Below are 72,089 nucleotides of genomic sequence, written 5' to 3'. Positions count from 1 at the left end.
AGCGACGATATGACGCCCGAGTTACCCCACCAGAGGAATCAATTTCACAGATAAAGCAAACGGAGGAACGATTCGAGAACTCCAAGTTACGACACAAGCATAACAGATAAAGAACATCACGGACAATAAATATCACGACAGAGATCAACTGACTATGAAGCAAAACAATCAACATAGGAGGAGACGAAATCATTCTTCATTAAGGGAAGTTACAGTACTTACAAATCAACTCATTATGAGTTGATACTTCTCTACTGCTACTACTACTACTACGCTACACTATACTACTCTACACTACTAAATACTACTACATTATTTCATTATACTACTTCTAACCTATACTAACATCTAAAGACCAGTGGCATCTAGCCACTGGCCTTGTTGCTGCCCTTGCTGCTGCCGCCGCCGTTGCTGCCCCTGCTGCTGCCGCCGTGGCCGCCCTTGCCGCCAACGTTGCCGCCCCTACTGCCGCCATCACCGCCATCGTCGTCGTCGTCACCGTCGCCTCCATCGTCGTCATCGTCCCCGCCATCGCCGCCGCCGCCCTCCTCGGACGAGTCTGAAGAGTCCTCCTCGTACGAGGAGTACTCCGTCTCATCCGAGCCCTCGAGCTCGGAGCGCTCGATGGACCGGATATAAGTCCAGACCTCTGCGGCAAGCCCCTGGGAATCATCTGAATCGTCAGACGACGCCGGGGGAGAGACGGGAGCCGAAGACCCCTCGGACTCGGAGGAGAACTCCTCCTCCGAGTATTCCGAATCGCCGAAGTCCTCCGATGGAGGAGTCGGCTCGCGCTTGCGTTTGTTACTCTTACCCATGGTGGAAAGGAAGGGAGAAGAAGAAAGCAAGCAGCGGAGAACAGCAAGAGATGTGAAAAAACCAGAGAGGCAAAGGCACTATTTATAGAAGAAGAAAGCAACCGCTCACCTCCTACCACGGTCACTGAACAGTCGCAAAATATTCAATATACGCCTCAACCCGTCTGAAGATACGTCAGGCGGCTGACGCCGTTTCACGCAACGCAACACCCATTGGGACTCCAGTCAACTGCGCGGGCGATATGATTACACCCGCCGTCACATCACATTACTACTCAGAAGCAGCCGGCTAAAACACTCAGCGTACCAAGCCGTCCCTTGCCCACACACATTGGGGGGGGACGCCCAGGAATTATCAGTATATTTTTCAAAACTGTCACATCCGTGCAGGGCATGCAATGAATACCTCAATACAAAAATGAGATATCAGTAAGGATCAAAGGAAAGCCAAATATAGCCGGTGAAGTACAAAATCTGACCGACAGAAGCGACGTGAAGACTAGCCAGGGGACGTCCATCAAACGTCCAATCAGTCGCAGATCAAATAAATTGCACCACCTAGCAAGATATGGGCGGATCACGAACTCAGCCTCAAAGACAAAATACATACTGACCTCTAAAGCATAATATCGATGGCATAATGCTGACCTCTAAGGCATTCGGAAGAAGAAAGGATAACTCCCAGCAAAAAGACACGAAATGAAGACCTTCGAGTGGATTATCTTCAAAAATCCACTCGAAGCTCGGGGGATACACCCATTGGGTGCACCTCCGGTGCACCCCATGAATCACCATTTCAAGTCAAGACAATGCCAACTTCTAAGGCATACGGCAAGATTAAAGGCAAGGCTGACCTCTAACCAAAGTGCAAGTGGAAAATAAAAATGATTTCTGATGAAGACCTTCGAGTGGATTATTTTCCAAAATCCACTCGAAGCTCGGGGGCTACACCCAATGAAGTTCAGGGTCCTACAATACGAAATGCCGATCTCCAAGGCACGAGTATGAGACAAAGCTCCAGTTTTCGAGTGATCAAAGCAGAAGGAGACAGTAAGAAATCGTTTTTACCAAATTGCCCGGAAAGCATTTCTTGTCATAAACGAAGACCGCAAGCTGGACCTAGGATCTTTGGGCCGATTATCTCAAAATCAACCCAAAGATCGGGGGCTTGTGGGGGACAGATATCCCCCGGGTCCACTAGAAGGATAAAAGACCTCACGAAAGGCCCAAGGGCCCAATAAATCGTAAGGTCACTCCTTCATGGGCCTGGGGAAGAGCGACCTATGAAGCAGATCGACATAAGGCCGGATCGGTGCGAGCCAGGATGGCCCAACAACATTGAGCAAATAACCACAACAGAGACCCGACTTTCCCGCGCTGGAGCCTCGTACAACGGAGCCAGGCGAGGATAAGTCAGCAGAGCAATAGGAAGATAGACTCAATCAGTTCACTATCTCTTAGGTGCGGTTTGTTATCTCATCCGCATGTATTGCCTCACGGTCGAATATATAAGGCCTAGGGGGCACCCCTTCAGATCGATCCCACTACTCAGCCATACACCCCAGCTCTCTACGTTCTAGCTTTAGAGAGCTCCCTTGCAACCCATTACATAAAGCATACTCGCCAGGACGTAGGGTGTTACGCATATCAAAGCGGCCCGAACCTGTAAACACTGTCCATTGTTCCTCGTGCATCCGGCACGAACAATTTAGCTACAGTCGGCGACACCGTCCTACTCCTAAAACACCTTGAGGGGCAACCCCGGGTGTGCGGTCGGACCCAAAACACCGACAGTAACCTTGGCCAAATCGCCACACCAACCGACCATATCGCAGGAGCATTTAATGCAAGGATCGCCTGACATCTTATCCTGACGCGCGCTCTTCAGTCGACAGGGCCGAAGTGACCGCAGTCACTTCGCCGCTCCACTGACCGACCTGACAGGAATACAGCGCTGCCTGCCCTGCTCCGACTGTCGTGCCACTCGCCAGAGTGAGGTCGACAGCGGCTAAGTGTAACACCTCAGGTGTTACTCAGGGTGTCCACCCAGGGCTACACCTGTTAAACCTACTATCACATGTGGGATAGTTTGAGCAAAGTATCTCAAACTTGGAATTCAAGGTCCTAAGCAAGTGCCACCCATCTTGGATATCATGCCTTAGCTTGTCATGCACATCTAAGGGGAGAATTTCCCAAAACCCTAAAGCAAACCCCTTTTGGACAATAGGAACCCTAGATGTAAGTGGGATCAAAAGGTCATGAAAACCTTATGATCATGGCTTGGGCCAAATATAAAAGTTGTTGTACACTTGATAACCTACAAATAATAGTAAGAAAGTAACCCCAAAAAGATTTCAGAAAAGCCCCAAAACGTTCACCAAAGGGTTGAACACAAAAGAAAAATCAGAAAATGCCTAAGTCCAAAACTAACCCTTGGACAAAGATCACACATGTTCACCTTCATCCAAAATTCAAAACCCTTCGACCCAATTGACAAAGTGGCGCCAAATTAACCCTAGAATGCACTGGAAAAAGTTGACACCTACCCTTAGACGTTTGACATGACTTGGCACCATTTTTGTCTCGGCTTGGACATGTCTGACACAGCCGACTTCCCACCCCCATATCTCTCTAACCCGACCACATCTACTCTTGGAACTCACATGAACTAGGTAGCTCTAGGTGCAGGGAAGAGATCTCCCACAGGCTCTAGGGCAAGATTCGTACGTTTTGGCCGCTCAGCAGAGGGAAGAACATGGGCAGAAGCGAAGAGCCACGTGTTCGACGCGCTCTGAGCTCACCAGAGCATGCCCCCGCATGCCCCGCGTCGCGCCAAAGGCCAGCCGACGCCATGGCCCGCGCCCGCGCCTATATAACGCCTAGTGACCTTAACCGTACCATTCCGTGCACGCTCAACCTCACCGGAGCTCAAACTCACCGGCGTTTGCCCGTGCGTGGCGTGTCCGCGGCCACCCGAGCCCCTGCCACCGTAGACCGGCCAACCAGGCCCTTCCCAGCCTCGTCCGACCCTCGGAGAAGACTGAGCACACCTCGGTGAAGCTCCCCGAGCGAGGAATCGAAGTCTGCTTCGCCGGAGAGGCTAGTCCACGGTCGCCGGACTCCCTCCGACCGCCGGCGAGCGTAGACCGGGTAAGCCACTACGCCATTTTTCGATTCAATGCACAGATAGCCTCTACATCACCCCGTGAAGCTCACCGGCCATTGGATTGAACTAGATCGCCGTGATTTGGCCGGCACACCCGTCGCCGACGGGGACACCCGCCTGCGTACGTGGACCGAGCGATTCCGGCCACCCCCGCCGTCAAACCATACACCGTTGTGACCGCTAGAGCCTCCCCGAGCCAACCCCGCCCCTCGCTGGACCTCTCTCGCCGCCGGTAAGCCGCGCCACCCTTTTCTTTCCCGCGGGTACTGTTTAAATTAGGGGAAGGACCTCGGGGAAGAAGAAGGAAAGGTCAGGGGGATTTTTGAACTGTCAGTGACTCAGAGGAATAGTGGCGCAGGGGTAGATTTGAGTGGGTTGATTTGGTTTAAACCCAGGGTCCTCGGTGCAAAGTAGTTTTCCCGGAAACCTTTATTAAATCTGATTTAAATTTTGAACAGAACTTGAATAATTCATAACTTCTGTTTTATTCATCCAAATTTAGTCAAACCAATTTTGTCAGACTTTAAATAATGTAAACTGCTTAGAAAAAAATATAAAACCCTTATGTACTACAGAAAACTTTAGGGTTCTAATTTAATTATTGTTTTGACTAAAAGCTAAATAATAGGAATAAAAATAGTTGCACTATTTGACTAAGGTTAGAAAAATTTGGAGAAGTTTATGTCCACCTACTGACCTGTTTAAAAATGCTAAACCTCTCTGTCCACCCCATTAAGTTAGTTTTTGCCATTTATTTTACCATATGCTTAAGGTTAAGAAAAATAGAAAAGGTGATTTAAATAATGAACCAGGGGGCACTCTGAAAGGGAATTAGGCTTACACCTAGTTCCTAAATAATTTTGGTGGTTGAATTACCCAACACAAATAATTGGACTAACTAGTTTGCTCTAGTGTACAAGTTATACAGGTGCCAAAGGTTCACACTTAGCCAATAAAAAGACCAAGTATTGGGTTCGACAAAAGAGCAAAGGGACAACCGAAGGCACCTCTGGTCTGGCGCACTGGACTGTCCGGTGTGCCACCGGACATGTCCAGTGCACCAGAGGACTCCAAACGCAAACTCGTCACCTTCGGGAAATTCCAGAGGCAACTCCGCTATAATTCACCGGACTGTCCGGTGTACACCGGACATGTCCGGTGCTCCAAGGAAGAGCGGTCTCAGAAACTCGCCAGCCTCGGGAATTCACTTCAGCTGCTCCGCTATAATTCACCGGACTGTCCGGTGTACACCGGACTGTCCGGTGTAACTACGGGGCAACGGCTACTTCGCGCCAACGGTCACCTGCAGACGCATTTAATGCGCGCCAGAAGCGCGCAGTCGTCAGGCACGCGTGGCATGGCGCACCGGACACTCTACAGTACATGTCCGGTGCGCCACCGGACATCCAGGCGGGCCCAGTGTCAGAGCTCCAACGGTCGAAACCCCAACGACCGGGTGACGTGGCTGTCGCACCGGACATGTCCGGTGTGCACCGGACTGTCCGGTGCACCATCGAACAGACAACCTTCACCAACGGCTAGATTTTGGTTGGTGGCTATAAATACCACCCCAACCGGCCACTTCAAGGTGTGGGAGCCCAAGCAACATTCCAAGTCATCTAGTTGACATACTCAAGCCCTCCCAACCACATATATTCATTGATCCATCTTATACACAAGATTTAGACCACTACAACCAACACAAGTGCCACAAAAGAGAGAGCAAGCAAAAGAGAGCTACTCATTTGAGTTTAGCACTAGTGCCTTGTGTAACACCATAAAAGCCATCAATTAAAATAATAAATTTGGACATTATATTAATTGGGTTAATAAATTTTTTCTTAGTGTTTAACTATTTATTTGCATCGTTTTTCTTTGCAGGCACGTGATTTCTTATCGGATGTTTAAATATCAATCCATTTTAAAAAGAAGTACTAGTAACTAAATAATAATTAAGTATTATAATAAGTATTAGTCTAAAAACAAGTACTCCATTTATAAATATTTTTGGTAATTTTTTTATGATTTTTAGAGTTCTTTAAAAAGGAAATTTGGAATTGAAAAAAAAAACCTAAAACTACCCAACCGGCCGGCCCACCAGGGCCCAAAATACCCCAAACCCTAGCATAGGCGTGCGCGCGCCCCTGGCTTCCCCAGCCGCCGCCGCCTCCCACTCTCTCTCCCTCTCTTCTCTCTCCCACTCTCTCTCTCCCTATCTCTCTTCTCTCCTCTAATTTCTCTCTCTACCTCGCATGCAGGCAGCCGACCCGGCCCTGTGCCTGCAGCCGCCGCACGCCGAGCGGCCGAGCCGCTCCCGCCCAGGCCGGCCTACCTCGCCGCGCGCAGGCGAGCCGCCCTGGCCCCGCGCCACGCGACGCGCGCACCAGAGCCAGCACGACGTCGCGCCGAGTTATGCCTGTGCCGACCGTTCGCTTCGTCGTTAATGGAGCTTCAATGCCGACTGTTTCTTCTCCCCATTACCTCCCTCTAATTAGTGGAGAAACCGACGCCATTAAACCGCGTATTAGAGTTAAACGGTGATCGTTCTCCTCTCTCCCTGGCCGACACCTCCTCTGCTCTCGTCTCTCTATAAATCCCTCGCTCAGACCCTGTGGAGCTAGTGTCTGGCCACCCAAACCTCTCTACGCGCTCTCTACTCTCTCTCTCTCTCCGTGAAACTAGACGTCGTAGCTTCGCTCGCCATCGTCAGAACACTGCTCACCGGAGTTCGCCGGAGCTGCTCGCCATCAAGGATTGTCGGTGTCCTCGACGTCGTGCCCGCGTCGACTCCCTGCTTCTGCTCGCCGAACTCCCGCCAGCCCCTCCCTACTCACCCATCGTTTTGCGCAAAGAAAACAGAGAAAGGTAGAAGATAAACATGTTTTATTTTTAGCCCTTGATTTTGTGTAATATTTATCTAGAAAATTTTCAGATCACAAGAAATAAAAATAAGTCCCCATGATTTTATGTGCTATCACGATCCAATTTCTATATCGTTACGAAATTTTAGTTGTATATTTTCTTTTAGTGTCAAAATCAGGTGTATACCGAACGATTAATTTCATATGTATGTGATGGTGTATTTTAATTTGATTATGATTGTTGACATAAATTTAAATATAGTTTGTTAGAGTAAAAGATTAAGGGATAGGTAAACTATATATTTGTAACAATAATACTAGATGAATAATTCTACGGTTGTCTTTGCTCAGGATGAACTATAGATTTTTAGGCACACCGTATGTGTTCGTATGTGCGATTATACATAAATTGCTAGTCATGCTAGAGTCTCGATTAATAAAATAATATAGCGACTATGTCCACTGTAAACTAAATAGTAGAATTAAAATGGTAGGTTAATTTAGTTCTTCTAAATATCAAGGTAATGTGATTTTTTTAAATACTATTGTAACGTCTATTATAATTTTCTTTTAGAAAGAAATAATAAAATATACTCCACGTACTATCCAGTAGACATTATTGATTAGCTGATTAAACTAAATCCATTGAGTTTTGGTTTAGCGCCATATCAGTATTAATGAATTTGTATAGTACACACTTCCATAGTCAAATTTGCCACATAGGTCTCTCTAGTGAATTATGCGAACAAAATAAATAATATGTCGTAGCAAACGAGATGATCGTTGATGTGTTTTATTTTATATTATAGTTACAAATTAAGTTTTCTGTTTGGGAATGTTTTTTTACAAGTATATTTTGTAAAGCGTATGTTTCATTGTTTGTTGAATGGTGTATGTTTATATAATGGTGCATGTTTATTTATTTGTGTATGTTTTATTTTTGTATGTGCGATGCGCTACTATAATAGAAGCCGATTGCGTGGTAGAAGATCCAAATTTGTTTGAGAACGACCCGCAGGACTCGTTTGAGCAAGGCAAGTGGATTCTCCCTCTACATATTCTGTTTGTACCTACTCATTGCATATAACAATGTTTACTTTTCGATATATTGCATAATTTGATGGGCTTACCTAATTAAGAATTTTCTAGATTTACTACCTGTATTCCTTGTTCAACCTGGGAAAATAATTAAGCTGTGCAAGATTCATGCTACCGCTCAACTTAATGATTCTTAATGTCACTCTTGAATTGGTTTTTAATGTTCCAAAAATGTTAATTTGCAATTATGACATTAACCCGATGGTTAAAGATAACTTTATTACAAATTAATTGGAACATGGAGTGACCACCCAGGATAACAGTGCAACCACGAGTGCTATCATGGCTCTGGCTTTGGTAATTAGCTCTATATGCTTAGTGCCTAGCAACCTTACCTGAAAGATGGGCAAGAGGGGGAGCGGTAGGTGCTGGCAGCCCACGTTAACATGGGGTCGTATTCTTGGCTAAGGTACTTCACCCAGGGGGCCACCACCATCGTCTTAGAAACCTTAGCGGGTTGCTTCGTATTAAGTGTATTTTGTGAAAACCTCATAATGGATCCCTAGCCATTCACCTCGGCAGTGTCTAAGGGTCCGATCAACCCGGGCTAGATGGGATACATGGCTTGTGGGTAAAGTTGTACCACCTCTGCAGAGTGTAAAACTGATATATCAGCCGTGCTTCCGGTTATGAGCGACCTGGACTCCTCACATGATAATTGAACTTGAAGATGGAATTAAATTGAGATCCGATGATCTGCCAATAATTTGCTTAAGTGATTTCACTTAAGTGTTTTTGTTATACTCATATTCCTTTGTTTAAATGAGATATTTGGGATTCACACTTATTAGTAAGACAGGTGTTGTTAATAAAATATTGACCAACTAAAATGCTTACTCCTTAACCTTAGCCTCACCTTGTTATACCTGCATTAGTTTTTCCCCCACTTGCTGAGCCCCGACCATAAGTGAGCTCACCCTTGCTTATTTTGATCAGAGGGTGATGCTGGAGACTTTGATGGAGTTTTTGACGACGAGGAATTCTAAGTCTAACGATACGCCGGTCAACTTCCTGTGGAAGATTGCCCAGTTGTTTATTTCCGCTTTACTTTGATGTGATACTTGTTAAAGATACAATGTTTCAGATGATGTAATAAATGTAATAAAGTATTATACTCTCTTTACGCCTTTATTGCATTGTCTTTTGATATATTACACTTGTGACGTCAACATATGTGTGGAAATGGATCCTGGCACACATATGGTATGCGCTCGGTTCTACCCCCTGGAACCGGGTGTGACAGAAGTGGTATCAAAGCTATGCTGGCCCTAGGTCGTTAGATTAGTTAGAAATGGAAAGCCTAGTTGTTCAAAACTTGCTAATTCCATTCCTATAAATTCCTTTATCAGTCTTACCTCTTTGAAATTCAACTAAGTTGACACTTCTCTTGTAGATGGTTCGCACCCTCCAAACTACTCGCGTCAACACCAGCTACGCCCCTCAGCCCCGGCAGATTCCGGTCTACCCAGTGGTAGTCGAGGAAGCTCCAGCGAATCTCCCTCCCGTCCGAGTGGAGAACGTGATCAACCTGGAGGACAGCTCGGAGGAGCAGCTGCCGACCCCCACCCCGTTGGCCGAGTCCCTGGCCTTTGCAGCTGGGTCATCGACGTCAGCATCTTCGGCACCAGCCTTCCAAGCACCTGCACCTGGAGGCGATGACCCCGACGACTCCAGAGACGGCGATGACGACGACGACGACGAAGACGATGGAGAAGACGGACACGTCAACGAGGAAGCTAACTACGCCCAGCAGGGCAACTTCATGGGGATTGGTCCAGTTGTCGAATATTACACATCAATGTTCGAGACAGGACACTTTCCCAACCTGCTGCAAGCAGTGCTGCACGAGCTAGGAGCCTACGTCCGCCCCCTGTACGAGACGAGGCGAGTGAGCGAGCCTCCCCGGGCTTGCTATTACATCACTCGCATCCATGTCAGGGTAATGGATGCAGGTGACAGGGGATTCAGGACTCTGTCTGCTCACGAGTCCCTGATACCGCTGTCCACCTACGCTGCCTCGGTCAGCGATGCTGCCCGTCGGACCCTGTGGTCGCTCAGCCACACCTACCGGCAGCAGCTGCAGAACACGAGGTTCAGGCATCTCCCTCAGCGCCTGCGTGGAGAAAGCCAGACCAACATTGTCCCAGGTGAACCTGGTGAGGATCGCCTCAACACCCTAGCTGGTGTAGTGGCCGGTCTCAACACCGACCTGGACAGTGCCACTCTGGACCTCTATAGTGTGCACTTGGAGCTGGAGAATGCCCACGCCAGGATTGCAGCCCTGGAAGCCCAACTGCAAGGACTGAATCCGCCAGAAGCTCAGGTTCCCGCCGTGGCATTGTCTCCTCCCCGCAACAGGCTGCGCTATGGAGAGGCCGGATCCGTCACTAGGCTGCTTTAGGAGTGTTGATCATGATGTAATAAGTTACGCTTCGCGTTAGACGATGAAACTATCTTTAAGTTTTTATATTAATAAATATCAACCATGTGATGGTGATTGGTTGAAATGCTTGATTTGAATCTTTGTTTGAGTGCTATGGTCTTATGGAATGATGGCCATAAGAACATATAAAATTTGTAAAACTTAAGCTATTTTCCCTCTAGAATCTTTTCTACTCCTCACTTTTCTAAGGACTTCACTTCCTAACAAATCAGATGGTGAACCAACATCAAGGACCTAACAACCGGAACCAGCGTGGACAACAAGCACCACCACCACCGCCACCACCTAATCCCAGCATGGAGCAGTTCATCGCCGCCCAAATGCAGATTCTGCAAGGACTTACTGCTGCGGTTCAGCAATTACAACAGAACCAACAGAATCAGCAACCCCAGCAGCAGCAGTATGCACCCCCGGCCAGAGATAAGCACCGGGACTTCATGAGTCATCACCCGCCGACATTTTCTCATGCGGTTGATCCTCTAGACGCCGATGACTGGCTCAAAGTCATTGGGAAAAAGCTAGACATAACTCAGTGCAACGACCGGGAGAAGGTCTTGTACGCCTCGGGAAGACTCGAGGGAGCTGCGTCCGATTGGTGGGATGCCTTCACAGCGGCACATCCCAATGCTGATACAATAACCTGGCAGGAGTTCCAAGAGAACTTCCGCGCTCACCACATCCCCTCTGGAATCATGAAGCTGAAGAAGAAGGAGTTCCTTTCCCTTACTCAAGGAAATATGTCTGTCAGCGAGTATCGTGATCGCTTCACTCAGCTTTCACGTTATGCCCCTGAGGAAGTGGACACTGATGTGAAGCGCCAAGAGCGTTTCCTGGAAGGGTTGATTGGACCTCTGAACTATCAACTTCAGAGTCACACATTCCCCAACTTCCAGACACTCCTGAACAAGGCAATTGGCCTAGAAAGCAAAAGGAAGGAGCTATCTGACCATAAGAGAAAATTCCAAGGTCAGTCCAGCAGGAACACTCGTCCGAATAATGCTCAAGATTCGCAGTTCCGCTCTAGAAATCAGGGTGGAAATAATTATCAAGTGCAACGCTCTGGACAGCAAAGCCAGAGAAATAATCAGAATCAGAATCAACAAAGGAGCAACCCCCAGACCAACCAGAGGTCTGGTGGAAATTCACAGAACCGTCAAGGTGGCACCAACAACACGCAGGCCAGAAACAACGCACCTGTCCAACCCAATGGCTGCTTCAAGTGCGGTGAGCTAGGCCACTATGCCAACAACTGCCCAAGGCGCAACCAGCAGACACCCCAGAAAGGCAATACTCAGAGGAATGACCAGAACACCCCTGCTCGTGGATCTGCTCAGAACAAGACTCTGCAGAACCAGAGCCGAGGAAGGGTCAATCACGTCACTGTGGAATCAGTGCCTGAGGATGCCGACATAGTGTATGGTATGTTCCTTGTTAACTCCATACCTGCATCAGTTTTATTTGACTCTGGAGCATCACATTCATTTATAACTGAATCATTTGTGGAAAAACATAACATACTTAAGTACCCTCTGAAGAGGATATTACACATTAGTTCACCGGGAGGTGACATGAAGGCCACACACTCATGCCCTCATGTTAATATCAAGATTCAAGGAATAGATTTTACAGTCAAACCAGTGGTCCTAGGATCCAACGGGATTGATGTGATTCTTGGATGCAACTGGTTGAAAAGTTGTGATGGAGTGATACAGTGTGCCAATGGAACAATTATGTTGACAAGTCCTCAAGGTGAAAGAATCCAAGTTAACATAGACAAGTCAACAGATGAAAAAGGGAAGACAGTGATCAATCACTTGGAAGAAAAGCCCTTGGAAAATATCAAAGTAGTGTGCGAATACCCAGACGTATTTCCGGAGGAATTACCAGGTATGCCACCTGACCGTGATATAGAGTTTTCTATTGAATTAGTACCCGGAACCGCACCTATCTCGAAAAGACCTTATAGAATGGATGTCAAAGATTTAGTACAACTGAAGAAACAAATAGAAGAATTACTAGAAAAAGGTTTTATTCGCCCAAGTTCATCCCCTTGGGGAGCCCCAGTGCTATTTGTGAACAAGAAGGATGGTTCGAGAAGAATGTGCGTTGATTATAGAAGTTTGAATGAAGTAACCATCAAGAATAAATATCCATTACCTCGGATTGAAGATTTATTCGATCAAATGAAGGGAGCTAAGATATTCTCGAAGATAGATCTGAGATCGGGATATCATCAGTTAAAGATTCGAGCAGAGGATGTACCGAAGACAGCCTTCACGACGAGATATGGATTATATGAGTTTTTGATCATGTCGTTTGGACTGACTAATGCACCAGCATACTTTATGAACTTGATGAATAAAGTATTCATGGAATATCTGGATCAGTTTGTGGTCGTATTCATTGACGACATACTGATATATTCTCCGAATGAAGAAACACACGAAGATCATCTAAGGCTAGTCCTACAAAAGCTTCGTGACAACCAACTATACGCAAAATTCTCGAAGTGTGATTTTTGGTTGAAGGAAGTTGCTTTCTTAGGACATATCGTTACCGATGGTGGAATTAATGTGGATCCAGGAAAGATAAGTGAGATACTGAATTGGAAGCAACCCAAGGATGCGTCCAAGATCAGAAGTTTTCTTGGATTAGCATGATACTATAGAAGATTTATTGAAGGTTTTTCCAAGTTAGTAAAACCACTTACTTCTCTACTGGAGAAAGGCAAAGAGTTCAAATGGGATGAAGCTTGCCAGAATTGTTTTGAAGAACTCAAGAAAAGGTTAACCACTGCACCAATATTGGTAATGCCAGACATCCACAAGGGATTTGATGTGTATTGCGATGCATCACACCTTGGACTTGGATGTGTGCTAATGCAAGAAGGAAAGGTGATTGCTTAGGCTTCAAGACAATTAAGGAAACATGAGAAGAATTATCCTACGCATGATTTGGAACTAGCTGTCGTAGTGCATGCTTTGAAGATTTGGAGGCACTATATGATTGGAAACAAGTGCAAAATCTTCACGGATCACAAAAGCTTGAAATATATATTCACTCAGAAGGAACTCAGCCTTAGACAGAGAAGATGGCTTGAGTTGATTAAGGACTATGATTTGGAAATACAATATCACCCCGGAAAGGCAAATGTAGTAGCTGATGTTTTGAGCCGTAAGGGTCAAGTGAACAACATCACTACTCATTTGATGTCGCAAGAATTGTGCTGGGAAATGGAACGACTCAACCTTGGATTTCTCAATAATGTAGAAGCAACGGTGATGGAAGTCGAATCTACTTTGGAAGAAGAGATTCGTAAAGGACAAGAGTCCGATGAGAAGATTAAGGAAATTAAAACTTTGATTAGTTTGGGAAAAGCCCCGGATTTCACGGAAGATGAACAAGGCACAGTATGGTTTAAGAAGAGAATCTGTGTACCCGAAATCGAGCACTTACGCCAACTTATTTTGAGAGAAGCTCATGATTTAGCTTACTCTATTCACCCTGGAAGTACAAAGATGTACCAGGATCTTAAGGAAAAGTATTGGTGGTACGGATTGAAAAGAGATGTTGCTACTCATGTTGCATTATGTGACGTGTGTCAGCGAGTTAAAGCTGAACACCAAAGACCAGCAGGATTGCTACAACCTCTCAAGGTACCGGAATGGAAATGGGAAGAAATCAGTATGGATTTCATAGTTGGACTACCCCGTACTCGAGATGGCTATGATTCAATATGGGTCATAATAGACAGGTTAACTAAAGTAGCACACTTTATACCTGTGAAGACAACTTACTCAGGAGCCCAGTTAGCAGAGTTATACATGTCAAGGATTGTTTGTCTGCATGGAGTACCGAAGAAGATCGTATCAGATCGAGGAACCCAGTTTACCTCGCGCTTTTGGAAAAGACTACATGAGTCCATGGATACCAAGCTAAATTTTAGTTCAGCTTATCATCCGCAGACGGATGGGCAAACAGAAAGGACAAACCAAGTGTTAGAAGATATGCTAAGAGCTTGCGCTCTAAAGCATGGTAGAAGCTGGGATAAAAGTTTGCCTTATGCAGAATTTTCGTATAACAACAGTTATCAAGCAAGTCTCAAAATGGCACCATTTGAAGCACTTTATGGACGGAAGTGTAGAACACCGCTTTATTGGAATCAGACTGGAGAAAGTCGAGTATTTGGACCAGAAATACTCCAAGAAGCAGAAAAGCAAGTGCAGATTATCAGAGAAAATTTGAAGACAGCTCAGTCAAGACAGAAAAGCTATGCTGATAATAGAAGAAGAGAGTTGATGTTTGAAGTAGGAGACTTTGTCTACCTTAAAGTTTCACCGATGAGAGGAATGAAAAGGTTTAAGGTTAAAGGAAAATTATCACCTCGCTATATTGGCCCATTCAAGATCTTGGAAAGAAAAGGTGAAGTAGCCTATCAGTTAGAGCTACCCGATAGATTATCAGATGTGCATGACGTATTTCACGTATCACAACTCAAGAAGTGCTTGAGAGTACCACAGGAACAGCTACCCATGGAAGAACTAAATGTTAATGAGGATTTGACTTATTCGGAGTATCCAGTCAGAATTTTGGAAACATCTCGTAGAATTACACGGAGTAAAGTCATTAACATGTGCAAAGTTCAGTGGAGCCATCATTCGGAAGATGAGGCCACTTGGGAAAGAGAAGTTGAACTCAGAGCAGAATTCCCTCAGTTATTCTCGGAAGTTTCTTAATCTCGAGGACGAGATTCTTTTTAAGAGGGGTAGGTTTGTAACACCATAAAAGCCATCAATTAAAATAATAAATTTAGACATTATATTAATTGGGTTAATAAATTTTTTCTTAGTGTTTAACTATTTATTTGCATCGTTTTTCTTTGCATGCACGTGATTTCTTATCGGATATTTAAATATCAATCCATTTTAAAAAGAAGTACTAGTAACTAAATAATAATTAAGTATTATAATAAGTATTAGTCTAAAAACAAGTACTCCATTTATAAATATTTTTGGTAATTTTTTTATGATTTTTAGAGTTCTTTAAAAAGGAAATTCGGAATTGAAAAAAAAACCTAAAACTACCCAGCCGGTCGGCCCACCAGGGCCCAAAATACCCCAAACCCTAGCATAGGCGTGCGCGCGCCCCTGGCTTCCCCAGCCGCCGCCGCCTCCCACTCTCTCTCCCTCTCTTCTCTCTCCCACTCTCTCTCTCCCTATCTCTCTTCTCTCCTCTAATTTCTCTCTCTACCGCGCATGCAGGCAGCCGACCCGGCCCTGTGCCTGCAGCCGCCGCACGCCGAGCGGCCGAGCCGCTCCCGCCCAGGCCGGCCTGCCTCGCCGCGCGCCCTGCTACCGCCGCGCGCAGGCGAGCCGTCCTGGCCCCGCGCCGCGCGACGCGCGCACCAGAGCCAGCCCGACGTCGCGCCGAGTTACTCCTGTGCCGACCGTTCGCTTCGTCGTTAATGGAGCTTCAATGCCGACTGTTTCTTCTCCCCATTACCTCCCTCTAATTAGTGGAGAAACCGACGCCATTAAACCGCGTATTAGAGTTAAACGGTGACCGTTCTCCTCTCTCCCTGGCCGACACCTCCTCTGCTCTCGTCTCTCTATAAATCCCTCGCTCAGACCCTGTGGAGCTAGTGCCTGGCCGCCCAAACCTCTCTACGCGCTCTCTACTCTCTCTCTCTCCGTGAAACTAGACGCCGTAGCTTCGCTCGCCATCGTCAGAACACTGCTCCACGAAATTTTATATCGCCTTCTACTCTCTCACACGATCCAATTTCTATATCGTTACGAAATTTTAGTTGTATATTTTCTTTTAGTGTCAAAATCAGGTGTATAACGAACGATTAATTTCATATGTATGTGATGGTGTATTTTAATTTGATTATGATTGTTGACATAAATTTAAATATAGTTTGTTAGAGTAAAAGATTAAGGGATAGGTAAACTATATATTTGTAACAATAATACTAGATGAATAATTCTACGGTTGTCTTTGCTCAGGATGAACTATAGATTTTTAGGCACACCGTATGTGTTCGTATGTGCGATTATACATAAATTGCTAGTCATGCTAGAGTCTCGATTAATAAAATAATATAGCGACTATGTCCACTGTAAACTAAATAGTAGAATTAAAATGGTAGGTTAATTTAGTTCTTCTAAATATCAAGGTAATGTGATTTTTTTTAAATACTATTGTAATGTCTATTATAATTTTCTTTTAGAAAGAAATAATAAAATATACTCCACGTACTATCCAGTAGACATTATTGATTAGCTGATTAAACTAAATCCATTGAGTTTTGGTTTAGCGCCATATCAGTATTAATGAATTTGTATAGTACACACTTCCATAGTCAAATTTGCCACATAGGTCTCTCTAGTGAATTATGCGAACAAAATAAATAATATGTCGTAGCAAACGAGATGATCGTTGATGTGTTTTATTTTATATTATAGTTACAAATTAAGTTTTCTGTTTGGAAATGTTTTTCTTTTACAAGTATATTTTGTAAAGCGTATGTTTCATTATTTGTTGAATGGTGTATGTTTATGTAATGGTGCATGTTTATTTATTTGTGTATGTTTTATTTTTGTATGTGCGATGCGCTACTATAATAGAAGCTGATTGCGTGGTAGAAGATCCAAATTTGTTTGAGAACGACCCGCAGGACTCGTTTGAGCAAGGCAAGTGGATTCTCCCTCTGCATATTCTGTTTGTACCTACTCATTGCATATAACAATGTTTACTTTTCGATATATTGCATAATTTGATGGGCTTACCTAATTAAGGATTTTCTAGATTTACTACCTGTATTCCTTGTTCAACCTGGGAAAATAATTAAGCTGTGCAAGATTCATGCTACCGCTCAACTTAATGATTCTTAATGTCACTCTTGAATTGGTTTTTAATGTTCCAAAAATGTTAATTTGCAATTATGACATTAACCCGATGGTTAAAGATAACTTTATTACAAATTAATTGGAACATGGAGTGACCACCCAGGATAACAGTGCAACCACGAGTGCTATCATGGCTCTGGCTTTGGTAATTAGCTCTATATGCTTAGTGCCTAGCAACCTTACCTGAAAGATGGGCAAGAGGGGGAGCGGTAGGTGCTGGCAGCCCACGTTAACATGGGGTCGTATTCTTGGCTAAGGTACTTCACCCAGGGGGCCACCACCATCGTCTTAGAAACCTTAGCGGGTTGCTTCGTATTAAGTGTATTTTGTGAAAACCTCATAATGGATCCCTAGCCATTCACCTCGGCAGTGTCTAAGGGTCCGATCAACCCGGGCTAGATGGGATACATGGCTTGTGGGTAAAGTTGTACCACCTCTGCAGAGTGTAAAACTGATATATCAGCCGTGCTCCCGGTTATGAGCGACCTGGACTCCTCACATGATAATTGAACTTGAAGATGGAATTAAATTGAGATCCGATGATCTGCCAATAATTTGCTTAAGTGATTTCACTTAAGTGTTTTTGTTATACTCATATTCCTTTGTTTAAATGAGATATTTGGGATTCACACTTATTAGTAAGACAGGTGTTGTTAATAAAATATTGACCAACTAAAATGCTTACTGCTCAACCTTAGCCTCACCTTGTTATACCTGCATTAGTTTTTCCCCCACTTGCTGAGCCCCGACCATAAGTGAGCTCACCCTTGCTTATTTTGATCAGAGGGTGATGCTGGAGACTTTGATGGAGTTTTTGACGACGAGGAATTCTAAGTCTAACGATACGCCGGTCAACTTCCTGTGGAAGATTGCCCAGTTGTTTATTTCCGCTTTACTTTGATGTGATACTTGTTAAAGATACAATGTTTCAGATGATGTAATAAATGTAATAAAGTATTATACTCTCTTTACGCCTTTATTGCATTGTCTTTTGATATATTACACTTGTGACGTCAACATATGTGTGGAAATGGATCCTGGCACACATATGGTATGCGCTCGGTTCTACCCCCTAGAACCGGGTGTGACACCTTGTGAGATTCATTGAGAGATAGTGTGTGCTTCATCTTTGTGTTCATTTGCACGTGGAGTATTGACTCCCATCGAACTTCCTCCAAAGTTTTGGAGGCTTGTAAAAGCTAGCAAGAGACACCAAAGAGTGTGGTGGTCCTTGTGGGATCGAGAGTGATCCTTGAGAAGAAGAAGAGCTCGCCGATCCTTGTGTGATCGGGGGGGGGAGAGGGAAAGGGTTGAAAAAGACCCGTCCTTAAGTGGACTCCTCAACGGGGACTAGGCCTTCGAGGGCCGAACCTCGGTAAAACAAATCACCCGTGTCCATTGTGTTTATTGCTTGTGATTTGTTTGTTTTCCTTTGCTCTAAATTTTCTTGCACCATTATTTGCTAATATCATTTGGTGTTGCTTCAAGTTCAATTCCCATTTAGTGAAGCAACACGTTGCAAGAAAGAACTTGTCCTAGTGCTCTTCTTATCTAAGGTTTCTTGCTTTGTTATTCTATAACTTATTAGTTGTATTGATTTATCACTCCCGCATTATTTAGCAATACTCTTTTCAAGCAAGAACTTAGTTTGTATACTCCTATATTTGTATATCTTGTTCTAACCACTAATCAAGGGATCTAGTTGGGGGATAAAGTTTTAATTTTCAGGTTTCGCCTATTCACCCCCCCTCTAGGCGACTTTCAATTGGTATCGGAGCTAGGCACTTCATCTTGAGTCTAACAACTCGAAGTGATGGCTCGTAGAAGATCCCAAAAGAACAAGAAAACTCCTCCATCGAACGTAACTCAAAAAGAGGTAACTCTTGAAATATTATTTGATGATTGTTCTAATTATGACTCATGGTCTACTAGTGTGATAAATGCTTTTAGAACCATAGATCCACGATTAGAACAAATTATAGACAAGAGTATTTTTCCCTCTAATTTCAATGGAAAAATTAATTCCGAGGAGGATCAAAGATGTTATCGCTTAAACTATCTAGCTTTTGACATCTTAACTAATTCTCTTAGCAAAGAAGATTATCATGCCTTCATATCAAACTATGACGAATCCGTCCATGATGCGCGTGATATTTGGACTAGAATTAGACGCAAATTTGATGAGTCCAAACATGATAGTTCATTTTGTGTCTCTACTTCCTTTGGTATTTGTGATACTAACCCTTGCAAGGAAGAAGAAGAGAATGAACGATGGAGACCAATCGATGAATCCACCTCTCCAAAAGGTTTGTCTTCCCATTTCGATTCCCACATGTGTTGTGTGGCTAATGAAAATGATAGCGGAAGCACAAATGAGGATGAGGAGGAAGAAAGAAGCTTTGTGCATCTCTAAGCTCGCCTAAGCCAAGAAGATAAGGTGGTCATGCTCAAACTTCTAGAAAGAGCGAGAGAGCAAAGCGAAGCTCGTCAAAGGCTAGAAGATATTCTCTCCATAAAAATACTACACTTTGACGAGTTGACTAAAGAACATGAGAAGCTAAAGTGCTCTCATGTTGATTTGGTCCAAAGGTATGAAACTGTTTCAATTGAGCATGATAACGCTTTACATTGTATCGCTCAATTAGTAAATAGGAATACCTTGCTTAAGAACCAAGTAGAAAAGCTAAAAATTGAAAATCTAGCTTTTCAAGAAAAATATGATATGCTCCTATGCTCTCATGAAAATCTTAGAGATGATCATATCATATTAAACATTGCTCATGAGGTTGTGATAGAAAACTTAAAATCCCAACAACCTCACTCATGCACATGTATTCAAATTGATACTATACTACCATGTGCTAATGCTTGTTGTCCATCAACAAGCATATCTTCTCTTGAGCTAGAACTTGCAGGAATAAAAGATGATACATATCAAAAGCTCAAAGAAGAGAATGAGAGGCTAAAGATGAGCTTGACACAACTAAAAGGGAAATGCATTGCCCAACCTTCTCAAGATAACCGTGATCACATGGTGAAGAAGCTTGAGACGGGAACAACCGTAGCATGCACTACATCCCTTGAAGAAAATGTCAAGGATTTGAGGATTGCCAAGAGGAAGAAACAAAAGATGAAATTCAACACCTCCTCCAAAAGCCTCAACCACGCCTCCACAAAAGGTAACATCCAAGGTAATGATCAAGCCACACTTCACATTAAGAGGTGTAGTGAATGCTTTGAAGAGGGGCACTTGATTAGGTCATGTCCCTACATTATAAATGGCTCGATTATTAACAAGGAGGATAGACTTTGTTTTAAATGCTCCAAGAAGGGACACTTGCTTAGATCTTGTCCTCATTTAAAACAAAAAGGCATAGGGTTAGAAAAGAAAGTTTTTACTAACCATGTAGCAAGCAACAAACAAGGAAAGAAGAAAACTTCAAAACTTGAAAAACGCCTATGCTACACATGCCGAAAGAAGGGACATCAATGTAAGGATTGTCCCATTGGTAACAATTCCACTCCTAGCTTGTCAATTAATTCTCATGTAACTAGGCAACCCAAAATTGCAACTTGTGCTAGAAAGGTAATGAGTTTACCTAGTGCTAACACAAAGGACTTTTGGGTTCCTAGATCTTTGTTGACTAACCATGATGGACCCATCAAGCGATGGGTACCAAAATATGCTTGACAAGCTTTGCAGGAGAAGGAGATGATATGAAGCTTTGGGGGTGCTTGATAGAGTTATTTCAATTCTTATCAACTCAAGCTATCAATCTTCAATGATCTATATCCGTGATTGACCCAAGGTTATTCTTCAAATTACTATGTCTTAAACTCATATCATCTCAAGGAAGACATTGATGTTGTAGGAAATAAAAGATTATCATATGCGGAAAATCAAGGCCTACAACATTGAGAAATGCCAAAGGATGGTAACTCTTATGCTTTTAAGTGCAAGTATCTTAAATTATCATTTCTTATGTGTCTTGTGTAGTCACATAGAAAAAGGAAGCACTTAAGATGTTTTTTGAAATTATGTCACCATTCTTTGAAGAAATTCCTCTTATATGGTAGATTGTGCATTCATCATTTCTATATTATGACAATCTACATGCTTTAAATTATTGCAAGTCTCATGGCATGTTTTTCGATAGTCATTCTATTATTGCCATGATTCTAGATATAGAGAGATATTTCAAGTTCTTAAAAGAATAAGGTGTCATGTAAGGAATTCAAATCCTTAGGACACTTATAAAAGGAAAACTCTCTCTATAACTAGAGTAGTGAGACTAATGATTTTATCTAAGTAACCCAAGTAGTCTCACTTGTAGAGAATAGGTTTCTCTGTGGAAAAGCATGTAATCTAACATGAAAAGAAAAATCAATCCAATGATTTATGATGTACTTCTACTTGCTTAAATTGGATTTGATTCTTTCACATTTATCGCTTTCCATATCATGAATTAGATTTATTCCCATAATCTTAAAGGATTGTTTATGCTTTTTTTATGAGTTAAAATTGAGCATAACATCATGTATGGATAATCTAGTTCATGCTATGAAGTTTCCATGCTTCTAGTAATCTAGCTTTTCATTTCCTATCAAAAATAATTACAAAGAGGGAAACTAGTGCTTGTGTTGCTACTAACATTTCTCTTGAGTTCAATTATGAAAATCTACAAGAGAGAAAGTGCACAAGCCTCATGGGTTGATCTTCACCCAAAGGAAGAAAGGTAAAAGCAAAGGTATGGGAACTCATCTTCTTAATTAAGTTTGGTTCCCATCTCAATGGGTATTTAATCTAAATTATCATATTCTACCCTTGTGAGGAATAGATTCTTTATTGGACCTAAAATAACTAAGTGTGCATTCAATATCATATTCATAAATGTGTTTGTCCATTAGAATCTAATTCATGCCTTTGCTATATCCATTCTCATATTGATGCACTTCTAAGTCATGATAATAAAGTTCAATATGAAGAAGTAAATTCCTATGAGTGATCAAATTGTTAAATAGTGCATGTTCCTCTTTTCAAGTATAAGTGCACTAATGTTGAGGATTTTACTTCATGTCTGTGTGACTTATGGATGATGAATTATGCTTATTTCCTATCTAAAAGAAATCATCCTTCATACTCCCTTGTGTTACTAACATCTTTCTTGAGTATTTTCAATAAGTTTAAAAGGAAAAAGAAGCCACTGCAAAGGGAGGACTCTCAAATGAAAGAGGAGAACATCAAGAACAACACCACCTACTTCTACGAAACAATCAATGGTGTGGTTGTGAGTATTCTAAATCCTTTCATAATGAGAATACCAGGCTCAAGTTGTTTATTGCAAATTTAATGAGCCTTGATCAAGATGTATAATGCTTCCCCCTATTTGTCTTTAAAGCAAATGCATCCATTCAATTCATTCAAATACTCGATGCATATCTTTAGAGGGAGCCTCTTTCTATATCTTGATTATGTTGAGACTATTACTTTATCTTAGTAATTTCATATAGTCTCTTGCATAAGAATGAGTTTCTCATGAAGTATTTGCTGGATTCTCCTACCCTAAGCTTAATTGATAATCTAATGCGTATGTTGTTCTTTTGATCACATCTATTATTTGTTTGATCAGTGAATGACTTCAATTAAACATTCATGCTTCTTAGTGCTGTATATTCTATTAATCAATATCTCTCTTGATGTGCACTAAGTTAAAAGGAGAATTCATGATACGTTTATGCAATTAATGATCCATTTGATATATGTTTACAATAACTTGGAAAAGGATCACTAGTTGTACAACTCTCTCTTGTGCAAAATATTTCCATATATTGTCATTGAGTATAGGTCTTAAGCATCTAAAGACTAAGGACAAAGCACAATGAAGAGAGCATCTCTATGTGAAGGTACAAAAGGGTAAAACTATTTCTCTTCATTTAAACTTGTACCTAAATCTTCCTTTTCTATACATTCTTTGCATATCTTGTATAAAAGGAAGAGAAAGCATGTCCATGCATTATCCCTGCTTCATACCTAGTTTAATTTCCCAAAATTCATTCCTGCTTTAGTGCATCTCTGGTAAAACTAGATGAAGTACTTTTATTGTCAAAGAGCTTAAAGCTTAACCTTGTAACGAGGATAAGCTGCCTTTGTTTCAAAGGGGATGGTCCTTAAGTCTCTTTGAAATCCTTAAGGGAAAATGCTTAAATTGTTTACAACATGCTTTCATAAGTGCATAAATTGTCATGAGCATCACACTTATACTATGACACAATGCACTTCACAATCTGTATGATATAGATATGTTCTCATTAACCTAATTATGTGCAATTGGCATTTAAGGCCAAAATATGTGTTCCTCTCCATGCACATACTTAGGGGGAGCAATCTATGTTATATAGAACTATGATCATGCTTAATTTGATATATCCTTTTGATCATATCTCTTTTATGTCTATGATTGATGTGTTCTCAAGTGTATTTCAAACCAAGTCATAGGTATATTGAAAGGGAATTGGAGTCTTCGGTGAAGACAAAGGCTTCCACTCCACTCTACTACTCATCCTTCGTCGTCGCTCCGCATCACTCTCCGTCTTTGGTATAATCTTCACTTATATGTTTTATTTGCCAAAGGGGAGAATGTCGTTAGGAATGGGCTCTAATGATTCTGTTTTTGGCGATTCATGCCAAAGGGGGAGAAAGTATGAGCCCAAAGCAAAAGGACCGCACCACCACCCTAATTTTAATTTTTCAAATTAATAATTTTCAATTGGTAAATTTCAAATTGGTATCTCTTTGTGTTCTAAAGGGGGAGCAAGTAGTATTTTCAAAACTTGATATCTTAAAACCCTCTTGAACACTAAGAGGAGAATTGATTGAGGGGGAGTTTTGTTTAGTCAAAGGAATAGCATTTCAAACAAGGGGAGAAAATTTCAAAAAACTTGAAAATGCTTAGCAAAATCTTATTCACTTATCTGTGACTATCTTGCAAAAGGACTTTGAAAAGAATTTACAAAAGGATTTGCAAAAACAAAACTTGTGGTGCAAATGTGGTCCAAAATGTTAATAATAAAGAAACAATCCATGCATATCTTGTAAGTATTTATATTGGCTCAAATCCAAGCAACCTTTGCACTTACATTATGCAAACTAGTTCAACTATGCACTTTTATATTTGCTTTGGTTTGTGTTGGCATCAATCACCAAAAAGGGGGAGATTGAAAGGGAATTAGGCTTACACCTAGTTCCTAAATAATTTTGGTGGTTGAATTGCCCAACACAAATAATTGGACTAACTAGTTTGCTCTAGTGTACAAGTTATACAGGTGCCAAAGGTTCACACTTAGCCAATAAAAAGACCAAGTATTGGGTTCGACAAAAGAGCAAAGGGACAACCGAAGGCACCTCTAGTCTGGCGCACCGGACTGTCCGGTGTGCCACCGGACATGTCCAGTGCACCAGAGGACTCCAAACGCAAACTCGTCACCTTCGGGAAATTCCAGAGGCAACTCCGCTATAATTCACCGGAGCGGTCTCAGAAACCCGCCAGCCTCGGGAATTCACTTCAGCTGCTCCGCTATAATTCACCGGACTGTCCGGTGTACACCGGACTGTCCGGTGTAACTACGGGGCAACGACTACTTCGCGCCAACGGTCACCTGCAGACGCATTTAATGCGCGCCAGAAGCGCGTAGTCGTCAGGCACGCGTGGCGTGGCGCACCGGACACTCTATAGTACATGTCCGGTGCGCCACCGGACATCCAGGCGGGCCCAGTGTCAGAGCTCCAACGGTCGAAACCCCAACGACCGGGTGACGTGGCTGTCGCACCGGACATGTCCGGTGTGCACCGGACTGTCCGGTGCACCATCGAACAGACAGCCTTCACCAACGGCTAGATTTTGGTTGGTGGCTATAAATACCACCCCAACCGGCCACTTCAAGGTGTGGGAGCCCAAGCAACATTCCAAGTCATCTAGTTGACATACTCAAGCCCTCCCAACCACATATATTCATTGATCCATCTTATACACAAGATTTAGACCACTACAACCAACACAAGTGCCACAAAAGAGAGAGCAAGCAAAAGAGAGCTACTCATTTGAGTTTAGCACTAGTGCCTTGTGAGATTCATTGAGAGATAGTGTGTGCTTCATCTTTGTGTTCATTTGCACGTGGAGTATTGACTCCCATCGAACTTCCTCCAAAGTTTTGGAGGCTTGTAAAAGCTAGCAAGAGACACCAAAGAGTGTGGTGGTCCTTGTGGGATCGAGAGTGATCCTTGAGAAGAAGAAGAGCTCGCCGATCCTTGTGTGATCGGGGGAGAGAGGGAAAGGGTTGAAAAAGACCCGTCCTTAAGTGAACTCCTCAACGGGGACTAGGCCTTCGAGGGCGAACCTCGGTAAAACAAATCACCCGTGTCCATTGTGTTTATTGCTTGTGATTTGTTTGTTTTCCTTTGCTCTAAGTTTTCTTGCACCATTATTTGCTAATATCATTTGGTGTTGCTTCAAGTTCAATTCCCATTTAGTGAAGCAACACGTTGCAAGAAAGAACTTGTCCTAGTGCTCTTCTTATCTAAGGTTTCTTGCTTTGTTATTCTATAACTTATTAGTTGTATTGATTTATCACTCCCGCATTATTTAGCAATACTCTTTTCAAGCAAGAACTTAGTTTGTATACTCCTATATTTGTATATCTTGTTCTAACCACTAATCAAGGGATCTAGTTGGGGGATAAAGTTTTAATTTTCAGGTTTCGCCTATTCACCCCCCCTCTAGGCGACTTTCACACTCCTATTTTTGTTAGGGTACTTATTCAGTGTAGTTCACTAGAAAAATCTATGATACCCTGGTTTAGTATAAAATAAATAGGATACCTTTTATTTTAAGAAAACAAGAAAAACTTAGAAAAACCCTACAAAAATAACCCCAAGGTGAAAACACCCCAACCCTTGGGATAGTTAATGTTTTTTTAATAAGAACTTAGGAAAAATATGAAATCTGATGTTTGACATTTTTCAAATAACAATGTAGTAGAAAGTGCCTTTTTGACATTAAACTTTGGAAAATCACAACTAAATAACCATCCCTTAGCTTTCTGTGGTTTTTGGCACAGAAGCCTATTATTATTGTTAGATGCCAACAAATATAACCTTTAGGGCAGAACCCACCCCTAATTAAGAGTTGTAGTGCAAAGTGGCCCATTTACACAACTCTTGTTATTTTTGTCTAGAGCATAGCCTTTTTCAATTGAGCCTCAAAGCCCTAGAACAGGCTATATTGACCATAGGCAAGCCACTGTAATTTTTACAAAATTTTTGGAAAAAGTTAAACCAATGTTGTAGTTCAAACCTACACTATAATTCATAAATAGAAAATAAAGAAAAGAAAATGAATAGTGGAAAATGGTGTCATCCTAAAACCCCTTGTAAATTGTCCACTAAATTATAATAAGGAGATACCAATCCTATATGCTTATCCTTAACAAAAACCTAAACCAAGAGTGATAAGCATAAACCGCTAAAAGCCCTGTATGACCAAGAAAACCCTAAGTTACTCATTAACTTAGTTTTTCTTCTTTTAGCATAATGTTATTAAATCCTGCATAATCATGACATACATGTTCATTACATTTCGATAGACTGTAACCTCGCTGACGGAGAGTACGTCCTCGTGCCGGAGCAAGGAGCTGCTCAGGAGGTAGCCCCGGATCCAGCACCCGAGACTACACCAGAGGATCTGCCTGCCACAGCCTTGGAAGGCAAGCCCCGGTTTTATGCATAACCTGTTATTTATGCTATTTTAATATACTTAATGATTGTAGGATTGATTGTGCACTTAGGTGTAGGAGTTGTTTGAAACCCTAGTTGCATGATCTCAGGAATCCTGTTGAGATGGATACTAGTATGCTAGGTCGAGTAGCTGCTTTATTAATTAGGATCTCGGTAGAAGTCGAGTGATTTTTCTAGCGCTCGCGTGAGATCAGGAATTGGTTGTACCCACTTTCATATCCTCATGATACTAGTCTGTGGACAACAATCCATGGGGATTGGTTGTCTACGAGATGGGAAATTGGAATAAGGATTAACGTGCGGATACCTGTGTCAAGCGTTTGAACGTACTAAACACATACCGAGAAATATGGTAAATCAGTAAGCCTAGTACCTGAGTGAACCTGCCCGCAGACATATCCCCTCACGCGACCTGAGACGTGGTCTCCCATTCCGGTTATGGTGGGTACAAGTGCGGTCACTGCACGACGGCAGTCGGGGTCAGTGAGGCATTGTACGCCAAGGCGGTGAGCCCTGATCTATTGCCAGGGAATCGATGGGGACGGTTGATGTGTGTGGGGACGGAGTACCCCTGCATGTCGTGTGTTTAGGTTTACCTTGCAAGGATAAAAACTCGATTCGAATCGTCTACTTCTCGCAGCTAATGAGACTGCTTGATCCATTGTACTGCATTGAGTAACAAGTGGAATTATGATGAGATGATACAAGATGTTGATTGCTAAAAATGTTTGCTACTATGTATGAGTAGATAGTACATATTTAGCCTTAAGAGAGTCACACTTAATTTGACAAAGTAAAACTTGCTTTAGAAACTCAGCTAGTGCTTTTGGCAACCAAACCCCACAGCCAAACAGCTGCATGTCTAGAGGTAGAGGAGTAGACTCCTCACACCGGGTAAGTCTAGCTGAGTATTAGTATACTCAGCCTTGCTTGTGGCATAATTTTTCAGGATCTTTGGAGGACATGGTTGCTGGAGTGACTTGGCCGTCCATCTTGACACCGGGTTGGACTGTCGAGTGGGACCCTACCTCGGCCAAGGAGGAGCATGAGGAGTGATGGGACAGGCTTCCCCATCTCTCTGTTTATTTACCGTTAGTTTTATTCCGCTGCACTTCGAACATTGATGACTACTTTTGCAAAAACTCTGATGATGATGTAATAATTTAATACTTCCCTATGCATGGTTTTATGCTTTATTGTGTTTGCTCTGTGACTCACCATCGAGTGAGATTGTGGTACTTGATCCTGTCAGTGGCCTTGTCGGACTAGATCCGAGGGATTGACGGGTTATTCCCATTTAAGTGTGGTCTAGCCTCTAAGGCGGGACTTCGGCACTTAAGTTGGAATAATTCGGGCAGTTCCGCCACACTAAGTCCAGCCTCGGGCGACATAGGAAGCTCCGCCTTGCCCGACCCCAGGGTTCGGCCCCCGTCTCGGCCTCGGAAGATGGACTTCGCCTCGCCCGACCCCAGGGCTCGGACCTAACCACGACTTAGAAGACGATGAACTCCGCCTCGCCCAACCCCAGGGCTCGGACTCAGCCTCGGCTCCGGAAGACGATGGACTCCGCCTCGCCCGACCCCAGGGCTCGGACTCAACCTCGACCTCTGAGGAATCGCCACTGAGAGCACCTAGAGGTGGGGTGAATAGGTGATCCTGTAACACTTAAAAACTTAAGCCACAAAAACTTGGTTAAGTGTTAGCACAATAACCGCCAAGTGGCTAGAGAGGAATCTTCAACAAAACACAATAACCAACAAGATCAATCACAGAGATGGCACGGTGGTTATCCCGTGGTTCGGCCAAGACCAACGCTTGCCTACTCCACGTTGTGACGTCCCAACGGACGAGGGTTGCACTCAACCCCTCTCAAGCGATCCAAAGACCCACTTGAATACCACGGTGTTTTGCTTGCTTTACTCAATCCCGTTTGCGAGGAATCTCCACAACTTGGAGCCTCTCGCCCTTACACTTGAAGTTCGCAAAGAAGCACAGAACAAGGGAGGATTAGCAACGCACACAAGACACAAGAATCAGAGTGTCAACACGCACACAAGTCGCAACAAGAGCTCGCAACACAACTCAATGAGTTCACAACTCCACTAGAGCTCTATATGCTATCACAATGAAACAAATGCGCGGAATCGAGGTCTTGGTGCTTAGGAATGTTGTAGGAATGCTTGGTGTGCTCCTCCATGCGCCTAGGGGTCCCTTTTATAGCCCCAAGGCAGCTAGGAGCCGTTGAGAGCATTCTAGGAAGGCTGATCTTGCCTTCTGTCGACTGGCGCACCGGACAGTCCGGTGAAAACCGGACACTGTCCGGTGCCCGATTTCCTTCCAAAAATGGCGCAGTCGACCGTTGGCAGCCTGAGAGCCGTTGGCGCACCGGACAGTCCGGTGCCCCCTTCTAGTCGTTGGCTCGGCCACGTGTCCCGCGCAGATTGCGCGACCGACCATTGGTCCGACCAACCGTTGGCTCACCGGACAGTCCGGTGCACACCAGACAGTCCGGTGAATTATAGTCGTACGTCGCCGGTGAATTCCCGAGAGCGGCCACTTTGCTCGAGCCAGCCTGGCACACCAGACACTGTCCGGTGCACCACCGGACAGTCCGGTGTTCCCAGACTAAGCAGAGTCTTGCCTGCTCGAGCCAAGACATTTTCAATTGGATTTTTCCTGTTTCCAGCACTTAGACACAATACATTAGTCCATAAAACAATGTACTAAGTCTGAGAAACATACCTTTATCCTTGATTTGTACTTTGTCCACCTTTTTACACTTAGGCACTTGTGTTGAACACTAAATCACCAAAATACTTAGAAATGGCCCAAGGGCACATTTCCCTTTCAATCTCCCCCTTTTTGGTGATTTATGCCAACACAACATAAAGCAAGTAGAACAAGTACAAAATCAATTCAAATAAGAACTCAATATTGTTTTGATTCAATTTTGACATATATGGATCATCATTTGCCACCACTTGATTTGTTTTTGCAAATCAAACCCAAATTTCTATCTCTAAGTCAAACATACTTGTTAAAACATAAAGAGAGTCATTACAAAAAAAATTGATTCAAGATTTCAAAAACTCCACCTTTTTCCCATAATCAACATTTCTCCCCACAAGAAGCCAACTTTTGACAAGAGAGACAATAAAAGAGTTATGACAAACCAAAAGCTCTATTTTACTATTTTCAAAATCTCTCAAGTGGTAGCTGATCCATTTATCGCTTTGGCCTTTATTTTCTCCCCCTTTGGCATCAAGCACCAAAACGGGATCAATCTTGGCCCTTTAACCCCATTGCCTCACCAAAATCTTCAAATGAGAATACAAAGGCAATAAGAGTACATGAGATGAACTTGGAATAAGTTACCCTCTCATCGGAGTGCAGTGGAAGTCTTTCATGGTCCAAGTCCACCTTTCCCTTTCAAACCTCCTTTGAGACTAAATCACACAAACTCAAGCAAACGATTAGTCTCAAAGGGTCAAGTTGTAGCACAGCTCCCCCTAAATATGTGCATCACTTGCAAAAAGGACTTGTGAGGTCCAGGGAGTGTTTGTACAACTTGAGCACCACAAGTAAGCAACAAAATGCATAAGGAACATGATCAAAGGCATAAATACATGTATGCTATAAATCAATCCAAGTTCCGCGAATCTAGGACATTTAGCTCACTACGTAGACTGCAAAAGGTCTTTTCATCTAAAGGCTTAGTGAAGATATCGGCTAGCTGGTTCTCGGTGCTAACATGAAACACTTCGATATCTCCCTTTTGCTGGTGGTCTCTCAAAAAGTGATGTCGGATGTCAATGTGCTTTGTGCGGCTGTGCTCAACAGGATTTTCCGCTATTCAGATAGCACTCTCATTATCACATAGGAGTGGGACTTTGCTCAGATTGTAGCCAAAGTCCCTGAGGGTTTGCCTCATCCAAAGTAGTTGCGCGCAGCACTGTCCTGCGGCAACATACTCGGCCTCAGCGGTGGATAGGGCAACAGAAGTTTGTTTCTTAGAGTTCCACGACACCAGGGACCTTCCTAAGAATTGGCACGTCCCCAATGTACTCTTCCTATCGACCTTACATCCAGCATAGTCGGAATCTGAGTACCCAATCAAGTCAAAGTTAGACCCCTTTGGATACCAGATCCCGAAGCAAGGCGTAGCTACTAAATATCGAATAATTCGCTTCACAGCCACTAAGTGACACTCCTTAGGATCGGATTGAAATCTAGCACACATGCATACGCTAAGCATAATATCCGGTCTACTAGCACACAAATAAAGTAAAGACCCTATCATAGACCGGTATGCTTTTTGATCAACGGACTTACCTCCTTTGTTGAGGTCGGTGTGTCCGTCGGTTCCCATCGGAGTCTTTGCGGGCTTGGCGTCCTTCATCCCAAACTGCTTTAGCAAGTCTTGCGTGTACTTCGTTTGGGAGATGAAAGTGCCGTCCTTGAGTTGCTTCACTTGGAACCTAAGGAAGTAGTTCAACTCGCCCATCATCGACATCTCGAATTTCTGCGTCATAACCCTGCTAAACTCTTCACAAGACTTTTGGTTAGTAGAACCAAATATTATGTCATCGACATAAATTTGGCACACAAAAAGATCACCATCGCAAGTCTTAGTAAAAAGAGTTGGATCAGCTTTCCCAACCTTGAAAGCATTAGCAATTAAAAAGTCTCTAAGGCATTCATACCATGCTCTTGGGGCTTGCTTAAGTCCATAGAGCGCCTTAGAGAGCTTACACACGTGGTCGGGGTACCGTTCATCCTCGAAGCCAGGGGGTTGCTCCACGTACACCTCCTCTTTGATTGGCCCGTTGAGGAAAGCGCTCTTCACATCCATTTGGTACAACCTGAAAGAATGGTGAGCGACATATGCTAGCAAGATACGGATTGATTCTAGCCTAGCCACAGGAGCAAAAGTCTCCTCAAAGTCCAAACCTGCGACTTGGGCATAACCTTTTGCCACAAGTCGAGCCTTGTTCCTCGTCACCACCCCGTGCTCGTCCTGTTTGTTGCGGAACACCCACTTGGTTCCCACAACATTTTGCTTGGGGCGAGGCACCAGTGTCCAAACTTCATTGCGCTTGAAATTGTTGAGTTCCTCCTGCATGGCCAACACCCAGTCCGGATCTAGCAAGGCCTCTTCTACCATGAAAGGCTCAATAGAAGAGACAAAAGAGTAATGCTCACAGAAATTAACTAATCTTGAACGAGTAGTTACTCCCTTGCTAATATCACCCAGTATTTGGTCGACGGGATGATCCCTTTGGATCGTCGCTCAAACTTGGGTTGGAGGTGCCTGAGGTGCTTCTTCCTCTTCAACTTGATCATCCTGTGCTCCCCTTTGATCATGTGCCTCCACTTGAGGTACCTGTTCGTCATCTTGGGTTGGGGGATGCACCATAGTTGAGGAAGACGGTTGATCTTGCTCCAATTGTTCCTGAGGCCATACATCTCCAATCGCCATGGTGCGTATCGCGACCGTTGGAACGTCTTCTTCATCTACATCATCAAGATCAACAACTTGCTCTCTTGGAGAGCCATTAGTATCATCAAATACAACGTCGCTAGAGACTTCAACCAAACCCGATGATTTGTTGAAGACCCTATACGCCTTTGTATTTGAATCATAACTTAATAAAAACCCTTCTACAACTTTGGGAGCAAATTTAGAGGTTCTACCTTTCTTCACAAGAATATAACACTTGCTCCCAAATACACGAAAATAAGATACATTGGGTTTGTTACCAGTCAGCAACTCATATGAAGTCTTCTTGAGGAGGCGGTGAAGATAGACCCTGTTGATGGCGTGGCAAGCCGTGTTCACGGCTTCCGACCAAAAATGCTCGGGGGTCTTGAACTCTCCAAGCATAGTCCTCGCCATATCAATGAGCGTCCTGTTCTTCCTCTCTACCACACCATTTTGCTGAGGTGTGTAGGGAGCGGAGAACTCGTGCTTGATCCCCTCCTCCTCAAGGAACTCCTCCACTTGAAGATTCTTGAATTCGGACCCGTTGTCGCTTCTTATCTTCTTCACCGTGAGCTCAAACTCATTTTGAGCTCTCCTTAGGAAGCGCTTGAGGGTCTCTTGGGTTTCAGACTTATCCTGCAAAAAGAACACCCAAGTGAAGCGGGAAAAGTCATCAACAATAACTAGACCATACTTACTTCCTCCTATGCTCAGATAGGCGACGGGTCCGAAGAGGTCCATATGCAGCAGCTCCAGAGGTCTTGAAGTGGTCATCACATTTTTGGTGTGATGAGAGCCTCCCACTTGTTTCCCTGCTTGACAAGCTGCACAAGGTCTATCTTTTTCGAAGTGCACGTTAGTCAAACCTATCACGTGTTCTCCCTTTAGAAGCTTGTGAAGGTTCTTCATCCCCACATGTGCTAAGCGGCGATGCCACAGCCAGCCCATGCTAGTCTTAGCAATTAAGCATGCATCTAGACCGGCCTCCTCTTTTGCAAAATCAACTAAATAAAGTTTGTCGTCTAATACACCCTTAAAAGCTAATGAACCATCACTTCTTCTAAAGACAGACACATCTATATTTGTAAATAAACAATTATATCCCATATTACATAATTGACTAACAGATAGTAAATTATATCCAAGAGACTCAACTAAAAACACATTAGAGATAGAGTGTTCATTTGATATTGCAATCTTGCCTAAGCCTTTCACCTTGCCTTGGTTCCCATCACCGAATATGATTGAATCTTGGGAATCCTTGTTTTTGACGTAGGAAGAGAACATCCTCTTTTCCCCCGTCATGTGGTTCGTGCATCCGCTGTCGATAATCCAGCTTGAACCCCCAGATGCATAAACCTGCAAGGCAAATTTAGGCTTGGGTCTTAGGTACCCAACTCTTGTTGGGTCCTACAAGGTTAGTCACAATTGTCCTAGGGACCCAAATGCAAGTTTTATCACCCTTGCATTTTGCCCCTAATTTCCTAGCAACTATCTTCCTATCCTTTCTACAAATAACAAAGGAAGCATTTAAAGCGTGATAAATTGTAGAGGGACCATTCATAACTTTTCTAGGAACATGAACAATATTCTTTCTAGGCACATGATGAATATTTTTCCTAGGCATATCTCTACCATGCATATAGGAAGAACTGGGAGCAAACATAGCATAAGAATCATAGGCATGTGAATCAAAAGCATTACAACTCCTATGAGACTGTCTTCTATCATTGTACATAAAAGCATGGTTCTTTTTAGTACTACTTGCCATAGGGGCCTTCCCTTTCTCCTTGGCGGAGATGAGAGCCTTATGGCTTGTTAAGTTCTTGGCTTCCCTCTTGAAGCCAAGCCCATCCTTAATTGAGGGGTGTCTACCAACCGTGTAGGCATCCCTAGCAAATTTTAGTTTATCAAAATCACTTTTGCTAGCCTTAAGTTGGGCATAAAGACTAGCCATTTCATCATTTAACTTTGCAATAGAAGCTATGTGTTCACTACAAGCATCAATATCAAAATCTTTACATCTATTGCAAATAACAACATTTTCTACACAAGTTGTTGATTTACTAGCTATTTCTAACTTAGCATTCAAATCATCATTAATGCTTCTTAAGCTAGAAATTGTCTCATGGCAAGAAGATAATTCACAAGAAAGCATTTCATTTCTCTTAACTTCTAAGGCATGAGATTTTTGTGCTTCTACAAATTTGTCATGTTCTTCATACAACAAGTCCTCTTGTTTTTCTAAAAGCCTATTCTTATCATTCAAGGCATCAATCAATTCATTAATTTTATCTACCTTGGTTCTATCTAGGCCCTTAAATAAACATGAATAATCTATTTCATCCTCATCACTAGATTCGTCCTCACTTGAAGAAGTATAAGTAGAGTTTCGAGTACATACCTTCTTCTCCCTTGCCATAAGGCATGTGTGACGCTCGTTGGGGAAGAGGGATGACTTGTTGAAGGCGATGGCGGCGAGTCCTTCATTGTCGGAGTCGGACGAGGAGCAATCCGAATCCCACTCCTTGCCAAGATGTGCCTCGCCCTTTGCCTTCTTATAGTTCTTCTTATTCTCCCTCTTGTTCCCTTGATCCTGATCACTATCATTATCGGGACAGTTAGCAATAAAATGACCAAGCTTACCACATTTGAAGCATGAGCGCTTCCCCTTTGTCTTGGTCTTGCTTGGCTGTCCCTTGCGACCCTTAAGCGCCGTCTTGAAGCGCTTGATGATGAGGGCCATTTCTTCATCATTTAGCCCTGCCGCCTCAACTTGCGCTACCTTGCTAGGTAACGCCTCCTTGCTCCTTGTTGCCTTGAGAGCAATGGGTTGAGGCTCATGGATTGGACCGTTCAACGCGTCGTCCACGTACCTCGCCTCCTTGATCATCATTCGCCCGCTTACGAATTTTCCAAGGACTTCTTCGGGCGACATTTTGGTGTACCTGGGATTCTCACGAATATTATTCACCAAATGAGGATCAAGAACGGTAAAGGACCTTAGCATCAGTCGGACGACGTCGTGGTCCGTCCATCGCGTGCTTCCGTAGCTCCTTATTTTGTTGATAAGGGTCTTGAGCCGGTTGTATGTTTGGGTTGGCTCCTCGCCCCTTATCATCGCGAATCGTCCAAGCTCGCCCTCCACCAACTCCATCTTGGTGAGCAAGGTGACGTCGTTCCCCTCATGAGAAATCTTGAGGGTGTCCCAGATCTGCTTGGCATTGTCCAAGCCGCTCACTTTATGGTACTCGTCCCTGCACAAGGAGGCTAACAACACAGTAGTGGCTTGTGCATTTCTATGAATTTGTTCATTAATGAAAATAGGACTATTCGAGCTATCGAACTTCATTCCACTTTCCACAATCTCCCATATGCTCGGATGGAGAGAGAACAGGTGACTACGCATTTTGTGGCTCCAAAATCCGTAGTCCTCTCCATCAAAGTGAGGAGGTTTGCCAAGTGGAATGGAGAGCAAATGAGTATTTGTACTTTGCGGAATACAAGAGTAGTCAAAAGAAAAGTTCGAATTAACCGGTTTCCTTCTCTCGTAGTCGTTGTGGTCGTCGTCCTTTTGGGAAGAAGATGACTCGTCACTGTCGTCGTAGTAGACAATCTCCTTGATGCGCCTTGTCTTCTTCTTCTTCCCATCTTTCCGTCTATGGCCCGAGCCCGAGTCGGTAGGCTTGTCATCCTTCGGCTCGTTGACAAAAGATTCCTTCTCTTTATCGTTGATCACGATACCCTTCCCCTTAGGATCCATCTCTTCGGGCGGTTAGTCCCTTTGTGAAGAGAACGGCTCCGATACCAATTGAGAGCACCTAGAGGGGGGGGGGGTTGAATAGGTGATCCTGTAACACTTAAAAACTTAAGCCACAAAAACTTGGTTAAGTGTTAGCACAATAACCGCCAAGTGGCTAGAGAGGAATCTTCAACAAAACACAATAACCAACAAGATCAATCACAGAGATGGCACGGTGGTTATCCCGTGGTTCGGCCAAGACCAACGCTTGCCTGCTCCACGTTGTGGTGTCCCAACGGACGAGGGTTGCACTCAACCCCTCTCAAGCGGTCCAAAGACCCACTTGAATACCACGGTGTTTTGCTTGCTTTACTCAATCCCGTTTGCGAGGAATCTCCACAACTTGGAGCCTCTCGCCCTTACACTTGAAGTTCGCAAAGAAGCACAGAGCAAGGGAGGATTAGCAACGCACACAAGACACAAGAATCAGAGTGTCAACACGCACACAAGTCGCAACAAGAGCTCGCAACACAACTCAATGAGTTCACAACTCCACTAGAGCTCTATATGCTATCACAATGAAACAAATGCGCGGAATCGAGGTCTTGGTGCTTAGGAATGTTGTAGGAATGCTTGGTGTGCTCCTCCATGCGCCTAGGGGTCCCTTTTATAGCCCCAAGGCAGGTAGGAGCCGTTGAGAGCATTCTAGGAAGGCTGATCTTGCCTTCTGTCGACTGGCGCACCGGACAGTCCGGTGCACACCGGACACTGTCCGGTGCCCGATTTCCTTCCAAAAATGGCGCAGTCGACCGTTGGCAGCCTGAGAGCCGTTGGCGCACCGGACATGTCCGGTGCACACCGGACAGTCCGGTGCCCCCTTCTAGCCGTTGGCTCGGCCACGTGTCCCGCGCAGATTGCGCGACCGACTGTTGGCCCGGCCGACCGTTGGCTCACCGGACAGTCCGGTGCACACCGGACAGTCCGGTGAATTATAGTCGTACGTCGCAGGTGAATTCCCGAGAGCGGCCACTTCGCTCGAGCCAGCCTGGCGCATTGGACACTGTCCGGTGTTCCCAGATTGAGCAGAGTCTTGGCTGCTCGAGCCAAGACATTTTCAATTGGATTTTTCCTGTTTCCAGCACTTAGACACAATACATTAGTCCATAAAACAATGTACTAAGTCTGAGAAACATACCTTTATCCTTGATTTGTACTTTGTCCACCTTTTTACACTTAGGCACTTGTGTTGGACACTAAATCACCAAAATACTTAGAAATGGCCCAAGGGCACATTTCCCTTTCAGCCACCTCGCCCAAACTCGGGCCCGGACCGGCCACGTCGCCAGGGGGGCCATCATTACCCTGCCCCTAGCTAGCTCAGGCTACGGGGAACAAGACCGGCGTCCCATCTGGCTCGCCCCAGTAAACAAGTAATGATGACACCCCGCACGCTCCATGATGACGGCAGCTCTCAGCCCCTTACGTCAGCAAGGAGACGTCAGCAAGGATCCGACAGCCCCGACAGCTGTACTTCCGCAGGGTTCCAGCTCTCCTCCGACGGCCACGACATCACATGAACAGGGCAGCAACACCTCTCCGACAGTCACGACGTCATGTACATAGGGCACTAGCTCCTCTCTGCTAGACACGTTAGCACATTGCTACACCCCCATTGTACACCTGTGCCCTCTTCTTACGTCTATAAAAGGAAGGTCCAGGGCTCTCGTACAGAGGGTTGGCCGCGCGGGAGAACGGGCCGACGTATAAGGCTCTCGCTCTCTCTCTCCCACGCGAACGCTTGTAACCCCCTACTGCAAGCGCATCCATCCGCCCTGGGCGCAGGACAACACGAAGGCCGCGGTTTCCCCTTACTGTTCTCCCCCCTTTGTGTCCCGTCTCGCGCCGACCCATCTGGGCTGGGACACGCAGCGACAATTTACTCGTCGGTCCAGGGACCCCCCGGGGTCGAAACGCCGACAGTACTAAACAACTAACTATAAAGAATGAGGTGGTGATTGATTAACTCACTCCATTCCAAAAACCAAATTAAAAAGTGAGGAGTGAGAATATGATGGACTACATTATTCCTCAAACCAAACACTCCATTATTAAACGTCCGGGAATGATGACGCCGACAGTACTAAACAACTAACTATAAAGAATGAGGTGGTGATGGATTAACTCACTCCATTCCAAAAACCAAATAAAAAAGTGAGGAGTGAGAATATGATGGACTACATTATTCCTCAAACCAAACACTCCATTATTAAACGTCCGGAACGATGACTCAACCTTGACTTAAAATCCTACGGAGTGCGTACGCGTCATTCTCATCCGCCTCCTTTGCCCTATCCAGTTACAGCCCGCCAAGTGTTCCCTAGCCACCGCCTCTCCACACCACCGGTCACCGACGGCCCGCTCCGCTCGCCGCAGACGATCTCGATCCCCAACCCCGTTCTCCCCGCCGAGCAGCAAAACCCTAACTCCCACGCAAGAGCATAGGGCCCACATGTCAGTCTCAATGACGTGCGGGCCGGCAACGGGTCCGTGGCGCCGGACCCACGCCCCACGCACTCTTCCGTATAAAGCCACGCCACGCGGCCACGCCTCGCCTGTCCTATCCTTTCCGTCACACTCGCATCGCCGTCCCCTTGGCCCTTGCCCCTTTCTCGCGCTCTCTCTCTCTCTACCCGGAGAAAACAAAACCAGACCATCAGCAGGAGACTGGGGTGTGAGTGACCGTGCGAGAAGGGGGAAAAACAATCCAAACACTCTCGCCAGCACACAAATCTCGCGCACGGGTTCGGGGGCGCCAGCTCGATCCGCGGCCGAAACCCTAGGTACGGCCGGGACAAACCCTCTCCGCTGCCGCCGCCTCCTCCACTCCTCCTCCGCCTCGCTCGAACCGCGCCTCCCCCCATTCCGGCTCGGCTGACGCGCGCGGGCTTGTTGCTGTTGCTGCAGGTGGTGACGACGGTGGTGCTCCGTGGTGGTGCTGGAGGACGAGGAGGAGGGCTGGGAGCGATGACGTCGCCGAGGAAGGACGCGGGGTTCCTGACGCAGGACCAGCGGGAGAAGCTGCGGATCGCGGTGCAGAACGCGGAGACGCAGTCGCTCGCCTCCCCGCGCTCGCCCACGGGGGGCACCACCTCCGCGCTGCTGCAGCAGTACGAGCTGCAGATGCTGGAGCAGAAGCGCGCCGCCGCGGCCGCCGCCGCCGCCCGGGGCGGCGGCGGCGGCGGAGGTGGGCCCAGGCACGTGCGCCGGTCGCATTCCGGGAAGGCCATCAAGGTGAAGAAAGGTGAGGTGGCGGAGCCCCGATCTGTTCACTCCTGCTATGTTTAGCGCCTTGATTGCTTGTTTAGGATAGGAGTGTAGGACAGGAGATAGGATAAGATGGTTTGTGTGACTCGTGTGCTGCATATTATTAATATGCTGCCTTGTTTGCATTGGTCAGGGCGCGATGCCGATACTGGTTGCAGCGTCATATATGTAAATTTTTTGCTTACGTTGCTACGGATGTAGGTCCAGCAGCTCCGTTCATATAGCTCTGCTTGTTTATTAGGAGGATCTATACTTCTTCGAGGCGTCTCCTTGCTGCATATAGCTCTGGATTTCTAGTGTCCTGCTAGTTTGTGGCTCGTGAAATGGTGGACTCATTATTAACGCAGAGACGTAGCATTGATGCGAATTGTTGTGTAGAAACATTGATGTTTTTCTAGCTGGTTTTATATCTGCCCAACAGAAACTGTTAAGTATATAAGCACTCTGTTTAAAATATTCTGTGCTATATATACATGTTTGTTATGTAGAACTGTAGAAGGTTGGTTGTGAATGCATAATGGTTGTTCATTGTGCGGGTTGACTTCTAGTCTCAGCTGTCAATAGGGGATTAGCTGGTGGTTGAGCCACATAAGGGAGTGATTTAGTTGGACCATGCCATTTGTATATTTGGCAGTGTAGTGATTTCTATCGGAAGGCCAATTCATTTGGGGTATGTGCATTCTATCTTCACTCGCCACCCTTTTAGCTATTTCTGTCGCCAACATACTCTTTTGTCGTATTTCTGTGTAACTATACAAACTGTTTCTTGGATCAAAATATGATACAGTAAAATTGACAGTGCAAATTGTGCCCTTGGTTCTGATAGCCAGCTTTCAGTTAGTTGAACCACTGAATTTTCCTGTGTGATGGTATGATGTGAACCACCTTGCACAATCCAGCTGCTAAATCAAGGGCGCACTGAAAGTAGCTCCTGTGTGCCATGTAGGATGTTTTATACGTGATTTGTTTTTATTAAGCACGGCTACTACATTTGTTTTTGCTTATCAATCACCTATCATCTCGTTTGGCAAATTGTGTCCTGAACTCCTAATTGGGGTTCTGTAGAGCATTCTTTGACTTGAACCTAATCATTCAGAATTGTTCCATTCCTTTCAGTTGGCAATTTTACCTGATGATATTTGGACTTTGTCTACGCATATGCAGTGTTTTTAAGGCGTCGCATAGGCGTCCAGACGCTCGGATAATTCTAGGCGCCTTGCTCGCCTAGGCGCCGCTTAGGCGTTAAGGTGGTGATCATGTTTATTTGCTCGCCTTACTGCCTTAAGAACACTGCACATAAGTGTGTGCAACCTGCATGTCGAAAAGTGGGCTGAGTGGAAAATCCATACCTATCTTATAGCATGTGCTTCTATTGCCTTTATTTAATTGTCAATTCTTGTTGTCACTGATCACAATATTCATCCTTGATACTGCCAGCTATCTATGCACATTAAAACATGGTCTGCAGTGCTGTTTTGGACTTACTTTCAACCTTTCCTTTTTTTGTTTAGAAACTTAGGTTATAATGTAATTTTACATTTTTGTCTTTCAGTCATGGTTTCCTTAATCTGTTTTATATTCACATGGTGTATTAGGGATATGTTTAGAAGCATGTTTGCTTCCAGGTCTACCATGAATGCATAATATGGTTATATCTTGTGCGAAAGCAGGATATGTATCAACATAATTTGCTGTTATAAAATACCACCTGTCAGGTGTACTTTGGATGTCCATGTTCCTTTAGCTTTATTCTGCTTATTGTAGTCCTTGCAACTCAAGAAACAAGAAAAGGATCCATCTATGTGTTAGATCTAGTGTTATGGTTGCTAGTTCGGTGAGGGATTGGAGCTGCTTGTGGAACAGTACCCGCCAATGAACAGTAGATACGTAGAGGGCATTGGAGAGGGAGGATCGATGCGCAGGAACGCCAGGGCCTCTGCCCATGGCCGAGCAAGAGGAGGGTTTCTCCTATTTCTTGCCTACTTTATTTCTCATCCATTGATTACATAGATAGACCAGCTGGCCACCCTTATCTAGTTAGAGATCCTTATTTCCTTAAAACACTCCTAAAAACTCTCAACAAACTACTAACTGATGACCTTCCTAGATAATCTCAACTAATCTTCTTATCCTTTGACCTGCGCTTCTTGCTGCTGCTCCTTGCCGCAGCCCCCTTTGGCCCTGACATCTAGTTTATCATATTAGGGATGGCCATATGCAGCCTACATGTAACATTTATAGCATGCGGCCGACTATTTATGTAGCCTACATGTGATTTCCATGTGTGTTGTGCAAAGATATGAAATGCAAGTGTGCAATGCGTACTTTGGACTATACTACTTTGAAAACTCATGTGCCTTCTGACACTGTTGCATGCTATGGAGTGTCGGTTGTTTAGTTCTTGCGAGTATTTTATTTTATGCATGACATTGTTGACTAACTACTTATGATCTAAGGCAACACATAGATGGGATTAGGCCCGATTTGATGACAATAGCTTTGTAAAAGCATCTCCAAAAGCCTTTCTAAATTTTACTATCTAAATTTTAGAGTCATTTGTATAAAAATCACTTTCTATATCTTTTCAATCTCCAACAGCTTTTCTATATCTTGTTTATACTTTAGAGAGTCATTCACGTTTTCTATATTTGGCTAGCGAGAAACCCGGAATAGAAGATGGCTGTATTTGGATAACCATTTAGACAAGCTGTTGGAAGGTATTTTTCTAAAAAAATCTCTATTATTAGATATTAGAAAGAATATATAGAGTCTCTTGGAGTTGCTCTAAATACTATTGTGAGTTGTACTTGTACCTAAGATTAGTACTACCATGTTTTATACTTTCCAAGATAGAAAAATGTGAAATATATCTATGGTCTACAGTATTCTAATTGACTTGCTGAGGTTTCTGTTGCAGATGGAGCTGGCGGCAAAGGGACTTGGGGCAAACTAATTGAGACTGATGCAGAGGCATGCCTTGATCGAAATGATCCAAATTATGACAGTGGTGAGGTAAGGACTATTGACTCTGCTACCAACATTTGAGTGTCAAAAGTTCAATCTCAGAAGCTATTGTAAATCATCTTTTTAATTTAGCTCAAAGTGGTTAGTATCCAACCATACATGTACATCGATGTTGATGTCTTTTTGCTACTCAGGAGCCATATGAGTTAGTTGAGGCCCCTGTTTCAACCCCACTAGAAGACTACAAGAAATCTGTTGTCCCTTTAATTGAGGAATATTTCAGCAATGGGGATGTAAAATTAGCTGCTTCTGATCTTAAAGAGTTGGGTCATGATGGTTTCCACTGTTACTTTGTCAAGAAGCTTGTTTCCACAGCAATGGATAGGCATGACAAGGAGAAAGAGATGGCATCAGTGCTTCTGTCGTATCTTTATGGCAACGTGGTCAGTTCAACTCAAATTAGGCTGGGATTTGTGCTGCTATTAGAGGCTGTTGATGACTTGGCTGTTGACATACCTGATGTGGTTGATGTGCTCGCCCTTTTCATTGCACGTGCAGTTGTTGATGACATTCTGCCACCTGCTTTCCTCAGCAATGCAAAAGTGAGTCTGTCAGGATCTTCAAAGGGTATGCAGGTTGTACAAATTGCAGAGAAAAGCTATCTTTCAGCACCCCACCATGCAGAGTTAATTGAGCGACGATGGGGTGGTTCAACCCACATCACAGTAGAAGAGGTGAAGAGGAGGATTGCTGATCTTCTGAAGGAATACATCAGAAATGGTGATACAGCTGAGGCTTGTAGGTGCATTAGAGAATTGGCAGTGCCGTTTTTCCATCATGAGGTGGTGAAGCGAGCTCTTACTCTTGGAATGGAGAGTCCAGCTGCTGAAGCTCTTATTGTCAAGCTTCTGAAGGAAGCATCTGAAGAATGTTTAGTAAGCTCTAGTCAGATGATGAAAGGATTCCACCGTGTTGCTGAGAGTCTTGATGATCTCATTCTTGACATACCATCTGCAAAGTCTGAATTTCAGTTGTTGGTATCAAAAGCCATTTCTGAGGGATGGTTAGATTCTTCCTATGTGAACTCAGGTGTCAACGGAAGCGTTGAAGACGATGAACATGAGAAGCTGGCTAGGTACAAGAGGGAGGCTGTATCCATAATACACGAATACTTTTTCTCTGATGATACAACAGAGGTCATCCGTAGTGTCAAAGAGCTTGGTTATCCGGAATACAATCCGATCTTCGTCAAGAAGCTCATAACAATTGCTATGGACCGCAAGAACAGGGAGAAAGAAATGGCATCGGTTCTTCTCCCTTCATTAAGCATGGAGCTGTTCTCGTCTGAAGACATCGCCAAGGGATTTGTAATGCTCCTTGAATCTGCAGAAGACACCGCGCTGGACATATTGGATGCCTCAGATGAGCTGGGACTGTTCCTAGCCAGGGCTGTGATTGATGACGTTCTCGCACCTCTAAACTTGGATGAGATTAGCAGCAAGCTTCCACCAAACTGCAGTGGGGCTGAAACATTGAACATGGCACGCTCCCTTGCGTCGGCCCGTCATGCCGGTGAGAGGCTTCTGAGGTGCTGGGGCGGTGGAACCGGATGGGCTGTGGAGGATGCCAAGGACAAGATAACAAAGCTCCTGGAGGAGTATGAGAGTGGAGGCGATGTAGGGGAGGCATGCAACTGCATCCGTGAGCTGGGTATGTCTTTCTTCAACCATGAAGTTGTCAAGAAGGCGCTCGTGATGGCAATGGAGAAGAAGAACGAGAGGACCCTGAACCTGCTGCAGGAGTGCTTTGGTGAAGGGATCATAACCATCAACCAGATGACCAAGGGGTTCTCAAGGGTCAGGGATGGGCTCGACGATCTGGCTCTCGACATTCCTGATGCCAGGGAGAAGTTCCTTTCCTATGTGCAGCGCGCGAAGAAGAGTGGATGGCTCCTGCCTGGGTTCGGTGTGGCATCTTCGGCTTGAACAGCTGGGCAGAAGAGAAGTACGAAGCTGAAGCGGCTCAGCAAACCCAGTTTGGATGTGTGTTTTCGTCGTTCGTGGTTGCCCTTGCGCCTAGGTTAGCGGAGCGAGCCCTTCCTGGTTGCGGTGGTGGTGGCTTGTGTAGGTCTCGCATCTGACATGTTCATGCTGTTCTTGTTTCATTTCATTTAACTCTCCATAGACCCTTTTTTTTTACATCAAGCTAAAACAGAGAAGAGAAAAAAAAGACCATGTTGTAAAAGTTCTCCCATGCTCCGCCTGCATTGCGGCCGGTTTTTTCATCCTCATTTAGCTGCAATCGTGCGTTCCTGCCCTCTCATGGCCGCCGTAGCTGTTTTTCTATGCCATTGGATGCTTGGATTGTGATTGCTAGTTTGTTACTCTTTTATTCTTTGTGGAAATGGTGTGGCCTGGTGAATGCCTGGATTGCTAGCATGCACCGCCGGCCGCCCGGCACTGTATCTTTCGATGCTTTCTTTGTTTTATGATGCGACGAATGCTCATGGACTTGGATTTCAGAGACTATGGCATGGGCTTTTTCTGGTGTGGTTTCGAATTTCATGATCCAATTCAAAATTCTGAAGGATTTTAGGAAAAATTTGAATCATGCTTGTGAAAAATGAATCTGACTCTTCCAGAAAGCCCGTGCTCCAAACGGCGCGACAAGCAGGGTTATTAGAGCATGAAAACATTCGATAACTTTTAAACTCCCAATCTAACACGCCTTGAATTATCCTAAACGACCTGAAAATCCTACGAAAAATGGTTTACCATCATAATCCTCAGAAAAAAAAAATTGAAACGGAGTAACGCCTACGGTTCCATTTAAAGCAAAACAGATCTTGAACAGAGTTACCATTTACGATGTGCTATTTAAGTGCACTAGAAAAGAAAGCGCCCTATCGGGCGCCGTACAGTCCGAATTTTTTGTATTTTGTCCCTTTCTTGAAAAAAAATCACGTTTAGCCCTTAAAAAATTTTAATGTCATTTTTAGACCATTTGCTCGGCGCCATAGCCTATGGCAGACGACGTGGCGCCGACGTGGCACCGAGCTCGACACCAAGATCTATGGCGCGGAGCTCGGATATGTAATGACAAAGCTCGTCTAGCTCAATTGATAGAGTGTATGACTTTTGACCTTGAGGTTGTGGGTTCGAGCCCCATGGTGGGTATTCAATAGTTTTTTTTGTCTTTGTTATAAATTTGTTTTTTTGTTGTCCATATTTTTCGTTTATGTTGCTAATTTGTCCGTCCAGATTTATTTCTCATCTAGATTTTTTTTTGTTTTTGTGACTGCTTTGTTTATTCATCTAGATATTTTTTGTTTTTATTTATTCAAACTCCGTGACGCAAGGACCATGCACATAAGTAACCCACCCTATGGAAGTACGGAGTACTTTATAAAATCATCCCGTCGCTGTACTTTACCACACATGTGTATTGAATATCCGCAAAAGCAAAAAATCTAGATGAGAAATAAATTTTGACGCAAATCAACGGAATAAACGAAAAAATCTCGACAACAAAAAAAATCAACGACAAAGACAAAAAGTATTGAACACCCACGATGGGGCTCGAACCCATAACCTCAAGGTTAAGAGCATTGCACTCTACCAACTAAGCTAGACAAGCTTTGTGGTTATATATCCGAGCTAAGCGCCATAGATCTTGGCGCCGAGCTCGGTGCCACGTTGGCGCCACGTTGTCGGGGTTGGGGCAGCGCAGCACGTACCTCAGCGCCATAGCCTATGGCGCCGAGATGTGTTACCTCGGCGTCATAGGCTATGACGTCGAGCAAAGGGTCCAAAAATGACATTAAAATTTTTTAAGGTTCAAACGTGAATTTTTTTCCAAGAAAAGGACAAAATACAAAAAATTCGGCCGTGCAGTTCACACAAGTAGGCAAAAAGGGGGAACAAATTAAACTGGAGTACAAAGAAAGCCCGGCACACTGACGTGAGAGCAGATAAAGATACTGGTATCCTCGGTTACTTGACTGGAATTTGTGCCTAAACTGGAGTACAAAGTCTGTAACGCTGATGTTCAGGCGAGAAGCATGAGGCTGCAAAATCCCCAGGCCACACACATGTGTTGTACTGCTGTAGCGTATTAGCCGGCATCATCAGCTTACAACGGTGACATCTGTCGCCGAACTGAAGTCCAGGATCTTCTGAAGCATTGGTTTGCCGTGCTCCGTGTGCCTGTTGATGATCGGCGTGTTCGCGTTGTCAATCATGGAAAGGAAGTTCTTTGCAGGGGCACGGGGAGAGGACGGGGATGCGACTGCTTTGTTTGTAATTGGTAAGTACACAGCACAGAGGCAACATCAAGTTTCCATTTTCTAAAACAAAATGGTTGTGTTTAGAACAAAAGCATTTAGAGAAAGCTTGAGGAGAATACCCACCTAGCAGTAGAAATTGTTGCATCTTCAATCCAACTTTCCTCAACATATACCTCTCATCTTCTGATATATTCTTTTTAACTTCAGCCTTTGAAAACGGAGATGCTTTTTCAAGTTTTTCAGCTTTTACTTCCTCTGCTATGGCCTGACAAATAGTTTGAATTTATATACGTTTAGTTAGACGTCAAGTTATGTATAAAAGAACAAATATGACAGCTGAAAGCATACCTGAGATAATCTAGTCTCAATATTCTTCACAACAGTACTAAAAGATTCAGCTCTATTCTCTGTGACAGAAGTTATGTTTTGATCGTTACATAGTTTCCCCGTCATAGCAAGTTGGCAAGTACATTGTCGGGACATCAATCACCAATACTAATTTAGTCATTAAAGCATTGTAGCATTTCATCTAGTCAAAGAGTTCAGTGAGATCATGAGCATGTTCTATCCCATTTTTAGGAGTCATTGTTGTGATCTACACACTGCCCTAGTCCATTTTGCCATTCTGATCTATGAGATGATTCTTTATCCTTTGCACTACCTCCATCGTCATCAGGCGGTAAAGCATTGATGTCCAAACCTGCAGGACACATGACATTCCATTATTCTTAATCATGATGTTTGGATTCATCGCCAGAAGTGAATTTGAGTTACAAACCATTATAATTATCTCTATTTATACAATTTCCTTCTGTACTATATGAGCTCTTCAATCCTTCATCAACAGATTCATCCCTGCACCTATAGTTCCTGTAGATCCTACTCTCTCATGTTGTTTTGGATTTTTTTTCAATTTGACAAAGGTCAATCTGACAAGCGACTTCAGTTGTGTGTGTTAAGATATTTACTTACTTATATTACATAGATTTGACAATTAATGTTGACCATGTTAACTAATAAGACCCAAGCAGCTAATTTTTATAAACCAAAGTGGTTGATAAGAAAAATAAAACTATTAAAATGTCAAAAAAATGAACAGGTAGGTTGTCGGCGTTTCGAAACCCGGGGGTCCCTGGACCGACGAGTAAATTGTCGCCGCGTGCCCCAGCCCAGATGGGTCGGCGCGAGACGGAGCGTGAAGGGGGGAAGAAGCCGGAGGGAGGCAGGCGTGAGAGGTGAAATCCCGCGACCTTCGTGTTTGTCCCAAGCCCAGGTCGAGTGCGCTTGCAGTAGGGGGTTACAAGCGTCCACGCGGGAGGGAGCGAGCGGCCTCACGCGAGCACCGTCCCGTCCTTCCCCGCGCGGCCAACCTTCTGTAAGAGGGCCCTGGACCTTCCTTTTATAGGCGTAAGGAGAGGATCCAGGTGTACAATGGGGGTGTAGCAGTATGCCAACGTGTTTAGCGGAGGAGAGCTAGCGCCCTAAGTACATGCCATCGTGGCAGTCGGAGAGGTTTTGGCACCCGATTCGTGTGATGTCGTGGCCGTCGGAGGAGCGCCGGAGTCTGGCGGAAGGACAGCTGTCGGGGCTGTCGAGTCCTTGCTGACGTCCTCTTGCTTCCGTAAGGGGGCTGAGAGCCGTCGTCGTCATAGAGCGTGCGGGGCGCCATCATTACTCGTATAGCGGAGCGAGCCAGATGGGACGCCGGTCTTGTCCCCCGCAGCCTGAGTCAGCTTGGGGCAGGGTAATGATGGCGCCTCCTGTTGACGTGGTCGGTCCGAGCCCTGGGTTGGGCGAGGTGGAGGCTCCTCCGAGGTCGAGGTCGAGTCTGTCTTCCAAGGCCGAGGTCGAGTCCGAGCCCCTGGGTCGGGCGAGGCGGAGACCGTCGGCTGAGGCCAGGGCTGAGTCCGAGCCCTGGGGTCAGGCGAAGCGGAGTTCGTCGTCCTTCGGGGCTGAGCCCGAGTCCGAGCCCTAGGGTCGGGCGAGGCGGAGTTCGTCGTCTTCCGGGGCTGAGCCCAAGTCCGAGCCCTGGGGTCGGGCGGAACGGAGTTCGTCGTCTTCCGGGGCTGAGCCCGAGTCCGAGCCCTGGGGTTGGGCGGAGCGGAGTTCGCCGTCTTCCGGGGCTGAGCCTGAGTCCGAGCCCTGGGGTCGGGCGGAGCGGAGTTCGTCGTCTTCCGGGGCTGAGCCCGAGTCCGAGCCCTGGGGTCGGGCGAGGCGGAGTTTCCTATGGCACCTGAGGCCGGACTTGGCTGCTGTCAGCCTCACTCTGTCGAGTGGCACAGCAGTCAGAGCAGCGCAGGCGGCGCTGTCCTCTTGTCAGGCCGGTCAGTGGAGCGGCGAAGTGACTATGGTCACTTCGGCTCTGTCAACCGGAGGGCGCGCGTCAGGATAAAGGTGTCAGGCCACCTTTGCATTAAATGCCCCTGCGATTTGGTCGGTTGGCATGGCGATTTGGCCAAGGTTGCTTCTTGGTGAAGACTGGGCCTCGGGCGAGCTGAAGGTGGGTTCGTTGCCGTAGGGGGTCCTCGGGCGAGACGTAGATACTCCGGGGTCGGCTGCCCTTGCTCGAGGCTGGGCTCGGGCGAGGCGCGATCGCGTCCCTTGAATGGACCGATCCTTGACTTAATCGCACCCATCAGGCCTTTGCAGCTTTGTGCTGATGGGGGTTACCAGCTGAGATTTAGGAGCCTTGAGGGTACCCCTAATTATGGTCCCCGACAGTAGCCCCCGAGCCTTGAAGGGAGTGTTAATACTCGCTTGGAGGCTTTTGTCGCACTTTTTTGCAAGGAGACCAGCCTTTCTTGGTTGCGTTTTGTTCCGGTGGGTGCGCGCGAGCGCACCCGCCGGGTGTAGCCCCCGAGGCCTCGGAGGAGTGGTTTGACTCCTTCGAGGTCTTAGTGCGTTTTGCAACACTTCAGCTGGTCTGGTTGTTCCCTCATGCGAGCTGGCCGTAGCCCGGGTGCACGGTCGGGTCCCAAGTTCTCGGGCTGGTATGTTGACGCTGTCAACGGTTTGGCCGGAGCCGAGTTTGCGAGAGCAGCCCCCGAGCCTCTGCACAGGGCGAGAGGACGGTCAGGGACAGACTCGACTTTTTTACATACGCCCCTGCGTCGCCTTTCTGCAAGGAGGAGGGGGGAAAGCGCCATGTTGCCCTCGGAGGGCGCCGAACATGGTGTCTCCAGTGAGCTGGTGGTGGGTAATCCGAGTGGACGCCCGTGCCCCATTTGTTAGGGGTCGGCTAGAGGCCCGGAGGCGCGCTCCAAAAGTACCTGCGGGTGATCTGCCGGACCCGGTCCCCTTTCGACGGGGTCCGAGGGCTCGATGCCTCCCTCTGATGGGATTCCGTTACAAGATCGTTCCCGCTGGTCTCGGAAACGTCCTAGGGTACCTCGGGAGCGTAGCCCGAGCCTTGGTTATGTATCGAACGTACCCAGGGTCATCCCTCACTCTGTGTCTGAGGCGGCTGTGAACCCTTCGAGGGCCAGCCTACGAACCCCTGATCAGTAGTGGGCGCGGAGCCCAAGTGGCCTGAGGCGGCCGTTGAACCCTTCCGAGGGGCCGGCCTTCGAACCTCTGACCAGTAGTGGGCGCAGAGCCCAAGCGCTCTGAGGCGGCTGTTGAACCCCTCCGAGGGGCCAGCCTTTGAACCTCTGATCAGTAGGGAGGCTCGGGGCCTGTTTCCTTCGCGGAGAAGGATCCCTTTTCGGGGTATCCCCCTTTCCCGGTTGAAAGGGAAATGTGCCCTTGGGCCATTTCTAAGTATTTTGGTGATTTAGTGTCCAACACAAGTGCCTAAGTGTAAAAAGGTGGACAAAGTACAAATCAAGGATAAAGGTATGTTTCTCAGACTTAGTACATTGTTTTATGGACTAATGTATTGTGTCTAAGTGCTGGAAACAGGAAAAATCCAATTGGAAATGTCTTGGCTTGAGCAGCCAAGACTCTGCTGAGTCTGGGGGCACCGGACTGTCCGGTGGTGCACCGGACAGTGTCCGGTGCGCCAGGCTGGCTCGAGCGAAGTGGCCGCTCTCGGGAATTCACCGGCGACGTACGGCTATAATTCACCGGACTGTCCGGTGTGCACCGGACTGTCCGGTGAGCCAACGGTCGGCCGGGCCAACGGTCGGCCGCGCAATCTGCGCAGGACACGTGGCCGAGCCAACGGCTAGAAGGGGCACCGGACTGTCCGGTGTGCACCGGACATGTCCGGTGCGCCAACGGCTCTCAGGCTGCCAACGGTCGACTGCGCCATTTTTGGAAGGAAATCGGGCACCGGACAGTGTCCGGTGTGCACCGGACTGTCCGGTGCGCCAGTCGACAGAAGGCAAGATCAGCCTTCCTAGATTGCTCTCAACGGCTCCTAGCTGCCTTGGGGCTATAAAAGGGACCCCTAGGCGCATGGAGGAGGATACCAAGCATTCCTACAACATTCCTAAGCACCAAGACATCGATTTCGCGCCTTTGATTCTTTGCGATAGCAATTAGAGCTCTAGTTGAGTGGTGAACTCATTGAGTTGTGTTGTGAGCTCTAGTTGCGACTTGTGTGCGTGGTGTTGCTATGATTTCTTGTCTTGAGTGCGTTGCTAATCCCTCCCTTGCTCTGTGCTTCTTTGTGAATTTCAAGTGTAAGGGCGAGAGGCTCCAAGTTGTGGAGATTCCTTGCAAACGGGATTGAGAAAAAGCAAGCAAAACACCGTGGTATTCAAGTGGGTCTTTGGACCGCTTGAGAGGGGTTGATTGCAACCCTCGTCCGTTGGGACACCACAACGTGGAGTAGGCAAGCGTTGGTCTTGGCCGAACCACATGATAACCACTGTGCCATCTCTGTGATTGATCTTGTTGGTTATTGTGTTTTGTTGAAGATTCCTCTCTAGCCACTTGGCGGTTATTGTGCTAACACTTAACCAAGTTTTTGTGGCCTAAGTTTTAAGTGTTACAGGATCACCTATTCACCCCCCTCTAGGTGCTCTCACCGGTCCCTATTGAAAGAGAGAGAAAGAGGAAAAGGGAAAGAATGCGAAACTAAGATGGCGTGGCGCACCTTTTTTGACGTGGTCATTATGGCGAAGGTGAAGCGTCGCCTGCTTCTCCTGCCAAGGGCGCCACCTGTCCCGCCGCGGAGTTAATGCGACGGGGCGAGTGGTTCGCGGGGCAGCCGTTGCGCGTGCGCGAGCCGTTCGAGGAATGGTCGTTTCGCTTTGAGTCTTTGAATCCCGCGGCGGGTTCGGGCGACGCGTTGAACGGGTCTCGCCTTGGTCTTTATATACTCGGGGGAGGGTCTGGTGATGGTTCTTTGCTCTGCTTCTTGCCTCCTTCTTAGGTTTTCGCAACCTGAGGGATTTAGCCAGAGAAAAGGAAACCGCCCACCCAGTCCTTTCCGCCGCCACCCCTTCTGCTCGGTGATGGCCGACCGGGTGACCATTATTCTGCCGCGCGACCCATGGCCTTTCTCCACAGTCACGGCGGATGACCTGGAGGACCTCGTTGCTGAGGGTTTACTTTGCCCTCTCTCTGATGAGAGGCAGCCGGAGTGGATCCCCACCCCAGCGGAGGCGCCCCGTCCCCGCCGTCGGGGTACGTCGTGAGCTTCGTCTCCTTCCACGAGCGGGGATTCGGTGTGCCGGCAAGCCGCTTCATGCGGGCAATTCTGCATAACTACAGGGTGGAGCTGCACAACCTCAGCCCCAACTCCATCTCGCAAGCCGCCATCTTCACAGCGGTGTGCGAAGGATACTTGGGGATCGACCCCCACTGGGACTTGTGGACTCATTTCTTCTCCGCGGAGCTTTTTGCTTCGCCGATGGGGGAGAGAAGGGTCCGCGCGGCAGTGCGGGCCGGCGGCTGCATCCTCCAGCTGAGGCAGTCGCGGGCGTCGCAGTATATTCCCGCCGTCCTTGCGTCCTCAAATAAAGGGTGGCAGCGCCGGTGGTTCTATCTCCGAAATGACGACGAGAGGCTCCCATCGTTTTCTCAGCGAGTGGTCACCGTCGCTGCCGATGCTTGGCGCTACGGGACCCCGCACGACAGACAGAAGAATCTTGAGCCCCTTCTCAAGGCCCTGGAGGCGTTGCGGAAAGGAGGGCTCACCGCTGTGGGAGTGATTGCCGCCATTCATTGCCGGAGGGTGCTTTCCTTGGCGGAGTGGCGGTTGCCGCTTTAGGAGATGACGCCAGAGGCTGACTTGGAGGGCTCGCGGATGTCCTCGGATCCCCTTCCCATCGACGTTCTCCACGGGCGGGTGGCCGTCGCGTTGGGAAAACCGGACGCCAGCGCCTTCTCTCAGCCCTTGATGCGTCCCGACTGCGGGTGTGTGTCCCTGGTGAGTGTCCGCTCCTTCTTTCTCCTTGCGTCGGATTGCCCTTGGTCCTTACGGTCGAGACTTTTCATCTGTCTCCAGGAGGTAGGGTGTCACAAGCCTTCCCGGCCACGGGTCCCGGAGGACGCGGTGGACCGAGCAGCGCGGCGGGTTGCCGCGGAGGAGAAGAAGAAGAAAAAGGACGCGAAGAAGGCTCGGGCCCGCGAGCGGACGCGGGCCCGAGACGCCTTGGAGAAGCTCCGTCGTCGGCAGGAGAGGGATGGACTCCCAAGGGAGCCGTCGCCGGAAACGCCTGATGACGATGACGATGATGAAGACGATGACGAGGATGACGACATGGCTGCCCGCCTTGGCCTCAGCCCGGGTTTGAGGCTAGGCCAGGAGTCATCAAGCCAGCCCCCGAGCGGGCTGGCGCCGTCAGTTCCCAGGGTCGGGACGCCGAGGTCCCGGCCCAAAGAGCAGGGGCAGTCCGAGGGGGTACTCGACCCCTCGGCTGGGGAAGTTGAGGCGACCCAGGGGAATCGGGCCAATGTGCCTGTTTCCCGAAGACCGTCGCCCGTGCCGGCAGCGCAAAAGGGCGACCCTCAGGTCGCCGTGGCAGCGCCTGGGCAGTCCGTCTTCCGGGCATATAGGGTGCCCAAGGCGAGGATGATACCGAAGATGGCAGTGGGGCGGACCTCGGCGGTACCTTCGGGGGTCGAGATCCGAGAGACCTCCCCACATGCGTGATTGATCATGGCCCGAAGTGGGTAAGTACCTTAGAATGTCTTCGTCTCGGCTCCTCCTTTGTATGTACCGACCCTGACTTTCCTTTCCTCCTTAGCAAGCGGAGTCATGGCCTAACCAATCTGGCTCCCAGGAAGGTCCTCAAGATGGCGTCGGCTTCCGCAGCCGGTGTCGCGCCGGGCCCCGCCGTTCAGCTGACCTTCTCGCAAGACGCCCCACAACGGACGGCTCAGGCGGCACCAGTTGCCGTGGAGCGAGTTCCCGAGGCCGGCTCTTCTGTTGAGGCGGCTGTTGCGCTGGGGGAGGCGGCTGGCGCGGACGTGGCCTTGGGCTCACCAGACATGCCGCCGGCGCTAGCGCCAGCTGCTGCCGAAGCCGCTGCCGTCCCGGTCGGGGAGCAACCTGTCGCCGCCGACGCTAAGATGGCTGAGGCGTCGGCACTTGGTGCCTCGGAGGAGGGGGGCATGGAAACGCGACCCGTCCCGCCGAGCGGCAGCCTTGTCCCTATGCGGCGGAGCTCCGAGGGGTGGCGCCAGTTGCTCCGGTTCCGGACTCGTGAGGCTTCGGATCCCTTCTTCGTTCTTGACGATGAGCGGGAGGAGCAGTCTTGGGATGAGCTCCGCAAGTGTGCCGAGGCAACGGTGGGGTCGCTCCGGTCATCCTTGGAGGTCTTTTGCAGGGACGTCCCCAAGATCCTCCAGGTAATGATTTCAGGCATACCTTTTTTGTGATCAAGGCGTCCTTTGTGACGCCCCGCTTCCTTCCCTCAGGATCTTACGGATCTGAGCGCCGCCAAGTCGTCGTTCATCCGCCACAAGGTCGATGTCTGGGGCTCGCTGCGATCCCTAAGGACCTCGCTCGCCGGGGCTACCGCGCGCCTCTCCCAGCAGGGCGCCGAGGTGGCGGACCTTCGGTTGCTCTGCGCCGATCTGAGAGCAGAGGCAGCAGCGGCACGCGCAGAGGTGCAGCGACGGCAGTCGGAGTTCGACCAGGTCGTCGATGAGCGAGATCAATCTCGGGGCCGGGCCGCCAAGGCCGAAAGGCGGGCCGGAGCCCTTGCAGCAGACCTAGCCATAGCCCAAGCCGCATCCTCGGAGCAACGTGCCCGAGCCGGAGGTATGTCCTGGCTGTTTTCGGTTTTCGTTTCAGCTCGTTTCCTCCACTTGTGTTTGAGGCCTTGCGCTCTAATTGTTCGCAGAGCTCGAGTCTGCCCTTGATGAGTCCACCAGGGCGCTTGCCTAGGCGGCCGAGCAGAGGGAGGCCGACCACGCGGCCATGTCCGAGGCCATCTCGGGCTTCTGCCGGGTCTTTGGCTTCGACGACGTCCCCTCAGGAAGCTCCCCTCAAAGTCGCCTGCAGGCCTTGGGTGACCATGTGCGCGGCAGACTCCGCGAGGCGCTACATCACGGCGTCAGGCGGGCCTTTGCCGTGCTTGCTTCCCACTACGTCGTGGATCTGGAGCGGGTCAGCGAGGGGTATTGCATCCCTGACGAAGATGAAGCCGCCCTAGCTGAAGTCCAGAAGCTCGACGCGGCCGCCGCGGGCCCGAGCGCGGTGCTGGCAACCACCTTCGAGGCAGAGATCCTCTCGCCTGCGTCGTCGTCCGAGGCCGGGTGGACTTTGCCGAAGGCGGGGACGAAGCCGAGGGCTCGGCTCCTTCTCCGGGCGACGCCTGACTCTGCCGGAGTAGTTTTCCTTGAATGCACGTGTGTCTTTTGCGGCCGCTGAGGCCCGAACACTTTATTATCGTAGAATAAAGTCGTGCTCCTTTTCCTTTCATTTTGCGTGTCTGGCCCCGTTCGTCAGTAGCAGGGTGGCTTGCCCAAGTAGGAGTCATTTTTCGTGGTAGGTGACGAGTGAGGTATCCGTATCTCAGAGGCGTAGGAGTCCCTCGGCTCAGTCAGCCTTGCCACTTACATGCGCCCGAGTTTGCTTCTTGGGGTCCTGCTACTGATATAGCCGGGGAACGCAGAAGCCTTTTTGATTGAAAATTTCGGCGCAGAGGGGGTTCCCCCCTTTTTGCCCCCGAGGGAGGGTCGGGCTTTGCCGAGGCAAGGCTGACCCTTCCTTGATGACTAAACTTTGCGTGGGAACGAGGCATACGAACAACTTGAAAGCATCTTAAGGGTAGAAGCGACGTAGCTGTTGGATGTTCCAAGCGTTGTTGTAGACCTCGCCTTGACTGTTGGCCAGCTTGTACGTTCCGGGCTTCAGAACCTTGGCAACGACGAACGGCCCTTCCCAGGGAGGCGTGAGCTTGTGCCGCCCTCGGGCGTCTTGTCGCAGCCGAAGCACCAGGCCGCCCACCTGGAGGTCTCGGGACCGGACCCCTCGGGCGTGGTAGCATCGCAGGGACTGCTGGTATCGCGTCGAGTATAGTAAGGTCATGTCCCGAGCCTCTTCCAATTGGTCCAGTGAGTCCTCTCGGTTGGCCTGATTGCTTTGGTCGGCGTAGGCCCTCGCCCTCGGGGAACCGTATTCTAAGTCTGTGGGCAAGATGGCCTCGACCCCATAGACTAGAAAGAACGGTGTGAACCCCGTGGCCCAGCTCGGCGTCGTCCTCAGACTCCAGACCACTGAGGGGAGTTCCTTCATCCACCGCTTGCCGAACTTGTTGAGGTCGTTGTAGATCCGAGGCTTGAGTCCTTGCAGAATCATGTCGTTGGCACGTTCTACCTGCCCATTTGTCATGGGGTGGGCCACGGCGGCCCAGTCCACCCGGATGTGATGATCCTCGCAGAAGTCCAGGAACTTCCTGCCGGTGAACTGGGTGCCGTTGTCGGTGATGATGGAGTTCGGGACCCCAAAGCGATGGATGATGTTGGTGAAGAATGCCACCGCCTGTTCGGACCTGATGCTGTTTAGGGGTCGAACCTCGATCCACTTGGAGAATTTGTCGATGGCGACCAACAGGTGCGTGTAGCCTCCAGGTGCCTTCTGCAAGGGGCCGACTAGGTCCAGACCCCACACAACAAACGGCCAGGTGATGGGTATGGTCTGCAGGGCCTGAGCAGGCAGGTGGGTCTGCCTTGCGTAGAACTGACACCCTTCGCAGGTGCGGACAATTCTAGTGGCGTCGGCCACTGCCGTCGGCCAGTAGAAACCTTGTCGGAAGGCGTTTCCAACAAGGGCTCGAGGTGCTGCGTGATGGCCACAAGCCCCCGAGTGTATCTCTTGTAGGAACTCCTGGCCTTCAGCGATGGAAATGCATCGCTGGAGGATGCCCGAGGGGCTGCGGTGGTAGAGCTCCTTCCCGTCTCCCAGCAAGACGAACGACTTGGCGCGCTGCGCCAACCGCCGAGCTTCGGTTCGGTCGAGGGGTAGCTCTCCTCGGTGGAGATATTGCAGGTACGAGGTCTGCCAGTTTCGGTTAGGCGTGACCCCGCTCCGCTCCTCCTCGATGCGCAGTGCCTCACCCTCGGGGGTCGAGGGTATCTCGGGCCGAACCAAGGGTGCCTCGGGTTGAGCCGAGGGTGCCTCGAGCCGAGCCGAGGGTGCCTCGGACTAAGCCGAGGGTGCCTCGGGCTGGGCCGAGGCCTTCTCGGGCTCGGGCGTGTCGTCGGTCTTGACGGAGGGTTGATGCAGGTCTCGGGAGAAGACTTCTGGGGGAACCATTGTTCGCCCCGAGGCTATTTTAGCCAGCTCGTCCGCAATCTCGTTGTAGCGTCGGGCGATGTGATTGAGCTCGAGCCCGTAGAACTTGTCTTCCAGGCGCCGAACCTCATCGCAGTAGGCTTCCATCTTCGGGTCGTGGCAGTGGGAGTTCTTCATGACTTGGTCGATGACGAGCTGCGAGTCACCGCGAGCGTCGAGGCGTCGGACCCCTAGCTCGATGGCGATGCGCAACCCGTTGACCAGAGCCTCGTACTCAGCCACATTGTTGGACGCCGGGAAGTGGAGGCGTAGCACGTAGCGTAGGTGCTTCCCGAGGGGCGAGATGAAGAGCAGGCCTGCGCCTGCTCCTGTCTTCATCAGCGACCCGTCGAAGAACATGGTCCAAAGTTCCGGTTGGATCGGAGCTGTTGGGAGCTGGGTGTCGACCCATTCAGCCACAAAGTCCGCCAAGACCTGGGACTTGATGGCCTTCCGAGGGGCGAACGAGATCGTCTCGCCCATGATTTCCACCGCCCACTTTGCAATTCTACCCGAGGCCTCTCGGCACTGGATGATCTCCCCCAGGGGGAAGGATGACACCACAGTTACCGGATGAGACTCGAAGTAGTGTCACAACTTCCACCGCGTCAGGATCACCGCGTACAGCAGCTTCTGAATTTGTGGGTAGCGGATCTTGGTCTCGGACAGTACCTCGCTGATGAAGTAGACTGGCCTCTGGACGGGCAATGTATGCCCCTCTTCTCGTCTCTCAACTATGATCGCGGCGCTAACCACCTGAGTGGTCGCGGCGACGTAGATTAAGAGGGCTTCTCCGGCAGCGGGGGGCACCAAGATGGGCGCGTTCGTGAGGAGCGCCTTCAGGTTCCCGAGGGCTTCCTCGGCCTCAGGGGTCCAAGTGAAGCACTCGGCCTTCCTTAAGAGGCGGTACAGAGGCAGGCCTCTTTCGCCGAGGCGCGAGATGAAGCGGCTCAGAGCCGCAAGGCATCCCATGACTCTCTATACGCCTTTCAAGTCCTTGATGGGCCCCATGCTGGTGATGGCTGCGATCTTCTCCTGGTTGGCCTCGATGCCCCGCTCGGAGACGATGAACCCCAAGAGCATGCCTCGGGGAACCCCGAAGACACACTTCTCGGGATTGAGCTTCACGCCTTTCGCCTTGAGACATCGGAATGTCACTTCAAGGTCGGAAAGGAGGTCGGAGGCTTTCCTTGTCTTGACTACGATGTCATCGACGTAGGCCTCGATCGTTCGGCCAATGTGTTCGCCGAACACATGGTTCATGCATCGTTGGTACGTCGCACCCACATTCCTCAAACCGAACGGCATGGTAACATAGCAGTACATGCCGAAGGGTGTGATGAAAGAGGTCGCGAGCTGGTCGGACTCTTTCATCCTGATCTGGTGATACCCCGAGTAGGCATCGAGGAAAGACAGGTTTTCGCACCCCGCAGTGGAATCCACGATTTGATCGATGCGAGGCAGAGGGTAGGGAACTTTCGGACATGCTTTGTTTAGACCAGTGTAGTCTACACACATCTGCCATTTCCCTCCTTTCTTTCTCACAAGCACAGGGTTGGCAAGCCATTCGGGATGGAATACCTCTTTGATGAACCCTGCCGCCATTAGCTTGTGGATCTCATCGCCTATGGCTCTGCGCTTTTCTTCGTCGAATCGGCGCAGAGGCTGCTTCACGGGTCGGGCTCCAGCTCGGATATCCAGCGAGTGCTCGGCGACATCCCTCGGTATGTCGAGCATGTCCGAGGGACTCCACGCGAAAACGTCGGCGTTTGCGCGGAGAAAGTCGACGAGCACTGCTTCCTATTTGGGATCGAGCTCGGAGCCGATCCGGATCTGCTTGGAGGCGTCGCTGCTAGGGTCGAGGGGGACGGATTTAACCGTCTCCGCTGGCTCGAAGTTGCCGGCGTGGCGCTTCACGTCTGGCACCTCCTTAGAGGGGCTCTCCAGGTCGGCGATGAGGGCCTCGGATTCGGCGAGGGCCTCGGCATACTCCACGCACTTCATGTCGCATTCGTACGCGTGTCGGTACGTGGGGCCGACGGTGATGACCCCGTTGGGGCCCGACATCTTGAGCTTGAGGTAGGTGTAGTTGGGGACGACCATGAACTTGACGTAGCATGGTCTCCCCAGCACTGCGTGGTAGGTTCGTCGGAACCCGACCACCTCGAACGTGAGGGTCTCCCTTCGGAAGTTGGAGGGCGTCCCAAAGCAGACGGGTAGATCGAGTTGTCCGAGGGGCTGGACGCGTTTCCCAGGGATGATCCCGTGGAAAGGCGCAGCGCCTGCCCGGACCGAGGACAGATCGACCCGCAGAAGCCCGAGGGTCTCGGCGTAGATGATGTTGAGGCTGCTGCCTCCGTCCATGAGGACCTTGGTGAGCCTGACGTCGCCGATGACGGGGTCGACAACGAGCGGGTATTTCCTCGGGCTCGGCACGCGGTCGGGGTGGTCGTCTTGGTCGAAGGTGATGGGCTTGTCGGACCAGTCTAGGTAAACTGGCGCCGCCACCTTTACCGAACAGACCTCCCGACGCTCTTGCTTGCCCACCGTAGATCATGAAGCAGTCGCGGACCTCGGGGAACTCTCCTGCCTGGTGATCTTCCTTCTTATCGTCGTCGCGAGCCCTGCCACCCTCCGCGGGTGGCCCGGCCTTGTGAAAGTGGCGCCGAAGCATGGCGCACTCCTCAAGGGTGTGCTTGACGGGCCCCTGATGATAGGGGCACAGCTCCTTGAGCATCTTGTCGAAGAAGTTGGCACCTCCGAGAGGTTTCCGAGGGTTCTTGTACTCGGCGGCGGCGACAAGGTCCGCGTCGGCGGCGTCGCGTTTCGCTTGCGACTTCTTTCAGCCGCAGCCTTGGTTCCGGAAGATGGCCTCAACCGCCTCCTGGCCAGAGGCGAACTTGGTGGCGATGTCCATCAGCTCGCTCGCCCTGGTGGGGGTCTTGCGACCCAGCTTGCTCACCAGGTCGCGGCAGGAGGTGCCGGCGAGGAACGCGCCGATGACATCTGAATCGGTGATGTTGGGTAGCTCGGTGCGCTGCTTCGAGAATCGTCGGATGTAGTCCCGGAGAGACTCTCCCGGCTGCTGTCGGCAGCTTTGGAGATCCCAGGAGTTTCCAGGGCGCACGTACGTGCCCTGGAAATTGCCGGCGAAGGCTCGGACCAGGTCGTCCCAGTTGGAGATCTGCCCCGGAGGCAGGTGTTCCAGCCAGGCGCGAGCGGTGTCGGAAAGGAACAGGGGGAGGTTGCGGATGATGAGGTTGTCATCGTCCGTTCCGCCCAGTTGGCAGGCCAGCCGGTAGTCCGCGAGCCACAGTTCCGGTCTCGTCTCCCCCGAGTACTTTGCAATAGTAGTCGGGGTTTGGAACCGGGTCGGGAACGGAGCCCGTCGTATGGCGCGGCTGAAAGCCTGCGGACAAGGCGGTTCGGGCGAGGGAGTCCGATCCTCCCCGCTGTCGTAGCGTCCCCCACGCGGCCATGCCTGGGGTGGTAGCCTCGGCGCACCCTCTCGTCGAGGTGGGCCCGACGATTGCGGTGATGGTGCTCATTGCCGAGGCGACCCGGGGCCGTAGGCGCCGTGTTGAGCGTGCACCCGGTGTGGACCGAGGCTTCCCGCATGAATCGGGAAGTCGCGGCGCGATGTTCCAAGGGGTGCCCCTGCCTTCGGGAGGCGGAGCTTTCGGCCTGTCGGACCGCGGCGTCCTCCAGGAGATTCTTGAGCTCCCCCTGGATACGCCGCCCCTCGGTGGTTGATGGCTCCGGCATCGCGCGGAGAAGCATTGCCGCTGCAGCCAGGTTCTGGCCGACTCCACTGGAAGTCGGTGGCGGCCTTACCCTAACATCGTCGGCGATGCGGTGCTGGATACCCTGGGGTAGATGACGCACTTCTCCGGCCGGAGGTTGGCCCGCCCATTCCTGCCCGATGTCCCGGCGGATCGGCTCAAGTGTTCCTGCCCCCTCGTCGAGCCTGGCCTGCATCTCGCGGATTTGCTCGAGCTGTGGGTCATGACCCCCCACCGGGACGGGGACCATAGCTAGCTCCCGTAGGATGTCAACACGAGGCACAAACCTAGGGAGATCACCGTTCTCCGTGAAAGGGAAATGTGCCCTTGGGCCATTTCTAAGTATTTTGGTGATTTAGTGTCCAACACAAGTGCTTAAGTGTAAAATGGTGGACAAAGTACAAATCAAGGATAAAGGTATGTTTCTCGGACTTAGTATATTGTTTATGGACTAATATATTGTGTCTAAGTGCTGGAAACAGGAAAAATCGAATTGGAATTGTCTTGGATCGAGCAGCCAAGACTCTGCTGAGTCTGGGAGCACCGGACTGTCCGGTGGTGCACCGGAAAGTGTCCGGTGGTGCACCGAACAGTGTCCGGTGCGCCAGGCTGGCTCGAGCGAAGTGGCCGCTCTCGGGAATTCGCTGACGACGTACGGCTAAAATTCACCGGACTGTCCGGTGTGCACCGGACTGTCCGGTGAGCCAACGGTCGGCCGGGCCAACGGTCGGCCGGGCAATCTGCGCGGGACACGTGGCCGAGCCAACGACTAGAAGATGGCACCGGACTGTCCGGTGTGCACCGGACATGTCCGGTGCGCCAACGGCTCCAAGTCTGCCAACGGTCGGCTTCGACATTTAAGGAAAGAAATCTGGCACCGGACAGTGTCCGGTGTGCACCGGACTGTCCGGTGCACCCGACGACAGAAGGCAAGAATGGCCTTCCAGATTTGCGCTCAACGGCTCCTAGCTGCCTTGGGGCTATAAAAGGGACCCCTAGGCGCATGGAGGAAAATACCAAGCGTCCTTTGAGCATTATTGATCACTCACACTTCATTCTTGCGCACTTGTTCGACATTCTAGTGATTTGAGCTCCGTTCTAGTGTGCTAGTCTCTTGAGCTCAAGTCTGGGTTTTGTGTGTGCGTATTCGCTGTGATCTTTGTGTCGTGTGTGAATTCTTAATCCCTCCCTTGCTCCGTGATTCTTTGTGAACATCTTTTGTAAGGGCGAGAGGCTCCAAGCTGTGGAGATTCCTCGCAAGCAGGATTAAGAAAAGCAAAGCAACACCGTGGTATTCAAGTTGGTCTTTGGACCGCTTGAGAGGGGTTGATTGCAACCCTCGTCCGTTGGGACGCCACAACGTGGAGTAGGCAAGCGTTGGTCTTGGCTGAACCATGGGATAACCACTGTGCCATCTCTGTGATTGATATCTCTTGGTTATTGTGTTGTGTCGAGATCCTTCTCTAGCCACTTGGCAAATTACTGTGCTAACAATTAACCAAGTTTTGTGGCTTAAGTTTTTGAAGTTCTACAGGATCACCTATTCACCCCCCCCTCTAGGTGCTCTCAATTGGTATCGGAGCAGTTCTCTTCAAGAAAGGGACTAACCGCCCGAAGAGATGGATCCTAAAGGCAAGGGGATGGTGATCAACGACAAGGAGAAGGAGTCCTTCGTCAACGAGCCCAATGATGACAGGCCCACCGACTCAGGCTCGGGCCACAAAAGAAAAGACGGAAGGAAGAAGAAGACAAGGCGCATCAAGGAAATTGTCTACTACGACAGCGACGAATCTTCCTCCTCCCAAAAGGACGACGACGGCTACGATAGACGAAAGACGGTTAACTCAAACTTTTCTTTCGATTATTCGCGCATCCCGCATAGCTCAAATGCTCAATTGCTCCCCATTCCACTTGGCAAGCCCCCTCACTTTGATGGAGAGGACTACGGATTTTGGAGCCACAAAATGCGTACTCACCTGTTTTCTCTCCATCCAAGCATTTGGGAGATTGTGGAAAGTGGAATGAAATTTGATAGCTCGGATAGCCCTGTGTTTATTAATGAACAGATTCATAAAAATGCACAAGCTACTACTGTGTTGCTAGCCTCTTTGTGCAGGGACGAGTATCACAAGGTGAGCGGCTTGGACAATGTCAAGCAGATCTGGGACACCCTCAAGATCTCTCATGAGGGGAACGACGTCACCTTGCTCACCAAAATGGAGTTGGTGGAGGGCGAGCTTGGACGGTTCGCGATGATAAGGGGCGAGGAGCCAACCCAAACATACAACCGGCTCAAGACCCTTATCAACAAAATAAGGAGCTACGGGAGCACGCGATGGACGGACCACGACGTCGTCCGCCTAATGCTAAGGTCATTTACCGTTCTTGATCCTCATTTGGTGAACAATATACGTGAAAATCCCAGGTACACCAAGATGTCGCCCGAAGAAGTTCTTGGGAAGTTCGTAAGCGGGCGAATGATGATCAAGGAGGCAAGATACGTGGACGACGCGTTGAACGGTCCTATTCATGAGCCTCAACCCATTGCTCTCAAGGCAACAAGGAGCAAGGAGGCGCTACCAAGCAAGGTGGCGCAGGTTGAGACGGCCGGGCTCAATGATGAGGAGATGGCCCTCATCATTAAGCGCTTCAAGATGGCGCTTAAAGGTCGCAAGGGGCAGCCAAGCAAGACCAAAGCCAAGGGGAAGCGCTCATGCTTCAAATGCGGTAAGCTTGGTCATTTTATTGCTAACTGTCCCGACAATGACAGTGATCAGGACCAAGGGAACAAGAGGGAGAAAAAGAAGCATTACAAGAAGGCCAAGGGCGAGGCACATATCGGTAAGGAGTGGGATTCGGATTGTTCCTCCTCCGACTCTAACAATGAAGGACTCGCCGCCACCGCCTTCAACAAGTCATTCCTCTTCCCCAACGAGCGTCACACTTGCCTCATGGCAAGAGAAAAGAAAGTAAGCACTCATACTAGTACTTATGATTCTTCAAGTGAGGATGAGTCTAGTGATGATGATGAGATAGATTACTCATGCTTATTCAAGGGATTAGATAGAACCAAGGTAGACAAAATTAATGAATTAATTGATGCCTTGAATGACAAGAATATGCTTTTAGAAAAACAAGAGGATTTGTTGTATGAAGAACATGATAAAGTTGTAGAAGCACAGAAATCTCTTGCTTTAGAAATTAAGAGGAATGAAATGCTCTCTAGTGAATTATCTTCTTGTCATGAAACTATTGCTACGTTAAAAAGTTTTAATGATGATTTACATGCTAAACTAGAAGTAGCTAATAAATCTAATTCGTGTGTAGAAATTGTTGAAACTTGTAATAGGTGTAAAGATTTTGACATTGATGCTTGTAGTGATCATTTAGTTTCAATTTCCAAATTAAATGAGGAATTAGCTAGTCTTAATGCCCAACTTAAAACTAGCAAGAATGAATTTGACAAGCTAAAATTTGCAAGGGATGCCTACACGATTGGTAGACATCCCTCAATTAAGGATGGACTTGGCTACAAGAGGGAAGCCAAGAACTTGACAAGCCATAAGGCTCCCATCTCCGCCAAGGAGAAAGGGAAGGCCCCTATGGCTAGTAGTGTGCAAAAGAACCATGCCTTTATGTACTATGATAGGAGACAATCTGGAAATGGTTATAGGAGTTGTAATGCATATAATGCCTTTGATTCTCATGCTATGTTTGCTTCTAGTTCTTCTTATGTGCATGATAGAAATGTTGGTAGGAGAAATGTTGTTCATAATATGCCTAGGAGAAATGTTGTTAATGCTCCTAGGAAAGTTAATGAACCTTCTACAATATATCATGCTTTAAATGCTTCGTTTGCTATTTGTAGAAAGGATAGGAAGATAGTTGCTAGAAAATTAGGGGCAAGATGCAAGGGAGACAAAAATTGCATTTGGATCCCTAAGGATATTTGTGCTAACCTTGCAGGACCCAACATGAGTTGGGTACCTAAGACCCAAGCCTAAATTTGCCTTGCAGGTTTATGCATCCGGGGGTTCAAGCTGGATTATCGACAGCGGATGCACAAACCATATGACGGGGGAGAAGAAGATATTCACCTCCTACATCAAGAATAAAGATTCCCAAGATTCAATAATATTCGGTGATGGGAATCAAGGCAAGGTAAAAGGGTTAGGTAAAATTGCAATCTCAAATGAGCACTCTATCTCTAATGTGTTTTTAGTAGAGTCTCTTGGATATAATTTGCTATCTGTTAGTCAATTATGCAATATGGGATATAACTGTCTATTTACAAATGTAGATGTGTCTGTCTTTAGAAGATGTGACGGTTCACTAGCTTTTAAAGGTGTACTAGACGACAAACTTTACTTAGTTGATTTTGCAAAAGAAGAGGCCGGTCTAGATGCATGCTTAATGGCTAAGACTTGCATGGGCTGGTTGTGGCATCGCCGCCTAGCACATGTGGGAATGAAGAACCTCCACAAACTTCTAAAGGGAGAACACGTGATAGGTCTAACCAATGTTCATTTCGAAAAAGATAGACCTTGTGCAGCTTGTCAAGCAGGTAAACAAGTGGGAGGAGCACATCACAGCAAGAATGTGATGACCACGTCAAGACCTCTGGAGCTGCTGCATATGGACCTCTTCGGACCCGTCGCCTATCTGAGCATAGGAGGAAGTAAGTATGGTCTAGTTATTGTTGATGACTTTTCCCGCTTCACTTGGGTGTTCTTTTTGCAGGATAAGTCTGAAACCCAAGGGACCCTCAAGCGCTTCCTAAGGAGAGCTCAAAATGAGTTTGAGCTCAAGGTGAAGAAGATAAGGAGCGACAACGGGTCCGAATTCAAGAACCTTCAAGTGGACGGAGTTCCTTGAGGAGGAAGGGATCAAGCACGAGTTCTCCGCTCCCTACACACCTCAGCAAAATGGTGTGATAGAGAGGAAGAACAGGACGCTCATAGATATGGCGAGGACTATGCTTGGAGAGTTCAAGACCCCCGAGTGCTTTTGGTCGGAAGCCGTGAACACGGCTTGCCACGCCATCAACAGGGTCTACCTTCACCGCATCCTCAAGAAGACTTCATATGAGCTGCTGACTGGTAACAAACCCAATATATCGTACTTTCGTGTTTTTGGGAGTAAATGCTACATTCTAGTGAAGAAGGGTAGGAATTCCAAATTTGCTCCCAAAGCCGTAGAAGGGTTTTTATTAGGTTATGATTCAAATACAAAGGCGTATAGGGTCTTCAACAAATCATCAGGTTTGGTTGAAGTCTCTAGCGACGTTGTATTTGATGAGACTAATGGCTCTCCAAGAGAGCAAGTTGTTGATCTTGATGATGTAGATGAAGAAGACGTTCCAACGGCCGCGATACGCACCATGGCGATTGGAGATGTACGGCCTCAGGAACATTTGGAGCAAGATCAACCGTCTTCCTCAACTATGGTGCATCCCCCAACCCAGGATGACGAACAGGTACCTCAAGTGGAGGCGCATGATCAAGGGGGAGCACAGGATGTTCAAGAGGAAGAAGCACCTCAGGCACCTCCAACCCAAGTTCGAGCGACGATTCAAAGGGATCATCCCGTCAACCAGATATTGGGTGATATTAGCAAGGGAGTAACTACTCGTTCAAGATTAGTTAATTTTTGTGAGCATTACTCTTTTGTCTCTTCTATTGAGCCTTTCAGGGTAGAAGAGGCCTTGCTAGATCCGGACTGGGTGTTGGCCATGCAGGAGGAACTCAACAACTTCAAGCGCAATGAAGTTTGGACACTGGTGCCTCGTCCCAAGCAAAATGTTGTGGGAACCAAGTGGGTGTTCCGCAACAAACAGGACGAGCACGGGGTGGTGACGAGGAACAAGGCTCGACTTGTGGCAAAAGGGTATGCTCAAGTCGCAGGTTTGGACTTTGAGGAGACTTTTGCTCCTGTGGCTAGGCTAGAATCAATTCGTATCTTGCTAGCATATGCCGCTCACCATTCTTTCAGATTGTACCAAATGGATGTGAAGAGCGCTTTCCTCAACGGGCCGATCAAGGAGGAGGTGTACGTGGAGCAACCCCCTGGCTTCGAGGATGAACGGTACCCCGACCACGTGTGTAAGCTCTCTAAGGCGCTCTATGGACTTAAGCAAGCCCCAAGAGCATGGTATGAATGCCTTAGAGACTTTTTAATTGCTAATGCTTTCAAGGTTGGGAAAGCCGATCCAACTCTTTTTACTAAGACTTGCGATGGTGATCTTTTTGTGTGCCAAATTTATGTCGATGACATAATATTTGGTTCTACTAACCAAAAGTCTTTTGAAGAGTTTAGCAGGGTGATGACGCAGAAATTCAAGATGTCGATGATGGGCAAGTTGAACTACTTCCTTGGGTTCCAAGTGAAGCAACTCAAGGACGGCACCTTCATCTCCCAAACGAAGTACACGCAAGATTTGCTAAAGAGGTTTGGGATGAAGGAAGCCAAGCCCGCAAAAACGCCGATGGGAACCGACGGACACACCGACCTCAACAAAGGAGGTAAGTCCGTTGATCAAAAAGCATACCGGTCCATGATAGGTTCTTTGCTTTATTTATGTGCTAGTAGACCGGATATTATGCTTAGCGTATGCATGTGTGCTAGATTTCAATCCGATCCTAAGGAGTGTCACTTAGTGGCTGTTAAGCGAATTCTTAGATATTTAGTCGCTACGCCTTGCTTCGGGATCTGGTATCCAAAGGGGTCTAACTTTGACTTGATTGGGTACTCGGATTCCGACTATGCTGGATGTAAGGTCGATAGGAAGAGTACATCGGGGACGTGCCAATTCTTAGGAAGGTCCCTGGTGTCATGGAACTCTAAGAAACAAACCTCCGTTGCCCTATCCACCGCTGAGGCCGAGTACGTTGACGCAGGACAGTGTTGCGCGCAACTACTTTGGATAAGGCAAACCCTCAGGGACTTTGGCTACAATCTGAGCAAAGTCCCACTCATATGTGATAATGAGAGTGCTATCCGCATGGCGGAAAATCCTGTTGAACACAGCCGCACAAAGCACATTGACATCCGGCATCACTTTCTGAGAGACCACCAGCAAAAGGGAGATATCGAAGTGTTTCATGTTAGCACCGAGAACCAGCTAGCCGATATCTTCACTAAGCCTCTAGATGAGAAGACCTTTTGCAGGTTGCGTAGTGAGCTAAATGTCTTAGATTCGCGGAACCTGGATTGATTTATAGCATACATGTGTTTATGCCTTTGATCATGTTCCTTATGCATTTTGTTGCTCAAGTTGTATAAACACTCCCTGGACCTCACAAGTCCTGTTTGCAAGTGATGCACATATTTAGGGGGAGCTGTGCTACAACTTGACCATTTGAGACTAACCATGTACTTGAGTTTGGTTGTTTTAGTCTCCAAGGAGAATTGAAAGGAAAAAGGTGGACTTGGACCATGCAAGACTTCCACTGCACTCCGATGAAAAGAGTAACTTCTCCAAGTTCATCTTTATACTCTTATTGCCTTTGTGTTCTCATTTGAAGATTTTGGTGAGGCAATGGGGTTAAAAGGGCCAAGATTGATCCCTGATAGTCGCCTAGAGGGGGGGTGAATAGGGCGAAACTGAAATTTACAAATATAAACACAACTACAAGCCGGGTTAGCGTTAGAAATATAAATGAGTCCGCGAGAGAGGGCGCAAAACAAATCGCGAGCAAATAATGAAGTGTGACACACGGATTTGTTTTACCGAGGTTCGGTTCTCTCAAACCTACTCCCCGTTGAGGAGGCCACAAAGGCCGGGTCTCTTTCAACCCTTCCCTCTCTCAAACGGTCCCTCGGACCGAGTGAGCTTCTCTTCTCAAATCAAAGCTGGGAACAAAACTTCCCCGCAAGGGCCACCACACAATTGGTGCCTCTTGCCTTGATTACAATGGAGTTTCGATCACAAGAACAAGTGAGAAAGAAAAGAAGCAATCCAAGCGCAAGAGCTCAAATGAACACGGCAAATCACTCTCACTAGTCGCTAGGGCTTTGTGTGGAATTGGAGAGGATTTGATCTCTTTGGTGTGTCTAGAATTGAATGCTAGAGCTCTTGTAGTAGTTGGGAAGTGGAAAACTTGGATGCAATGAATGGTGGGGTGGTTGGGGTATTTATAGCCCCAACCACCAAAAGTGGCCGTTGGGAGGCTGTCTGCTCGATGGAGCACCGGACAGTCCGGTGCACACCGGACAGTCCGGTGCACACCGGACAGTCCGGTGCCCCCTGCCACGTCATCACAGCCGTTGGATTCTGACCGTTGGAGCTTCTGACTTGTGGGCCCGCCTGGGTGTCCGGTGCACACCGGACATCTACTGTTCCTTGTCCGGTGCGCCAGCATGGGCACGCCTGCCATCTGCGCGCGCAGAGCGCGCATTAAATGCGCGGCAGAGAGCCGTTGGCGCGGAGTTAGCCGTTGCTCCGGAGTCGCACCGGACAGTCCGGTGCACACCGGACAGTCCGGTGAATTATAGTGGACTAGCCGTTGGCGTTTCCCGAAGCTGGCGAGTTCCTGAGGCCGACCTCCCTTGGCGCACCGGACACTGTCCGGTGTACACCGGACAGTCCGGTGAATTATAGCCGAGTCGCCTCTGGAAATTCCCGAAGGTGGCGAGTTTGAGTCTGAGTCCCCCTGGTGCACCGGACATGTCCGGTGGCACACCGGACAGTCCGGTGCGCCAGACCAGGGGTGCCTTCGGTTGCCCCTTTGCTCCTTTGTTGAATCCAAAACTTGGTCTTTTTATTGGCTGAGTGTGAACCTTTTACACCTGTATATTCTATACACTTGGGCAAACTAGTTAGTCCAATTATTTGTGTTGTGCAATTCAACCACCAAAATTAATTAGGGACTAGGTGTAAGCCTAATTCCCTTTCAATCTCCCCCTTTTTGGTGATTGATGCCAACACAAACCAAAGCAAATATAGAGGTGCATAATTGAACTAGTTTGCATAACGTAAGAGTAAAGGTTGCTTGGAATTGAGCCAATATAAATACTTACAAGATATGCATGGATTGTTTCTTTCTTATATAACATTTTGGACCACGCTTGCACCACATGTTTTGTTTTTGCAAACTCTTTTGTAAATCTTTTTCAAAGTTCTTTTGCAAACAGTCAAAGGTAAATGAATAAGAGTTAGCAAAGCATTTTCAAGATTTGAAATTTTCTCCCCCTGTTTCAAATGCTTTTCCTTTGACTAAACAAAACTCCCCCTACAGGAGATCCACCTCTTAGTGTTCAAGAGGGTTTTGATATATTATTTTTGAAATACTACTTTCTTCCTTTTGAACACAATAGGATACCAATTGATAAATACTTTTGGAAAACACTAAGTTTTTGAAATTGGGGTGGTGCGGTCCTTTTGCTTTGGGCTCATACTTTCTCCCCCTTTGGCATGAATCGCCAAAAACGGAATCATTAGAGCCCATTTAAGTACTATCTTCTCCTTTGGTCATAAGTAAATGAGTTAAGATTATACCAAAGACGAAGTCCGGTCCTTTGGCTTTGGGCTTTTATTTTCTCCCCCAAAGACAAGGTCCTTTTCTTGGAGCGATGGCGAAAGATGAGTAGTAGAGTGGAGTGGAAGCCTTATCTTTGCCGAAGACTCCAATTCCCTTTCAATATACCTATGACTTGATGTGAAATGGACTTGAAAAACACATTAGTCATACCATATGAAAGAGATATGATCAAAGGTATATAAATGAGCTATGTGTGCAATCTAGCAAAAGAAGTTGCGTGAATCAAGAATATTGAGCTCATGCCTAAGTTTGGTAAAAGTTTGTTCATCAAGAGGCTTGGTAAAGATATCGGCTAATTGATCTTTAGTGTTAATGTATGAAATCTCGATATCCCCCTTTTGTTGGTGATCCCTAAGAAAATGATACCGAATGGCTATGTGCTTAGTGCGGCTATGCTCGATGGGATTGTCGGCCATTTTGATTGCACTCTGTAAACCCTGAATAACGCTTTAAGGAATCTTAGTTAGTTCTTTATAGGAATAATAGTAAGGATCTATAGGACTTTAGTTAATCAAGAAAAAAAATACTAGAGTTATTTTTAGTATGTGTCTAAATGTTGAGATGTGTTCCTTTTAAAATAGGTAGTGAATTATTCACCATAATAATACCTAGAGGATTATATAACAATGTGAAATTCTCGCTTATTGAATGTCATAAATGAAAATAAATACATGAGCAAAGTAAGAGAAAGGAATAAATACACATAAAATAATTTTTGCACCATGCTGGGATTTCGAGTGTGCATTAAATTCTTAAATTTTATCTTGGAATTGAATTGGAAATTTGGAAACCAAAAAGGGATTAGAAACTAGCAAAGAATATATATATAAAAAGAAAAGGATTTACTTGGCGCCTAGGCCTAAATCCCCAAACCAGCCCTCTCCCCTTTGTCTTTCATTTGCCGGCCCAGCCTCTTTTCCCAATTCTGCTCAGCCCGCGCCATAATGCTGCACTAATGCCATGTGGGCCATACTCGTCAGTGATATTCCAACCCACCAGGCGTGCATCTGCTCCTCTAGTGCCGACATGTGGGTCAGGTAGGTCAGACTTATCCTCCCCGCGGGCTCGAGCAAAGTCATATGCCCGTATCTGAACCACCACGGCGATTTCGCGGGGGTCGTTCTCTTCCTCAGCTAGAGCGCTCCCGTACCGAGGGTATAAAATCGTGCCGCTGCTTCTTTCCCCTTGCTCCTAGGATTGCAGCAGATT

General features: G+C 47.6%; 1 protein-coding gene across 1 annotated transcript; it reads left to right on the top strand.

Annotated features, from left to right (window-relative positions):
* Positions 1-38,925: 38,925 nt before the first annotated feature.
* Positions 38,926-44,982, top strand: LOC100501384 (MA3 domain-containing protein). The gene is made up of 4 exons (XM_008650198.4): positions 38,926-39,151; positions 39,276-39,612; positions 42,553-42,647; positions 42,794-44,982. Exons 2-4 carry the CDS (start codon positions 39,336-39,338, stop codon positions 44,582-44,584), a joined length of 2,163 nt encoding a protein of 720 aa, XP_008648420.1. The 5' UTR covers positions 38,926-39,151; positions 39,276-39,335; the 3' UTR covers positions 44,585-44,982.
* The last annotated feature ends 27,107 nt before the right edge of the window (positions 44,983-72,089 follow it).

This window comes from Zea mays, chromosome 6 (assembly GCF_902167145.1).
Source record: "Zea mays cultivar B73 chromosome 6, Zm-B73-REFERENCE-NAM-5.0, whole genome shotgun sequence".
NCBI lineage: Eukaryota > Viridiplantae > Streptophyta > Magnoliopsida > Poales > Poaceae > Zea > Zea mays.
The sequence above is the reverse complement of the archived record's forward strand: the minus strand, read 5'-3'. Positions and strand labels throughout refer to the sequence as shown.

Bases quoted from the DNA above. Each gene is read 5' to 3' on its own strand.
- LOC100501384 (XM_008650198.4), top strand. From the start codon at position 39,336: ATGACGTCGCCGAGGAAGGACGCGGGGTTCCTGACGCAGGACCAGCGG. The intron at 39,613-42,552 runs GTGAGGTGGCGG...TTTCTGTTGCAG, and splicing joins GGCCATCAAGGTGAAGAAAG to ATGGAGCTGGCGGCAAAGGG. The intron at 42,648-42,793 runs GTAAGGACTATT...TTTGCTACTCAG, and splicing joins CAAATTATGACAGTGGTGAG to GAGCCATATGAGTTAGTTGA.